This window comes from Scardinius erythrophthalmus (assembly GCF_964197995.2).
Source record: "Scardinius erythrophthalmus genome assembly, chromosome: 9".
NCBI classification, from domain to species: domain Eukaryota; kingdom Metazoa; phylum Chordata; class Actinopteri; order Cypriniformes; family Leuciscidae; genus Scardinius; species Scardinius erythrophthalmus.
In genome coordinates, this window is record NC_138229.1 from 12,931,899 (window position 1) to 13,002,897 (window position 70,999).

The 70,999-nt window shown below is 37.8% G+C and overlaps 4 protein-coding genes across 6 annotated transcripts; 2 read left to right on the forward strand and 2 right to left on the reverse strand.

The window, feature by feature from the left end:
* The first annotated feature begins 891 nt into the window (after positions 1 to 891).
* Positions 892 to 18,153, forward strand: LOC308696105 (uncharacterized protein). The gene is made up of 46 exons (XM_081374496.1): positions 892 to 956; positions 1,054 to 1,106; positions 2,042 to 2,080; positions 2,192 to 2,210; positions 2,381 to 2,440; positions 2,546 to 2,611; positions 2,723 to 2,806; positions 2,900 to 2,989; positions 3,107 to 3,166; positions 3,233 to 3,298; positions 3,448 to 3,534; positions 3,665 to 3,754; positions 3,892 to 3,978; positions 4,070 to 4,147; positions 5,368 to 5,457; positions 5,606 to 5,668; positions 7,625 to 7,687; positions 7,859 to 7,918; positions 8,058 to 8,132; positions 8,288 to 8,374; positions 8,445 to 8,522; positions 8,611 to 8,673; positions 9,354 to 9,443; positions 11,435 to 11,524; positions 11,609 to 11,698; positions 11,948 to 12,037; positions 12,204 to 12,293; positions 12,412 to 12,474; positions 12,572 to 12,631; positions 12,718 to 12,777; positions 12,936 to 13,001; positions 14,204 to 14,290; positions 14,376 to 14,456; positions 14,542 to 14,610; positions 14,856 to 14,945; positions 15,061 to 15,138; positions 15,216 to 15,305; positions 15,511 to 15,600; positions 15,696 to 15,785; positions 16,178 to 16,324; positions 16,497 to 16,586; positions 16,690 to 16,779; positions 16,925 to 17,029; positions 17,161 to 17,211; positions 17,339 to 17,365; positions 17,472 to 18,153. Exons 5-46 carry the CDS (start codon positions 2,389 to 2,391, stop codon positions 18,026 to 18,028), a joined length of 3,780 nt encoding a protein of 1,259 aa, XP_081230622.1. The 5' UTR covers positions 892 to 956; positions 1,054 to 1,106; positions 2,042 to 2,080; positions 2,192 to 2,210; positions 2,381 to 2,388; the 3' UTR covers positions 18,029 to 18,153.
* A 331-nt stretch (positions 18,154 to 18,484) lies between these two features.
* On the reverse strand, positions 18,485 to 20,451 carry cUnh14orf119 (chromosome Un C14orf119 homolog). Of its 2 annotated transcripts, none has more exons than XM_081374507.1 (3): positions 19,475 to 20,451; positions 18,970 to 19,388; positions 18,485 to 18,878 (listed from the first exon to the last, which is right to left on the reverse strand). In XM_081374507.1, exons 2-3 carry the CDS (start codon positions 19,384 to 19,386, stop codon positions 18,705 to 18,707), a joined length of 591 nt encoding a protein of 196 aa, XP_081230633.1. In that variant the 5' UTR covers positions 19,387 to 19,388; positions 19,475 to 20,451; the 3' UTR covers positions 18,485 to 18,704. The 2 variants fall into 2 exon arrangements, with proteins under 2 accessions (XP_081230633.1, XP_081230632.1); XM_081374506.1 differs by having other exon boundaries at positions 19,745 to 19,964.
* Positions 19,906 to 47,327, forward strand: acin1a (apoptotic chromatin condensation inducer 1a). 2 transcript variants are annotated; one of them, XM_081374493.1, is made up of 18 exons: positions 19,906 to 20,664; positions 25,380 to 25,445; positions 25,563 to 25,674; positions 30,278 to 30,336; positions 30,724 to 33,687; positions 35,628 to 35,780; positions 35,958 to 36,046; positions 39,299 to 39,359; positions 41,266 to 41,311; positions 43,156 to 43,304; positions 43,438 to 43,578; positions 43,661 to 43,844; positions 44,944 to 45,089; positions 45,231 to 45,338; positions 45,416 to 45,523; positions 45,630 to 45,939; positions 46,178 to 46,278; positions 46,386 to 47,327. In XM_081374493.1, the coding sequence occupies exons 1-18, from the start codon at positions 20,527 to 20,529 to the stop codon at positions 46,677 to 46,679; spliced, it is 5,229 nt and encodes a 1,742-aa protein (XP_081230619.1). In that variant the 5' UTR covers positions 19,906 to 20,526; the 3' UTR covers positions 46,680 to 47,327. The 2 variants fall into 2 exon arrangements, with proteins under 2 accessions (XP_081230619.1, XP_081230620.1); XM_081374494.1 differs by having other exon boundaries at positions 39,302 to 39,359.
* An 8,008-nt stretch (positions 47,328 to 55,335) lies between these two features.
* Positions 55,336 to 69,505, reverse strand: mmp14b (matrix metallopeptidase 14b (membrane-inserted)). Its single transcript, XM_081374500.1, has 10 exons — positions 68,977 to 69,505; positions 62,453 to 62,601; positions 61,859 to 61,981; positions 61,182 to 61,489; positions 60,549 to 60,710; positions 59,406 to 59,572; positions 59,183 to 59,321; positions 58,917 to 59,067; positions 58,719 to 58,834; positions 55,336 to 57,414 (listed from the first exon to the last, which is right to left on the reverse strand). Exons 1-10 carry the CDS (start codon positions 69,061 to 69,063, stop codon positions 56,951 to 56,953), a joined length of 1,866 nt encoding a protein of 621 aa, XP_081230626.1. The 5' UTR covers positions 69,064 to 69,505; the 3' UTR covers positions 55,336 to 56,950.
* Positions 69,506 to 70,999: the final 1,494 nt, after the last annotated feature.

The following is a 70,999-nucleotide window of genomic DNA, read 5'->3' on the forward strand; positions in this document are numbered from 1 at the left end:
CACGTTCCGCATTCTGACACCGCAGCACTGATCTATATAGATCAGTGCACCGCAGCGCGCAGCCTCTGCATGGGTTGTACCATGTGAGGGAGTTCTCCCCTCCCCTCCTATAGAGTTGGTTGGGTCTATAGTCCGTCTTTCCAAAACGTTTTCTCAGGTAGGCTACCGCGGCACCGCCGGCGCCTACCGATAGCTGGGCCGGTGTCGTGCCGAAAAGTGATGGTCTGCCGAAAATTGATTGCATTATTTATTGCAATAAGTAGAGGCTTCAATCATTTTGTTATAAGTAGAATACTGTATTTTATGGGTTGCTACCGATAGCTGGGCCGGCCCTACCGTAACGGTACGCGTCAAGGAGGATGGATGGGAGGAAGAGGCCAGGAGGTATGGAAGCTTTTTTCCGCCACAGAATAAATCATTTTAAAAGATAATTGCGACTTTTTATCTCACAATTGCGAGTTTACATAAAAAGTCAGAATTGCGTCAAATAAAGTCGCAATTGCGTGTTATAACGTCAGAATTGCGAGATATAAAGTCAGAATTGCGTGAAATAAAGTGCTGGAAAAGAGAGAGTCAATCATTTCTGTTGCAACATCAGAATACAGCAGAATAAAACTGCATGTACATGATTAAGACATGTAAGATGTTGTGACAGTGCAGATGACAAATGGCAAAATGTGTTATTTGGCCCAAAGAAAGTAATGTCTTTGGTCATATAAGGAGTTAGTCAGAACTACATTAGCTAAGTCAGTCTACTGATGCTTTCTTCCGGCATGAGAGGTAAAATAACCCAGTAAAAATGAGAATTGGGCAATAACGGACCAGTGTGTTTTTCATATATAAAGCACACAAGTTCACTGTGATAGTACATTCACACACAGCAATGGGGTGGATAGATAATCTCCTGATTTGTTCTTTCCTAGTGTCTGTTTACCTGCTGACACAGGCTAAATGTGGTAAGCATTTCTTCCATTGTTCTGTCTGTCTCCTTTCTATGAGAGAAAGAAATAATTGTAAGACATAGAGTGCATTGATATTTTCATTGTGATTTAGGTCCTGTGAATGCAGCCTCATCTAGGAGTGATGAAAAATACACTTCGTTTGAGGTGGGTTTCAAGTGTAACTGGTTAAACAGACATGCCTTTTTTCAGATATGACTTCTTGTATTGTCATATGACTTCAGTTTACAAGTATACGTGAAGTATATCAGTATACAATCACACCGTTTAAATATTTGGGGTTGTTAAAATTTTTAAATATTTTTGAAAGAAATCTCTTGTGCTCACAAAGGCTGCATTTATTTAATCAGAAAAACAGTAATAATGTGAAATAATGTTACATTTTAAAAATAACTTTTCTAATTTATTTATTTATTTATGTTATTTTAAAAATTAAATGTATTACTGTGATGGCAAAGCTCAATTTTCAGCATCTCTTCATTCTTCATTCTATGCTGATTTGGTGCCCAAGAAACATTTATTATTATTATCAATGTTGAGCACATTGTGCTGCTTAATATTTGTGTGGCTACAGTGATACACTCTTTGATGAATAGAAATAACAGATTTTTTTACATTAAATGTTTTTTTGCAACATTATAAATACTGTCACTTTTAATCAATTTAATGCATCCTGGTTAAATAAAAGTATTCATTTATTTCTACAAAAATTACTGAACCCAAACTTTTATGCCAAGTCAAGTCACCTTAATTTATATAACGCTTTATATAATATAGATTGTTTCAAAGTGGTTTCACAGCAATAAACAGGAAAAGAACAGAATCAATTATGCATTATTTATTATTTAAATTCTGTTGTAAAGCAGCTCTGCAAAGTCAGTTCAGTGTGGATTCAGTGGTATGCAAGACGTTTAACTGGTAGTGTAAATGAGAAGTTTCTAACACAAAAATGCAGCTTGAGAATATATGTATATATATATCATTGGCAAATTGTATATTTATATATTGTAAGGTCTTTCATACTGTAAAAACTGAACAAATCACTAATTTTAGTCTAAAGTGAAAATTTCCACTCATTTTAGGCACGCAGGGATTTCACAAGAGAAAGAAGAGCCGTAGAGGTGAGCCTGTTTTAATCTTTTGTTTTTTTGGATATTAGTTTTATAGGCATGCACTTTTAAATTTACGTTGTTAAAAAAAATGACCTTTTTCATTATCGTTCTGTAAACTAGCCTACTAAGGACTATTCAGGTATGTGAATTATATTTTATTCAAAACCATTTTATTCAGATATTAAACCAATTTGGAGATTAGGTTAGTTTTCACCCCAGGCCAGTTCTACCAGCTTGAAGTTTCCATCCCAGTAAAACATTGTACAACATGACTAAAAAGTGTCAGTCTTATCATCTGTACTTATTTAGGCCGAACGATGATGATTACATGTTGGGATTCTTACAAAGTAGCGAAGGATAATATTGATGGTGAGTCAACCATCTTCATCTACTCAAACTTAAAAGTATCAACTATGCAGTTGCATTTTGCACTCATATTCATCACACTGTTTATATTGGTGGACATGTTTTCAGGTCTTAAAAGGCAACTGGAGGATCTTTTTAAACAAGTCAGTGCCACCAAGAGTCCAGCCAAGGATGGTATGTTGAACATAGCTGCTTTAAAATAATGAAAGAAGTCTCCTTTTTTAAAAACATATTGTGAAAAGACAATAGATTGACACTTATTACCCTTGTTTTCCACCCATTCAGTCTTAAACATTCTCCAGAAAGTCATCGACCTACAGGAGATGGATGCGTTAATAAACACTGAGAAAGATCGCGCAAGGATTGAAAGTGTGTTCCAACAATATTACAATATTTTATTATTAACTTGAAAACCTGTACATTTCCTGTGAATAGACATGCAGGTATTTTAAAAATCAACAGGACTGGAGAAGCGTCGACAGGAAGCAGAGAGAGACTTGTTAGAGATGAAGAAAAAAATGTCAGGAAGTGTTGAAATTTTCAAGCGTGCAGGTACAGAGACACCCCACCCAATGTGCATGAAGCAATACCACACTGACACTATTTTGAGCCCTTGCTCAATTCTTAACCAGCAGGACTAGAAGTAATTGTTTTTGTTTTTTCCTCTAGTTTCACAGATAAGCTCAGAGGCATTGAAAAGTGATAAGGCAACATCAACCTCTCTTAATGGTGTGTATGATGACAATATGTTACTTTACAGTTGGTTTTGCACATTCTTATGTATCTAATCCACAGAATTAAAGAAATACCTGGAAGACAAGCTCAAACAACCAGGGGAACAAGGTGGCATTGCAAACCAAGGTGAGTTTAATGAGGATGAGAACAGTGGAGCCTTTGGATCAGAAATACTTTTATCAATGATTGTGGATAAAGTTTTTTTGAAAACGTGGCATTGCAGTTTGAGTCTTTTCCTCAATAGATGACTCAATACAGTTTGTTTTGTTTTTTAGTCCTGCAGATTGTTACATTGCAAATAGAGGCGATAGAACTAAAGACACGTCTCTCTGGTAAATATAAGATGCAAGTGCAGATCGATGGTGAGTGTTCATTCTTTGATGTTTACAAAATCCATATTAGGCTAGGAATTGTGAAGTTGCAGTTGTGAGATGATCTGAATGGATCATTTTATATGTGCACAATCATTTAATCTCATTTAATGTTTACCAGTAATTAAAAGCAGACTGGGGCACAAAAGTGGCCTCCTATCAGATTTGAAAGAGGAACGAGAAGAGAGGAAAGAAAACATGCAAAAAATTGGTATGTTATTATTCAGTGTTTGTTTTCTTTTTCTTTTTGTAGCTCCACAATAAATGTGTAGTATCTATAATCCATGTTATGTGACAAATAACTTGTGAGATCTGCTGCATTTCCTTCCTTTCCTTATGGATTCACAGATAAACTCATTGCAACACTGGAGAAAGAAATATTGGACCTGAATACTGAATTATCAGCACTTAACCAAACACTTGCTCAGCTTATTGGTACTGGAATCAAACTAGTATTGATTTATGTATTATTTTGAATTTAGATGTGAATCAATATTTCATCCTGCCAATGACTTGTATCTTGTAGGACAGACAAATGAATTTGATGGCAAAAGAACTGAAGTAATTGATCAGATTGCCAAATTGAAGGGAAAAGATGAGTTAAGTAAGTTTCTTTCATTTTAATATAGCTGATTCTCATTTTTCATGAATTATTCTATTTCGTGAGTTCTAGTCTTACTAGGGGGTGTAAGAATATATTGTGTCTCAATATCGCAATACATACATGCAACAATATTGTGGATAGTGACAATTTGTATTGTGTATAGTTCACCCAAAATAAAAATTACTCTGTTGGTCCTGATAATGCCAAATGTCTTATGTTACCAGTAAAAAGTGGCCTACATTATTTTAAATACAGTGCTATGCATAAGTTTAGACACCCATGCTAAAGTTGACTAAAAAGAGGAATAAAAAATCATCTTTTGGAAATTGAACTTAATGCCTTAATTTAAAAAATGAGGAAAAATCCAACCTTTAAGGACACCAATTTTCTTTGTGAATGAATAATGTATCATAAATAAATAAATGTTCTTCCTTAAAATACAGGGTGCATAAGTTTGGACACCCCTATGTTAAATTCCCATAGAGGCAGGCAGATTTTTATTTTTAAAGGCCAGTTACTTCATGGATCCAGGATACTATGCATCCTGATAAAGTTCCCTTGGCCTTTGGAATTAAAATAGCCCCACATCATCACATAGCCTTCACCATACCGAGAGATTGGCATGGTTTTATTTCAGTTAGCCTAATAGCTAGTTTGATTTGCATTGAGAGATGATCTTATGGAAAATACTCCATGCCAATCTCTCGGTATGGTGAAGGCTATGTGATGATGTGGGGCTATTTTAATTCCAAAGGCCAAGGGAACTTTATCAGGATGCATAGTATCCTGGATCCATGAAGTAACTGGCCTTTAAAAATAAAAATCTGCCTGCCTCTATGGGAATTTAACATAGGGGTGTCCAAACTTATGCACCCTGTATTTTAAGGAAGAACATTTATTTATTTACCATACAGTATTCATTCACAAAGAAAATTGGTGTCCTTAAAGGTTGGATTTTTCCTCATTTTTTAAATTAAGGCATTAAGTTCAATTTCCAAAAGATGCCTATTCATTTCCACCCCCAATGTAATACCAAATGTGGCATTTTAACAGTACATTTGTTAACCTTTTACCATATGTCTTGGAGTATCGCAATAATATTGTATCGTGACTTCGGTATTGTGATGTGTATCAAATTGTGACATGAGGGTATCGTTACACCCCTAAGTTTTACTGTTGCATCATCAGTAATATTATACTTTTTTTGGTGCTATTTTTAGTTTCAAGAATTCTTACACTCCAGTTTGAATTTATGGAGGCGCTAATCACTGCACAGGGACAAAAGAAAGCAGACGAATTTAAGATAGATGGTGAGATCTGAATGGTTTTTAATTATTATTATTTAAAATATATATATATATTATTTTGATTGATTGATTGATTGATTGACAGGCTTTAAAAAGCAGCTTTAACAGAATTGTGATGTTTGTGTGTGATTTTTGGGTTATGCCTTCTCAGATCTCCAGAAAGAGCTTGAAAAGGAGAAGGACAGGGCACTTTATTTGGATACTGACAACAAACGTAAGATCGATATATCATCTTGTAATTACTTGCCAACTAGGGATGCTTTTAACAGGGTTTCCGCGGGGCATTAAAAAGCATTAAAAGTCATTAAATGGATTTTGCGATAATTAAGGCCTTAAATGGCATTAAAAAGCATTAAATTGAAATCGTACAGGCATTAAATTTTTTTTATGGTTTTGAAGAAAATGTTATATTACCAATTTATTTGAATAGTCTTCATGATTAATAATTTTTATTTGCTGTCGTCGCAAAATGTACGTTAGTGTGATTAAAAACACGCGGAAACAGTTTGGTGATTGCCTCCGGCCGGAGCAAAGTTGCGGAGGTGGCGAGTAATTTTGGACAGCAGGAACAACAGGAATAAAACTAGACCAGAAAACTGGGAAAGTGCATGGAAGACAAACAATTTAGAACATGGTTGGTGGTCAAAATAAAGAAGGATTTTGCAGCGTTTGTAAAAATGTATTTAAATTGGGTAGCTATGGGAATCAATGGCGTAAAATCTCATATGCAGTCTGACAGCCACAGGTCGACGGTAAAAGGCAGACAGCAATTAACTATGTGTAGTAACGTTCCCTCATCAGCTCGACATCCGCTGTTGAAGCTCACTTTGCGTTTTTTAACGCGTTAACGCATGAGATTATTTTTGTCCAGTTTAACGCGTTAAAATATTTAACGCAAACGCAGCATTCGTTAATTTTTGTCACCCCTTGGGTAGCGTTACATTATATGATCCCGCTCTTATTCATGTAAATGCTTTTAAACGCGCTGCCTGCGAATGTCATATGTAACACACACACACACACACACACACAGAGAGAGAGAGAAAGACGCGCGCCAGATCGTGCGCACAGACTGCGCACCAGAAAACGGTCCTCTTTCGCGCAACGAACAATAACACACAATTTTGCCAAAATGTCTGTTTTGTGAGTATCCTCATAAAATAAGAGCAGTCTTAAATTAGTGAAATAAAGTCTTTAATGAACGCAAAGACTTGTGAGAGAATGAGGCGCGTGTTAGATCCGTGTTTCTGTCAGCAGCTGCTCTTAAAGGGACAGCAGCCAATAAAGCTTTCTGTCAGTAAAGTTAATCACAGAACAAAGGCACCAGAGAAAATTACTCACTGCTATTGACTAAAGAACTCTTGTAGCTTTAATAAGCATTAGTCTATATTTAATCTATAATTTATGCTGTGCAGACTGTTTGATAATGTATGTTAGACAGGAAGGCCAAAGGTAAATATGACATTTATTATAGGTTTATGTGAGGATTGTTTGTTAAGTTCACTTAAATTAAAAGTTGTCATATTTTTTTTAAGCCTAATGTTAAAAACTTGATAGCTTTTAATTAATTACACTGTAATGTTGGATGGCTATAATTAATGTTTAAAATTAGGGGGGAGAAATAATTTTTATCCAGATATCAATAGCTGTAGCCTAATTAGTATCAGTGAGACTGGCCTTTATGTTGTCTCTACATTCATTTGTAGATTAACTGTGAAATGATTACATTATAAAATATATAAATCTAAACAAATGTAAGTGTTTTAATTGCGTAAAAAACGTGTGATTAATCAAGTTAATATATATAATATATATACATGCATACATAATATCCGTGGTTAGTCATGGGTCGTGTATGGCATTAAAAATAAAAAAATGGCATTAAAAAGGCATTAAAAAGGCATTAAATTTAAATTGAAGATTCCTGCAGAAACCCTGTTTAAAACAATCATTTATATCCCACTGATGAATAAAACTTTTTCTATGTATGTTTACATTAATTTAAATGTACATTTATTCATTTAGCAGATGCTTTTGTGAGAAATCTTACAAATGAGAAAAATCTGAAGCAATTTATCATAAGAGCCAACAATATTCATTGTATATTGGGTCCTTCATTCCAAAATCAAACATAGATTGTTGAGTGATCTGTAATCTTTTCTACACCCAGGTTTACGCAGAAAGCTGATTGACCAGATAGAACAATGCGAAGACATGATGAAGATGTACACGAGTAAGACATTTTACTCTCCTTTCCTCCCATCAAGTGACAATATGAAAGATTTGTTGACATGAAAGCAACAAAATACATTTTAAATGTAGATTTAATTAAAAACATAAAGGTCCATCTCACGATTATTGTGTTGTGATTATTATTTATTTATGTATGAATCATCTTTTCCAGATACAGACACTGACCTGGGTGCTCAAGTAAATAAAATAACAGATTCAACCTTAAAGACAGGCAAGTTGAGTGAAATTTTAGAGACACATGAAATATGAAATATAAAATATATATATATTATTTTTACCCCCATTATTTTCAGTTGAAATTAATATACATTAGTTATTTTAATATACATGGCAACATTCCATTTCCACAGCCGTCCAGATTATTTTGCTGAGCTTTGAAATAGACACCTTAACGAAACAAATTAAAGCATCTTCATCTAATGATGGTATGTCTCTCTGAACCTTTTTTGTACTTGTGATTCTGTCAGCTTGAAAAGCAATCCGCATTAAAAAATCATTCTGCTAATTGTACTATTTTTAGTAATTTTAGTTTGTAATAAAATAATATTTATTCTATTTTTGTACTTTGAACATTCTATAGATGTGAAGCGATTACGGGATGAAAAACTCAAAGAACTTAAGGCAAAAAAGGAGGAACTTCAGAAAAGTGACTCTAGCTCTGAGAAAAGTGAGACATGGTTCTCTTTGCATTAATATCTGCCATAAAGTTTTGTGTACTGATTGCCTCTGCTTGTCAGTTCTTGAGGTGATAACGCAGATGGAGGGAATCTGGAAGCTACAGAACCAAGATCCAGATAACTTAAATCAAATCAGCAGTGAGTGTATACAGTACACATGCAGTAATTATGTACTAATGGGAAAAATGAACAGTAAATTTCAACTCATGTTCTATTCTGGTTTCAGAGCTGCAAAAGGATCTCTTGAAATTTATTTCAGAATTAGACGATAAAACGTCTGCAAAACCAAGTGAGTGGAGAATTATGGTTCTTGTTTGTACCTAAGGCTTGTGTTATTTGAAGTTGTTTACACTCATATTAGGCCAGTTTCACAAACAAAGCTTAAGACTATAGTCCCAGGCTAAAATGCATGTTTCAGCTGCTTTAACTGAAAGCAACTTGCACTGACATATCTTAAAATTATGTCAGTGTCATTGTTTTGTCTCAAGATGCACACCTGTTATGTTTTTTCTAAGGCACTTTTATAAAAAAGTACTTAAATGTCCTAACTGAACTAAGGCTTAATCTAAGTCTCGTCTGTGAAACCAGGCCATATATAGTTCAATAATTACACTTTCTGAAACCTTAAGGCCAGTTCACACCAAGGATGATTACTATGATAAAGACGTAAATCAATAGCTGAGTCCACAGCACAACTGATGAACAATAAAAACATTGACCAATTAGAATCCATCCTGCTTTAAAGAGCTGAAGCATTTAAAGCAGCAGACAACATAACTGCAGGGCGTACTTATATTAAACAAAACATTATCATGAGTTTGTTGTGCATGCTATCTTTATAGGTGTGATCATTTGTGGTGTGAATGGGCCTTTTTGAGTAATACATTAGCTTAAATCAGTTAATCTAAATTTTATTATACCAAATTCATAATCAATATTACTTTTTTTTATTTTTTATGTTTGCCTCAGTGCTGAAAATCTTGGCTCTCCAGTCTGATGTAACCTGGATAAAGGAAATGCTGAAAACAGTGACTACACAGGCTGAGATGAAGAAAATTGGTTAGCACTGATACTTTAAAGAACTTTTAAAAGTGTTGATATTTCTTAAAGGGATCATGACATGAGAAATCAAATTTGCCTTTATCTTTTGACATATAAGAGGTTTTTGTACCATTAACTCTTTCCCCTTTTTAGCGCAATTTTCCACCGGACAAAATTGCTATTGTTAACTCATGATTTCTGTTCTGTCTGTGCGCACCAATCTTGCACTTCTATCTACTCCTCAACCAGACCACCTAGAGACTTCGGGTTTTCGGCATTATGTTAAGGAAGGTCTAATCTTGGGAACGCACAAAAAAAATCCAGGAAAATATTTACTATCTCTTAGTGTTGTGATCCCATGAGGTCAGAAAATTGCGATAAAACACTCACCGAGTTTTTATTACTTGTTTTGATCATTTTCACAAAATTTTCATGGCCCCCAGAATATCTGGCTGTATGAATATCTGAACATGCAATATATTCAAAAGAAAGAAAAGAGCCTCTGCTTTTAAACAAACAAACACACACACACACACACACAACGTTTTATTCTAGCTTCGTGCATTATTTATTTTTTATCAACACTTAAATGTGGGTAAGTTTCATTAAAAAAGCAACATTTTGCATCAACGCATTTTTGTCAAAGACAACATCGAGATGGGATTCAGAATGATGATCAAAACATAGATGGAGTAGGCTAGATAGAGTCCATCAACACCCCCAAAGCTTCGTCCTGGGTCGGCATTTCATTCGACGATTTATATGCTGTTTAATGTTGATGATCGCGTTATTTTACATAAGCATCTGCTTACATATGATATTCCTTGTTTCTTCTTCTTTTCACCTCTGTTTTGATGTGGAGATTCTGTACTCTTTCAGAAGATGTCATAGCGCCCCCACCGTATAACAGTGAAAACACGGAAAGCCGGAAAATTACGTCAATGGCGGGAATGCGTTGTCTCATAAATGAGGATTAAAACATCCTCCTCATAATAAACAAAGCATTTGTTTAATCAAGCTTCAAAAGCTCTGTCTTGTTATAATATTGTAGGATCTGTGACGTCACGCTGGCAAATACATTTGCATACAACTGCATCGACGAATAGTCATACATCGTCACACCATATATAGGCCCCGCCCACTGGTGTTCAACCGCTTAACGGCTGACATGACATTTGCCTACACTGGATGTGAGTGTCGTGTCGCGTCAAAAGCAAATAGAACTCATTATTATAATCACTGATGCTATACACACTGGATACAGTATACAGATTAGCGATTCGGTAGTTTCTTACATACTTTACGCGCTAGTCTGTCGACCACATGACAAACGGAAGAGTGAAGAACGTTTGCTTTGACGCATCCAATTTAAACAGTTTGTTTGCATCTCTGTAGAAACTTCAGAAGGATCCCAGCACCAAAAACAAATGGATGGTTTATTTTAATTCCGTCCCGGATCGCATCAGAAGATTATATGTTTGTTCGGAGAATTTTGTTTTGTAAACAAGGCACAGTGTAATGGAGAGTTCGCAAAGAAACTTGTTGAAAAATGAAGCTGCCAACTGTATCGAATCTGGCAGCAGCTGCATCACAAACCACAAGTAAATTATTACATAATGCTTTGTCTGTAAACCACGGTTTTATATGGATAATGTTTTCAAAACACTTACTTACGTGCAATAGGGAGTGGGTATTGATTCTGTTTCCTTTGCAATGACTTTAGCCAATCATAACAGTGGCAAGTCTTAAAGGAGCCGCCCCTTAAAAACTGATCATTTCAGACAGGGACAGAATGAGGATTAAAAATTGTTTTCCGCATACAGTATATATTGTTTATTTGTGCAAAAAAAAAATTCATTAACATTATAAGTGAACCTCAAGGTACTTATTAAAATAATAAAAAAATCCATTTCATGACCGCTTTAATATATTTTTTTTTTTACATGAGCAGATTGTATTTGTAACTGCTCAGGCTGGATTATTGCTATACTTACACTGACTTCTGACAGAGCTCCAAAAAGCACTGGATGACGTGGAACGTGTGCTGAAGGAAAAAAACAAAGAGCTGGCTGCTGCGACCGGTGACATCCGTCAGTTACGTGAGTGAAACCTTTCATTTTGACATTTGAGACAGTAACTAAATGGAAATCTAGTGGCCGGCCATTAAAATGCTTGATTTGCAGAGAGAGACATTGATCTTCGTAAGAATGAAGTTTCGATGCTGAAAAAGGAAAAGGACACAGTTGAACAGACTGCAAATCAGAGGATTAAAGGTTTCAGTTTCATCCTGTACATCAGTCAGCATTTGAAGTGGATCAAAACCTTACATCAAAGCTATAGGCTACATGAATTTTGAACAATACCCGTTCTTGTCTTAGGGCAACTTTGATTAACTTTTTTGATCCACTTCAAATGCTGACTACTGTATTTCATTTCAGTCACATGAATTCAACAACAATCCATGAATTGATTTTCATTATCATACTTTCTTTGATTAAAATTTATTACTCAATCTGTCACAGATCTTGAAGGTAAACTAAAAGAGAGTAATGAGGCATTGGATGATGCAAATAAAACTCTGAAAGAGAAGAATGCCACACTATCAGGACAAAGTAAGTGGACAAGCACTGAAGAGATTCAGCCAATCAGAAAATGATGTCGGTTTCCAATAATGATCAGGATTGGAAGATAAAACATGCATTTGTCGATTTGTCTGCCAATGTCCTGTCAGAACATCAGATCATTGCTTTATAACGTTGTAACCTCATGTCCCCCTAGTTACAAAGATTAACGAACTCATAGGCAAAGTGAAAACCTTGAAACAGCAAGAGGAAGAAAAAGAATCGCAAGTAAATGCTAGAATAGCTGGTGAGTTTTTTCAATCCCACGTATCCATCAGATACAACCTCCCTCACTTATTTAACAGTAAGCATATAAAAATTGGGTCTTTCCATTAATGAAAGAACACTTGATGTTGTTCTTTTAGAGCTTGAAAGTAAACTGATGAAGAAGGAGGAAGAAAATGCCCAAATTCGTGGCGATAATGAAAGTAAAACTTTCAGCAATAAAATCTTCAACAATATAGGGTATTTAAAGTCATTGTCTAAAGAACAATTCCCCTTCTTCCCAATTCTGTCTCTCTCTAGAGCTGAAAGAAAATTGTGTGGACACCAAATATTGCCCTGAACTTGAGGAGAAATATAAAGGTATGTATGTCAGCTTTATAGAGATTGTCCTTTCAGAACTTTCAGAGAGTTGTATAAACAGGATACTTGGTGGCTGTGTGTTACAGAAACGCAGGCTGAATATAACGATACCATTTCTAAATTGAACGATGTACTTCTTCAGAAGGGTGAGTGAAGCCTTAATTTATAATTAAATGAATGACAAAATTCATCACAAAATATTGTAATTAAAAAACATCATATTTTGTTAAACCTTATGTAAGTCTACTTCACTCTTATTTTGTCACATAATTCTCTCTCTCTCCAATGTTGTTGTTGTTTTCAGTTTTTATCATTAAAAATCTAATTGATGAAGTGGAGTATCTGGATAAGAAATCTGAACAAGGATTAGGTAATGAAGGATGTATATCTATTGATTCTGATATCACAAACTGCAATACTTTTAGACATACAGTACTGTGCAAAAGTCTTAGGCATGTTAATAAATATTTTGCTGTAGTGTGTCAGTAGGAAATATCGGTTCACATTTCCAAACATTCTTTTTGCCATTAATTGTAATAATCCAGTGAGATTTGCAAGGAGTCTGACAACAGCCGGTATAATCTGATCTCACCACCATCGAGTCCGTCTGTGATTACATGAAGAAACAGAAAAAACTGAGAAAGACTAAATCCAGAAGAACTGCGGGAACGTCTCCGAGATGCTTGAAGAAACCTTCCTGCAAAGCTACCTGAAAAACTATGCGCAAGTGTACCTGGACAAAAGCCGTTTTAAATGCAAAGGGTCGTTACACCATATTGATTTGAATTAGTTAATAGAAGTTAAATCATAAATAAATTAAATTTGTGATTTTATTTTTGAAAGCATTCTCACTTTACAGCATTTTAACACAAGTGCCAGTACTTTCCACAGTACTGTAGCTTTGCAAGAAGGTTTCTTCAAGCATCTCGGAGACGCCGTAGTTCTTCTGGATTTAGTTTGTCTCAGTTTTTACATATTAACATGCCTAAGACTTTTGCACAGTACTGTACATATAAAAAGAATTCTCTTCTGCTTACCAAGGCTGCATTTATTTGATCAAAAAATTAACTGTCTTCCATGTTTGTGCTGCTTAATGTTTTTGAGAAAACGGTGATCGTTTTTGAGGATTCTTTGATGTAAAGAACATTCAAATAACAGCATTTATTTAATATATTGTAACAATGTAAAATTCTTTACTGTCACCATTGATCAGTTTAATGTGTCCTTGCTAAATGTGTTAATTTCATAAAAAAAAACAAAAAAAAAAACGTACTGACCCCAAAACTTTTGACTTGTTGTGTACATTTCATACTATTTGACATCAGCAAGGCAGGTGTAAGACTTTCCATAATTATTCACATGAATGAGCATCATTGAACAAATTACGCACAGACCTAACAGACTATTTTCACTGCACCTTTCCTAGACCTTAACTTTCAGAATACCAAAAACGTATTAATCTATTAGACTTTTCACTTTATGTGAATTTAAATGAAAAATTAGTAAGGGGAAAAGACCAAGGTTTATGTGTTTTTGTTCCATTCGCTCCATCTATGGTTATCTGCTTTTCAGGAGTGAGCCAAGAACTGGAAGAAAAGAAACAAGAATTGAAGGAGGCAATGCAGCAATTGAAAACTGAGGGATCCATATCAACCAAAAGTGAGTGAAACCCCATTTTACAGAATTTTGGGCCTTCTTTATCTAAAGAGAGACCATTTCATACTTACACAATGGTTTATTACAGCTCTGGATGTACTTCAGTTACTAACTGAGCTATGGAAGCTGCAAGAAAATCCAACTGTAGAGAATTCAGAAAAGATTCAGCGTGAGTTGAAACAAATGCATTTCTTCCCTTTAAAAACATCTCATTCATTAGCTCACAGTTAGTGATTTTTCTTCTCTTCATTTAGAACTGGAAGCTAAAATAAATGGTTTGCTGACTGAGTTGAAAAACTCTGGAGAGAAGGGGCTTGAACTGAGTGAGTTTAATCTAATGTCCTTTTAAATTGCAATAGAGTAAAAACCTGTGGGTATCTTAATCTGTTTAATAATAGCATTGTAGCTCAAAGAGTGGAGCATGGTGCTTGCAATGCCAAAATCATGGGTTCGATTTTTTTTTTTTTTTAGGGAATGCATGAACTGATAAAATGCAATGTAAGACGCTCTGGATAAAAGCATCTGCCAAATGCATAAATTTAAATGTTTTTCTTGTAAATTCATACAGCCTTGAAGATCATTTCTATAAAGGAATCAATGTCCAGACTAAACCAAGCAAAAGGAAAAATGCAAGAGGAATACAAAATAGAAATCAATGGTAAGCCAATCTTAAATGCATCTATTGCCATTAAATGATCTGAAGAGTGCGGATTATTCATTTAAAATGAAAGTGGAAAGACTACTAAACTTTCTTTTTTTATGTTGTTGGTCAGGTCTAAAGAAGGAAATAGAGGACAAAGAAAAAGAGATTTTGCTTTTGAAGGCTAACTGTGATCAGTCCACTCAGCTGAGTAAGTTGTGTTAGTTCCTACCATGTACTCTGCATTTTAACCCAGTATATTGTTAATAAAAACATGTTGCTTTCCAGAGGACAGGATAACACAACTAGAGAAGGCGGCTGAGGAAAGCCAACAAAAATCGAAACAACTACAAGAAGAATCAAAGGATAAGATTGCAGGTACGTTTGATGTGCTATTAAGTTGTATAATAATGTTGAGACTCCTAAAGAACAGATCTTCATTAGAGGGAATGCATCCTGTTGGGATACAATCACAAATAACTTCAAAACTAAACCAGAGTTTTATTAAATATGAAAACAATTATGATGCTTAATAAACACAGATTTGTGTTATTAAATATTATCATTTCATTTTTTTTCTCAGCGCTAGAGAAACAAATTCAAACAAAGGACCAGCAGCTGGCAAACTCTGAAGATAAACTCCGGGAGACAAATGCTGAAAATGCTAATTTGGGTAAGAAAAAAGATTATTTATGTTTGATTCCACATTGTGTCACCTATGCATGACTGGTCATTCCAAGAATTTCAGTTTTGTGTCTTTTGTTTCAGTCAAAAAGCTGAACAGTCTGAATGATGATATAAAGAAAATCAGAGAGGAGAAAAATAATGCACTGCAGAAAGCAAATGAAGAAATCGCCGGTATGACGACACTATCAAAACACCAAAGACGTGCTTAAATTCATTATCTTTTATAATATTTTTCAGAATATTTTTTTAATGCTGACATGCTGAAAGACGCTCCAAAACAAAGAATAAAAATGACATAAAAGGATTTCTAGCAGCATGTGAGAAATAAACTACAATTATAGTGCTATGATGACATACTTCTAGTCCGTGTATGAAGTGAAGTATGGCTAATGGGGCTCTCTCTATAATACTCATTTCCACTGGAGACATTAAGTCTTTATGTGCTTTTAAATATTTAACCTCAAATTCGACACATTATGTGTGCAGTTTGCAGCATCAAGGTAGAATCAATTTGACCATCTCTTGTTTTAAATTTTCCTAACTTCATTTTTATGCACTGTCAGGTTTAAATGAGAAAGTGCAAAAACTGGAAAATGCGCGTGCTAAACAGGACCTGTACCTGAAGGAGAAGGATGATACCATTGCTAAATTGAAAGAGCTACGTGACAGTATGGAGCAAGAGCTTGAAAAAGTGAAGAAGAAAAACGAAGGTCAGTGAGAAGAGATTAAAAGGGTTTTTGAATATGTGGTTCATAAACTGGGGAAAATTCAGAAAACTGTCAATCAAATTAACCACAGATAAAAAAACTGATGATGCTGCAAATTGCACACTTGATGCATCATTACTCCTTTTTTTTTTTTTTTGGTTTTGTTGTTCTCCAGAACTAGTGACAGAGATTAAAACAAAGGACCAGCAACTTGCTAAAACTGAAGCCAAACTTAAGGAGATAAATGCTGCAAATCAAGACTTAAGTAAGAATAAAATCTAGTAATGAATGACAAGGTGTTCCAATATAAAATTGACAAAATGAATGCATTATAGTAATTGATTCTTTCTTTCTTCCTTTTGTTTTAGTTCGCAAGCAGGAGGAAAATGAAAGGGAACTAAGAAAAATCATAGAGGAGAAAAACATTTTGCAAAAAAAATCACAGGAAGAAATCTCTGGTATGACAATACTGTCAAAACACTCCAAGCCATGATAAAGTTCACATGTCCAATATGTTTTACACTTTTATATTGCATTACATTGATTTGGATTTTATAATTTGGTCTATTATATTTTATTCAAACCTCACTTTGACACTGGAAGCACAAAAACAAGACCTTGCTGAGAAGGACCAGAAACTCAAGGATCAGGACAAAAAAGTTGCTGAACTTCAAAATGAGTTAAAACAAGAGAAAGATAAATTCAACGGTGAGTGGGGTGCCACTATCTTTTGGTACAGTCAATAAACAATACAATGGTCAGGGTCCAAAAAACTTTGATTTTGCATGTATCTGTTGAAGGAAATCTGACAGGTTTTAATATTTTCACAATATTTATAGGTGTGGTCAGTGAGAATGAGAAACTTAGACAACAAGTGGATGAAATTGAGAGTGAGATATTTCCTTTTTTCCTGAGCAAAAAAAAAAACAAAAACAAAAACTATTTGCATTATTTATTATCAGAATTAACAGCATGCTTTTGTTTCTTTTATAACTCTTTTTTTATATTTTATTATAGAAGGAAAAAAAGAACCTCCAAAGGAAGGTAAGTTTATGATTTCAGTCTGGTTGTAATAAACAAAAAAACAATTAGTTACAGTCTGTAAAAATGCAATTAAACTGAAAAATGTCTCCCTGTGTGCCCATGCCAGAATGGCCGAGGTTTGACGCAAACACTGCCCACCGCAGACTCATCTTGTCGCAAAATGAGAAAGAGGCAAGAACCTCTTTATTTGCTCAGAGTGTACCTAACACCCCTGAGCGCTACGACACAGCTATTGCAGCTCTGGCAAAAGACCCATATAATTCTGGAAAACATTACTGGGAAATTGGGGTGGCTGGAAGAAATTGTTATGTTGTGGGAGCGGCCAAATCGTCCGCTCAGAGAAAAGGTATTCTGACATACGGCCCTTCGGCTGGCTATTGGGTTATTCTGAAGAAGAGAGATGGAGCACTTGTTGCCATTGACGACAAGAATGTTCAAATAAACGTTCGTGGAACACCTTCTGTAATTGGGATCCAGGTGGATTTTAAAAATAAAGAGGTAACTTTTTATGATGCAGTAAAGAAATTTGAAATCTTTAGGTTCACTGGCAATGAGGTGCAAGGTAACATTTACCCATATATTGAGACCTGCAGTGATTCCAATGAGCTTGACCCTCCCTTGGTCTTAAAGCAAGTTCAATCCATAGATTGGCTCAAGCAATGATCTCCATATATTAGGAGTCTGTTTATGTATGCAAAGAAAATGCTTTAAGATTTCGGATTTTTACTACTCTCAACTGCGTTCTTGAATGTCTTGCATCTTTCATTTTAATAAAGCATTTACATTTGAAAAACAATATGTTGGTGTCTTTTAACATTTAAAAGGATAAAGTCATGCAAAATCTGTCATCCTTTACTCACTTTCATATCGATCCAAACCTGTATCTTTCCTCATAAAAGAAGATATTTTGCAAAATGTCTTTTTTTTTGTCCATACAATGGAAGTCAATAGTAACCAAAACTGTTTGTTTACCTACATTCTTCAGAATATCTTATGTGTTCCACAGAAGAAACAAATGCATACAGGATTAGAACAACAGAGAGTAAACAATGACAAAATGTTAATTTTTGAATGACCTTGAATGTCTGAAGCAGCAAATCCACACAGAGGAAACAAACATGAAAAACATTTTTTATTTTAGGGGAAAAAACAACAGGTTTTTGCTTCCAAACATGAACTTTTTAAGAGTAAACATAGTGCTTGAACTACGGCCACATGCATACCAAGCTCAGCTTTTCAAAAACCCATTTAACAGTATAATAGTCCATAGGAGACTTGGTTTCAGTTACATTTTGAAGAGTGAAAAAGACAAAACAATAAAAAACATTGTATGAAGACCTCAATCTCTGCCTGCTGTTCCAGCAACCCGACTATAGAAGTATGCAACAAAGGTTGGGTCCTTTTCCTCTAAGCTGTTCAAAAAGGCATTTCTCTCCTCTTCACTCCATGAATCAAACCACTGAGTCCACAGTCTTAACTGGCATTCAAAAATGTTGGGTGGGCGATCATTCACCTGAAATGAAGAGACAAAGAGAATACCCGTGTTAACATACAGATCATACAAAGCATCTTTTGACATAGATGGATGGAAAAAGTTATAACACCTGTAGTGTGTTGAGCTGGTCTAATAAACTAGACACCTTTCCAGGCACTGCCTTTGAGATCAGATCTTCCAGAAATCGTTGCTTCTGGACAGCGTTCCATCCAAAATACCAACCAAGTACACATCGTTGCTCCTGAAGCGTCACGAAAGTCAGCGGCACAGAGTTTTCTCTGGAACCCATGTTGAGGGATGTGCAGGACAGAGCTTCCAGACGTTGGGGGACGATGCCTCCTGATGCAGGGGGAAAGTCTGTGATGGAGACTGGAGGATGGGTTGACCAACCTTGTCCATCAGACATTCCTAACTGTGTAATGGTGTGCTTAGAGACCTGTGTATGGGACAGATCTTCCACTGTAGGGGGCATCATGGATGCATCTGGCTGGCCTGAGCCTTGTAAAGCCTGGTGGAACCAAGCCATTTCTAATAAGGTCAGAAAAAGGAGGATTTCAGCAGGCTTGACTTTGATGGTACTAAACAAAACTATAGCGTTAAAAGAAACAGGTTACCTTAATGTTGAGCATTTTCATAACTTCATACATTAACTGAAACAAGGCACCTTCATGCATTTAACATACATCATTACATCGGTTCAAAGGCTTCGTAAAACTGTTAGCTTTGCATCGTATCATGACTGCAGTAGGCTACACTTGTATTCACTTCCTTGTTAAGACACACTGTGCTTGCTAACGTCAGATTGCTAGCTGACCAAAACAAACGGGTAAACTCCGTTTTAAAACATTACTTGAGTCAGAGTGTCATTTTAAATAAAACGTCACCTTTTCTTAGCTGGATTTGTCACCTTCGGTCAAAAAATCATGTTGTTACTTTCAAAATCGGAAATTAGAGGGTAAATAATCTCGATTGAGCCGTGAAGCTCAAACGGAGCCGCTCGATGCGTTCTGTTGTTCAATAAACCGCTCGGACACTAGGGGGCTTTGCATATTGTGATGTCCTATTCGTGAGACCGGTTGTTTTTTTTTTTTTTTTTTGGATCGGATCTGCTCACAATACTGCGTCTCGCTGCTGACGAAACGTACCGAATGAGTCGTTCGTGAAATGTACTGAATCCGTTCACCTTTCGAGTAAACAACTCACCAACTCGTTGAACAGAGAACCGGCTCTTTTGAACATGTCCGATTCGGAAAAATTAAGAAACGCACATAGCCTCAATAGGCCATGCTATGTGATACACAAAATCTCAAGATCCGAAATTGCATCTATTATATTATTAAGCCTATATAGACCATGCTTAAAAAAGGTAAATGTGTTATTAAGACGGTAATATTGGAGGACACATTCAGCATACATCTTATTGATGATGCACACAAGAATATAAACGCACAGCCTTAATGGATTTATGTTAAAAAGGAAAATGAAATAAAATATTGTAATAAGAATACATGTTTATTGCCTGTTACTTTGTAAAACATCAAACAACTTTGATGTTTTCTGTCTGAGCTTCCACCCCGCCTCTTCCGGAAGCGCTCGTGGCGCGCTGACGTCGGTGAGGAAGGCGTTGCGGTCCGCGCGAGCTACAGAACGAGCGAAGGGAATCAAGATGGCGGACCTCGAAGACGTTACGCTGGACGGGAGGCCGCTCCATTCGCTCCGGGTAGCGGATTTGAAAGCGGCGTTGGAAGAGAGAGGGCTTCCGAAAAGCGGACAGAAGAATGCTCTCATCAAGAGGCTCAAAGGGGTGAGTGGGAGTTGCTGTTTTCTCTGCTCCGCAGAGTCCGAAGACCGTGATTCGGAGGCCGAGCGTCGGTGGTCTCGCTAGCTGCTAGCGCGCACTAGCTGGGGTGCTCATGCAGTTTGTAGTGTGTCATCATGCCCCCCCACTGTTGCCTGTTTGTGTGTATGTGTGTGACATGCAAAAGCGGCGTTTATTTTCTATACATGTGAGTTTTGGGATGGAGCAGGCGTCGCTAAGGGTTCAGGGCGATGCGGTTGTGTTTACAAGTCTCAGGATGGCTGTGAACTGTTTTTTTTAAGTTGTCGGCGGGTTCGCGCTTTGTTAGTGCATACGGTGTTGGGGGGTGGGGGTTATTTAACGGGGGGCGCACTTACTAAAAAGTCCTTAAAATATTCATTTTTGTAAGGTTAAACACGGTTTACCCCTTGAATATCATGTGCTTTTGTTGAAATAAACACTGAGGTCGCATCGCAGTTGCTTTGCGTCGGTGGGAGGATTTGATTGATTGATGTGCCGTGCAGCAGCCGCTTTGAAGTTTGATCTGAAAGTTACTGTTACTGAACAGATGTAAACATATGTCTGTGTCAATTTTCTGAATGGATTCTTTATCTTATTTCGTGCACTTTCTTATTTGATGTATGATACAATCAAAAGGTAAATAAATCAGTGTGCTTGATTTATTAATAATCCGTAAACAATCACTGAATCGGTACATGATTTCTTTTAGCATTTTTACTGCCTTTATTATTAGATCGTACGCTCTGATCCATACAAACCACAAATATTCATGAATAATCACTTTTGACCACTACTGTACATAAGCAGTTATGTCCGGCCTAGATAAAATTGACATCTCATACAAAATATTAAAAAATTGTAAAATATTTTGTGCTAATAAGCATATTGCATAGTTGTGCTTGGAGTCAGTTGTTTTATTTGTAATAATGCAAAAAATAATTTTTGGCCAGGCTGACAGAAATAAATTATGAACATATGCAAAAACAAGAGAGAACCAATGAAATATTAATAACTAATTATTATTGTCTATCTTAAGAGATTGACCTATTTTGATTTTTTTTTTAATTACAGATACCAATTATTTGTGTGTAATGTTCCCGATTTACAGAACCAATATTTATTTGTTTTATTTCTGTTTTTGACAATTATAACAACAGCACAGATTCTGAACTGAACAAACTCTTATTTAAAACTTTTTAAATACTGTAATTTAACTTCTGCATCAATAAACAAAAAGAGTCTGAAAAAGTGAAAAAATGAAACTATTTCTTTTAAATAAAATCTTTGATCAGGTAAACAAACAGGGATGGAATAGAGCATGAAAAATAATTCTAACAAATTTAAAAAACAGGGGTCTATCAACTCCCAAAAAATATAAGCATTTGTTTTAAACTACAGTTTTAAAGGGTTTATGTTTGATATATAGGCTAAAGAGTGAAGAGAATGGAAGCGAACACTGTCAGAAAAATAAACAAAAGAGTGAATACATCATCGCAATTACCGAGTCCATCTCAATCTGGCATGTTATCAGAATTATTAATAATGTCGGTATAGATGATAAAATAGTTGCTGACAGAGCGCTGTTTTTATCTGTGTTTACACAGAACTTCTCTCGCTGAGATAATTAATTTCCACAGAGCTGTAATTATTTAGATGTTTATTAGCTAAATAAATGTTATAGTAGACGTTAATATAATTCAAGGAGTATTAAACGAGTGGATCGTGATAAGTATTTCTGAGCCTCAACCCAGTGAGTGAAAGGCACTATGAACGCGACTTCATGAGACTAATGATGAGCTTAGACAACAGAGAGAATTAAATTTAGCGCTTTTATTTCGAACATGCACTTACTCATGGCTGTTTTATTTAATTCATGGAAACTTGATTTTTTATTGGGACAGGACTGTGAGTTTGTCTCTATTTTTTAGCGCCAAGTTTAAACTAGGCTACATATCAAGCATTCATGTAACACATCTTATTTGTGCATTAAAGGCAGTTATGTTAAATAAAGTTTAATAATTAAGGGAGGCAAGTTACATTACCTCCGAACACTCCTGTTGACTCATCTTGCCCACAAGATGGCGCCATTCATAGGTGAATCTGATATTACAAAACCAATACCCGATTATGGGAAAATGCTTAAATATGGGGAAAATATCGGTTAAACCGATTATCGGTTGACCTCCAGAGCTCGAATTTCGGTTCGGGTATTGCGCATAATCATTCCCGCAGGTTTCCGACTTATAATGTGGGAAATTCCCGCAAACATGTAGGTTGAATGAGTAAATTAATCCACACAGATTATAAAATCAAATCAGTTGTTTTAAAACTTTCTGCGAGACACAATTTCACAAACTGCGTGAGTAACAAAAGTTCGCAAGTAACAAAAGTTATTTTTCGCGGATTATATCACTTTAACAGTAAAAAAACCCCACAAAATTGTCAAAATTCCAGTCTTGGTGTGCATCCTCGTAAACAGTAGGTTATGTCTTAAGCACAAAACGCACGTGACAGTATAATGAAAACAGCAATGGATCCGTGCACTAGCTCTTAAAGTGACAGCAGCCTAATATGTGTCTGTCATTAATTTTGTTGTCAAAACAACAAAAGATGGCTTTAATTTTAAGGAATCAGGATTAATAGCCTATGTATTTAATTTAGTCGGGACTAAAGTACTATCCAGTGTTATTTTACATTTGATTACTTTATTCAGTTTCTGTAGTATTTCTTAATACTAGTATTAGACCTATCCGAAATAGAGGTCGACCGATATGTTTTTTTTCAGGCCGATGCCGATCTTTTGAAATCCGGGTCGGCCGATGGCCGATAAATGCTGCCGATTTATTTTGGCCGATTATGTGCTTGTTTTTAACCTCTATTTGAAAGATAAAATGTAACACAAATAATTACTTAAGATAGGCTAGACAATTTCTCAACAAAAACATTTATTGAACACTTTACCAATCTGCACTTGTACAAAAGACAAAAAGACCTTGAGATATGTTTGGTAATTGTACCTGAATGAACTGAAAATTAATTTGCTACATTTCAGATTAATATATTTGTTTTCCTTAACATTTTAATTAACAGTAACTTAAACACTTTGCTGTTTGAATGATGTCCTGATAAACAAAATGACGGAGTATGTTTTTATGTTTCCACTGTTCGATCGCGCCCGCGCCTCACACACACACACACACGCGCGCGTTTGCACACAAATATAAGTAAACACTTTGCGACTTTAAACACTCGACTTTTCGATCTCGATCGCGCTCGCGCCTCTCTCTCTCTCTCTCACACACACACACACACACACACAACATATTCCAGCATTGTAATCTTTACATCGCAGCCGGAGCTACAGCGGAGCTACAGATTAGGTGTCCCTAAAGAACCCGCGTATCTAACAGTAGTTCCGCATTACTTTGCACGCGATTTTTATTTATTTTTATAGCGTGTATTCTCCATGGAAATTTATACACCGAACCGTGACGCCTGTACCGTTTCGGTTCAATACGAATACATGTACCGTTCCACCCCTAGTCTACAGTGAAATACAGTCACACATTACACTACTGTTTGGCCAGCATTTTAACCGTGTTTAATCCAGCTACTAGCTAACGGAATGATAAAGTTAACTGCTGACTAGTGTCAAGTGCAGCGAAGCGATGTTTCTGTTATTCCGTTTTCAGAGCATCCAAGAGAAGCACAGGCATAACAGTAGCACTGAAATGAAGCACAGAAATGCGTGTTGATAATCGGTCCGGTAGATAACGGTCGTTAAGGCACCAGTGCCGTATTAGCTCCGGGTCTGTCTGTAGCTACCCAACCCTAGCGATAACGACGCTAGCAAAGCAAAGCCAGTCCTTCACTAGCATATAGTTGGACTCTTTTTTTATTACTTATTTCTCTGCATTGAGTGACAACCCTCTCAAATACAAGACACACAAACAGAACAAATAAAAGTCTCAGATTCACTGTCTGTAAATTCTTGCTTACTTATTGTGACATGATAGCAACCCTTCTGTTGTGCTAATGCAACCTCAACTACGCTATCAATTTCAAAGTAGCCGAACGTCATGTCGCCTATTCATGTTTTTTCTCTAAGTTGACAGTAACATATCAAAAGTTTTTAATTAAATATAAAGGAGTTTTCTCCAAGGAACTTAGCTCCTTCCTTAAGCACTGGATGAGGTCTGCTCACTCTGCTGGAGAATGACAGGCGCAGCGTGCGTGGAACGCATGTTCCACAACAACAACACTAGGCTGCCCACAGATACGCCTGCCTAATAATCGGCTTGATACACTTGGATATTGGCCGATGCCGATTATGTTAAAAATGCAAAAAATCGGCCGACCGATGAATCGGTCGACCTCTAATCCGAAAACATTTCTTTATTTCCCTTTATTTGTATCTTTATTCTATTGTATTTATTTGTGCTACTTTTTTCAATTTAATTCAAAGATTGAAATCAAGCTTCCTTGTGTAAACTCTTAACAACAAAATCCCCCCATTGTAAAAACACAATGAGTGGGCAAACATTTAGGTGAGATAAATTTAATAAAAAAAATTGTCTAACCCCCCCTCCCTCATGTGTCCATGAATTTAAGAAATATAATCAGCTCTATTGTTTACTTCTACTTGTGCAAAGTGAATGTAGTATAGATAAAATGTGTTTGTCATTCTGCATGTGCAACAGGCTCTTATGTTGGAGAACCTTCAGAAAACCTCCACTCATCACATTGGCCTGCAGCCTAACTCCCGGGTGAGCCAAACTGAGATGTTTTACAGTAGAAATAAGCATGTTACTGTTTGTTCTTGTGTGGATGACTTAACTGCACTATAACAACCGTACCATTTTGGATGACGTGTGTTTGTTTAGATTGGGGAGGAAATGAGTCAGAACAGCTTCATTAAACAGTACCTGGCCAAACAGCAAGAGCTTCTCAGGCAGCGATTGGAGAGAGAGGCACGAGAGGCAGCTGAAACTGATGGTGAGTATCTGAAACCAAATAATGCTAATAAACTTAAATTGTACCTGTGTGTGTGTTTAAGCTAAATGTGTATAACAATGATGTTAGCCAACACAAATGCTGCATCATTGTATAAATAGGGGTGAACTATAGAAACACTGTTGACTCTAAAATGTAGAAGAACATTCAACATATGCTAAAATGTAGCTTTTGTTAATATGCAGAATGTTTTGGTATATAGTGGTGTGGACATGCCAAATCTGTTTTGATTGTTGTAGAACATGGTTGTCTATTCTACATCATGAAATTTTTATATATATCAGTAGCTGGCGGTGCATTTCACACCTAGGCCTTCAGTGGTGTCCTACCTGAATTAATTCCACCTCTCAATATGCTTTTAATAGCGCACAGACTCTTTATAATTGTTGTAATATTTCTGTTTTATTTTGCACCGGCAGTTATAGGGTTAATGCGGTGAGTTCGGAAAAGGCCGGGTAGAGAGAAACGAGGCTGGTGCGTTTGTGTACAGTTGTTCTTGCGTTCCGATTAAAAAGTTCAGAAACGGAGCCTCCCTTGTCTGTCGTTTTTCAGACGCTACAATAGTATGAATGTTTGAAAAAAAAAAAGTTTCGATCATAAATTTACAAGAAAAATTAAGAAGAAAATCATATTCAGCACAAAAATAAAGCATTATACTCACCAAACCTACTGATTATTTTTACACAAAATCCATCCTAATTTCTTTTCTCAAGAAGACTTCAATTACTCTGTTGTACAGGTTATCTGTGCATTTCAGTTCCAACAAGAAGTCTTTTCTATCGAGGCTAATACTGAAAGTCGAGTCTGTCTCGTCAAATTTCTGGCTTAAGTTTTAATTTGCTTTAGGGCTGAGAGAATGTCCACTCGACAGAAGCAGTGGACAGTAACCGCCAAACATGACGATGTGTACAGCTGCCCCATGCTCTCACCCAGATTTTTTTGAAGGAAATCAATGAGATCTGCCTTCAAAATCAGACATGGCATACATTACAGTCAGTTAAAGGTATAGCGGAGGATCTTTCCGAATTTTAGATAAGACCCGCCCTCTCCACTTTTTGAAATGTTTGATTGATTCACCAGAATGATTGACAATTAGGAGGACCAATAGTATAGGTGATCCACCCGGAAGTAAAAAATCCTCCGCTATACCTTTAATTCTGTTTTTACCCAGACAGATTGAATAGAGTTCCGTGACTTTGCGTTAAGCTGGATAAGGGATTTTTTTTTTTTTTTTTTTTTTTTTTTTTTTCTTCGGTAGGTTTGAAACTGCTGAGGGTTGAGGAGGGACAGAAACATTAATTTGTGGGTTGAAAAACTATTAAATCTACAGGAATACATTTTAGTTTATGCAGTTAGAGTCACATGCGGTTAGCTAGCTCTGACTACTAGTAATAGTACGCGCTCTGACCATCAATCAAAGGACGAGAGAATGCCAAAGTTATAGTACGCCTGCTAAATGCCCCCCGGTGCCAAAGACATAATAAATACATAGACGCCCTACTGGCCGCTTTCGAACGTTGCTGCGATACGTCAACGCGTCCGCCATATTGCTGAGGGCAAGACTGCGCTGTAAACAATGCAAGTGAATGGGTGAGCTGCGTTTTTTCTGGATAAAAACAAAAATAACGTTTAACCGATTTCAGTGGTTTGTACGTGGTGTACAAAAAGTTCCATCTCTAGTTATTTAAATATAGTTAGACTTATAAAAAAAAATGTAATAAGGAATTGTCAAAGCTTAGGCTTATGTATTTGGCTTTTTATAATTGGATAAGAATAGGGATGGGACGATTACCGGTTTCACTATAAACCACGATAAAATGTACTGACGGTTAGTAATATCATTAAAACCGTGTTTAATTATCGCGATTTTAGATCCTGTTCAGCCAGCAACAGCCTGACGCAGGCACAGCGCACAATGTTATTTTTTTTTATTCAAGAAGGAATTGCTAAAGGCAGTGACCGTGCTCTGGAGATTTTTCAGCCTTTTAAGAGAACCAATTCTGAGGTGTGGTCATATTTTGGCTTTAACAAAAGTCCTGAGGGAAACTCTATCGAGGATGGTCACCCTGTCAGCAGAACATGCACAAAAAAAAAGTCGCTGCAATAGGCGGAAACTTCAGATCTGCCGAGTCGTCTTGTGTGACCATCACCGACTGTTGTATAGCGAACGCAAGGCAAGTTAACTTTGACCTCAATACCAAAACTACGTCTGGGAAATAATTGCGCATAAAATGTTTTTAAGTTGAACTATTTTATATCAATCATATGAAGCTTCCGCAAAGAAAAGTTCGCAGCAAAGTGGCTCAGCCAAAGACGAACTAACAAGTTCAAACAAGACTATTAAGAGTGACATTTAAGGGATAATAATTTATATTCATTATACACTTATTACACCGATTTTTTTACCACATAATTACGGGGATATTGAATTGAGATTAATGTTTTAAATCTTACCTGTTTATAAATCCATTATGTACAGCGTACAAAACAATCGTTCAGACAAGATGATCACAACAATATTATCAAACTCTGTAAACAATAAATCAACTCTGATTTAATTTTCAATACAATTAAAAACGGAGACGCAAGACAAGTTGTATTTGAATGAAACGAGAGAGCGCGTTCATTGTGATACATGGTGTAACGTCTGTCAGAGAGTTTGAAGTCTGCCCAGATGAAGAATACAAGACAGTGCAAATGAACTAGTAGTTCCACGAGACTTTTACATGTTTTCTCTCAGTTAAGCACACTCTTAACATACATGTCGAAGAGCGAATGTTAAAAGGGAAAAGAAAACACTCTAAAACACGCTACAAATCAAAGTGGAAGTAAACACATTATAATAAAACAACGGTCAGTAGAGCGGTCATCTTCCTCTTTACATGATCAATCTCACTCTTACTGTGCGTGCTCCCATACAAACAGCATGCATACAATAACGTACGCCATAGAAGTTATCTTAAAGGCACATCCACATTCATGTCATGAACACTACTTAACACTAGGTGGCCGTTACAATGGATGTGCGCGGTGTTATAATGCGTTACTATTGACGACTGTCATTATAAGGAAGGAAATGCTTTAAAAAGTGCATAGAGCTGCTTGTTTTATTTGTTGATTTTCAAATATAAAACTTGTTGAAATGTCTTCAGTGTGAGCATCAACTCTTTTTGAACACTTTCATCTCGTTTTAACAAAACCGTGATAATATTGATAATCGCGATAATTTTGGTCACTAGAATCGTGATATTAAATTTTCATACCGTCCCATCCTAGATACGAATTGTGAAGACCCCCTATACTGAGATGTAATTAAATTTTCACATTTAAATGAAATAGTTTATTGTGGAAAAAGCATGTTCTGTCTTTAACCCGATTTTAGCTTTTCTTGTGCTTAGAATTGACCGCCATTGAGAAAATGAAACAAATCAGTAAATACAAATCACACCGGCAGGCTTCTTAGATAGATTAATATTTCGATTTCAGGAAATTTGACTTTATTATATAAAATATATTTAAGCTAAAACTATAATATAAATCATGTCAACTGATGGCTCAACTTTCACAGCTTAAGTTAAATAGCAACATCGCTAGCTATTATAGTCTGACTGACTCAGGTGGCCAACTAACGTTACTATATTACTAATTATATAATGACCAAATACAACCAGAAACAAATGTTCAGTCTTGCTTGTGAAAAATTCCCTGAGACCTGTTTTCAATTGTGCAGCCCCAAGCTGCACACGAAGCAGGCATTTTTCTCAATTCCCGTTTTGAGATTTATGGGAAAATTGGCCTCTGCAATATGGCTGCGCCATTGACGTACGATCCAGCGGCCAATAGGGCGTCTGTGTATTTATTATGTCTATGCCCGGTGCAGTCAAATCGATATCTGATTGACTGATTATCTGATTGAGTAAAACAACAGTTTCTTTGCTATTCATTTTAAGCTACAGGCGCCTGCACTATCGATTCTGAAGGCAGATTTCTTTGACCCTGGCAACACATATTGGCTGAAATATGATTGGATAAAAGCTCTATTGCTCTAACATAAACATGCACTACTGGAAGCAGCGGAACCAAGAGAAAATCTATGGAATTAAGAGAATGTACTATTGGGAATAATTTAATACACATTCATGGAAAAAATATATTAAAGCTCAAGTCAGTGATTCTGATTCTTTTCCAGCAGAAAAGGCCTATATATATATATAGCACTTTAACACTTAAAAAAATTGGATTGATGTAGTATTTAGATTTGAAGTAAAGAAAATAATTCAATTTAGATTTTCTTCATATGAAATGATGGGATAATTCTGATGATTATAATTCTGTATATACCAATAAATTAAATCTTTGCACAGTAACTTTGTTCACTTTGTAATTTCATTTCTATATTTTTTTTTCTGAAATACATTTTAAATTAAAAAAAATTCCTGAAATACTAAAAAAAATAAAAACATTGTATTGCAATAAATGTACTGTTTAGACCTGAAATGGCTGTGGACATGTCTATTATAATTTGATTCAAGTCATTAATAATTTAGACTTCATTTATTTAATTTTTTTTTTTTTTTTTTTTTAGGAATAGACCATGAGGATCACACAGAGGCCAATGACAGTATCTGTACTGCCCCTAACCAGGTTAGAAATATTATCAATCCTCTGTTTCTACAGTGTTTGCTCAAGTTTGGACCATGAATTCTTACAAAATTAATATTTTGGGTAACACTTTATTTTACAGTGTCCTTCTTACATATGTTACATGTACTTACAATAGTATTAACAGTTAATTATGCATATTTACATGCAACTAACCCTCAACCAAACCCTAACTCTATAGTAAGTGCATGCACTTAATTAATATTACTCAGTACTTAAATATATAATTACGCTGTAACAATGACACCGTAAAATAAAGTGTAACCATATTTTGTTTGTAGTCATGCAAGGTAAAGAAATTTATTTATTTGGACATTTGTTGCATGGCCTGAACTTACCTTCCATGTCCAACACATGTATTTCCACCAGGATGTTGCCCCATCCTTAGTCGACCAACACAAAGGAGGTACAGCAGTTGGGGTGACTGCGAGTGAGCGTGATGAGCTCAAAGAAAAAGAAACACCTGGGCAGCCTTCCCCCTCCACACCTGCCCAGCCTGGCGCAATAGCTTCTTTGTCGGTACGGGTTGTTGGTGAAAGAGGACCGACTTCAAGCCATGTAATGGCCGACAGTGATGATGACAGTGAAGGTGGGGATGACAATGATGGCAAAGAGGCAGAGTGGAACGCCAAAGCTCAACGGAGTCGTCGAGCACAGCCTCCAAAAAGCCAACCAGTGAGGGAAAGATCTGGTGGCTCACAGCAACAGCAGCAGCCACCCCCCCAACATATACCTTTACTTTCACAGCAGCTCAGACAGCCCACTCCTCCCCCATCTCCCCCTCCTGAACTCTCTTTCCCACTCCCAGACACCCCTAAACAGAGCCCCCCTAGTCCTGGAGAGCCCCCGTCTAGGCAGCGCATATCTAGCTCTTCAAGCTCTGGTAGTTCCAGTAGTGACAGTCGTAGCAGTAGCCCTGAACCAGCTGGGGAGTCCACAGAACGTAGACCAGGCCCATTGACCTTACTGGCACGCAAAATGGAGTCTGAGGGAGCTTTCTCTGGGGCGGGAAAGCGTGATAGGGAGGGAACTGATGGACAGAGAAGCCACCAAGAGGGAGTTGTGTCCGCAATTACCCACACAGCTAATGCAGCGTCAGTTCTGTCATACCCTAGTTCAGTGATCTCCAACCAAGGTGTTAGTGTTGTTAGGACAACGGTGACGGAGGAGAGTGATGGCACGAAGCAGGATGAGGGTAGTCATCTTTTATGGGAGCAAGAAAACAAAAAGAGGGAAAGGCAAGGGAAACAAGGAAGGCTGAAAGCCCTGGAGAAGGAGAGAGAGGAAAGGGAGAAGTTATTGGAACAAGAGCGAGCACGAGTTTTGGAACGGGAAAGACTGGAACGAGAAGAAGCTCTGAAACAGGAGAAGGAGAGGGCTTTACAGCGAGAAAGGGAAGAGAAAGAAAAGGCCTTACAGCGGGAGAGAGAAGAAAGGGAGAGGTTGGAGAGAGAACAAGCTTTGGAACGAGAGAAACAAGAAAAGGAGAGACTAGAGAGAGAGAGGCAGGAAGCTTTAGAGCAAGAGAGATTGGAAAAAGAGAGGCTTGAGAAAGAAAGACAAGAACGAGAACAAGCCTTAGAGAGGGAGAGACTCGAGAAAGAAAGACGACAACAAGCTCTAGAGGAGGAGAGATTGGAGAGAGAGCGGCTTGAGAAGGAAAGACAAGAACGAGAACGAGCTCTAGAGAGGGAGAGATTGGAGAGAGAGCGGCTTGAGAAGGAAAGACAAGAACGAGAACAAGCTCTAGAGAGGGAGAGATTGGAGAGCGAGCGGCTTGAAAAGGAAAGACAAGAACGAGAACAAGCTCTAGAGAGGGAGAGATTGGAGAGAGAGCGGCTTGAGAAGGAAAGACAAGAACGAGAACAAGCTCTAGAGAGGGAGAGATTGGAGAGAGAGCAGCTTGAAAAGGAAAGACAAGAACAAGAACGAGCTCTAGAGAGGGAAAGATTAGAGAGAGAACGGCTTGAGAAGGAAAGACAAGAACAAGCCTTGGAGAGGGAGAGACTCGAGAAAGAGAGACAAGAACGAGAACAAGCTCTAGAGAGGGAGAGATTGGAGAGGGAGCGTCTTGAGAAGGAAAGACAAGAGCGAGAACAAGCTCTAGAGAGAGAGAGATTGGAGAGAGAGCGGCTTGAGAAGAAAAGGGAAGAACGAGAGCAAGCTTTGGAAAGAGAAAGACAGGAAAGAGAAAAGGCTCTTGAGAGGGAGAGGCAGGAGAAAGAAAGGCAAGAAAGAGAGCAAGCTTTAGAGAGAGAGAGACTGGAAAGAGACGCTGCTTTGGAGAAAGAGAGACAAGAAATTGAGAGGGCCAAAGAACAAGAAAGGCTGGAGAGAGAGAGAGCTTTGGAAAGAGAAAAACACGAAAGAGAAGCTGCTCTGGAACGCAAGAGGCAGGAGCGAGAAAGACTTGAAAAGGAGAAAGCTTTGGAAGAAGAGCATGAAAGAGAAGTGCATAGAAAAGCAGAGCAAGAGCGAGCGTTGAAAAAACAGAGAGAGGAGCAGGAGACTGCTTTAAAAGAAGAGAAGCAGAGAGCCTTGGAGGAGAGGGAAAGACTTTTGGAGCAAAAAAGAGTGCAGGAGGAGAAAGAAAAGGCTTTGAAACACGAAAAAAAGGAGGAACAAGAGAAAGAAAGTCGTCTTCCTCCATGGAAGCGTGGTCGTGATATCAGTGGTTTCTCGAGTCCATTGGAGAAGCCAGATGAAAGTAAGGCTGGGGAACCACAAAGCGCCGGCAAAGATGCTCAATCTTCAGAGTCTGTCCCACAACAGTCACCCACACTTGCAACACCACCATCCCCTCAATCTTCCTCCAAGAAGTCCCGCTTCCTTAGAGATACCCCTGTGACAGTTCCTCTCCCATGCTCGCCAACGTCTGTGCTGAAGAGACCTCGTACTTTCTCAGACAGCCCGATGTCACAAGCCCCCTCAATTCCACTAGCATCTAATCCTGAGGAATCGGTGCAAGAAGATGCTCAGCCCCCTCAAACATCAGTCCTTGTTGCAGCACCCCATGATTTTGAGAGCAAGACCCCCAAGGTGGCCACCCAACAACATGCACCACAAGAGGAAGAGAAGATGGAGACATCAAAGAACAGCGTTGCAAGCAAAGACACTAAACATGAGATGTTCAGAAGAACTCAGGATGAGAAGAAAAGAGGAAGGGAAAGGGTAAAGAAGGAGGTGGAGAAAAAAGAAAGGAAATCATCATCATCTAGTGATTCCTCTTCATCCGACTCAGATTCTGGGTCTTCATCCTCCTCGCGCTCCTCCAGTTCATCATCATCATCATCATCAGAGGAGAAAAGTCGTTCCACTTCAGGTGGTAGGAGGGTGAGTTGTTCAAATGTTCCTCATCTCTCTCTCTCTCTCTCTCTCTCTCTCTCTCTCTCTCTCTCTCTCTCTCTCTCTCTCTCTCTAAACACTTTAAAGACATCGCCCATGAGTATCGTAATCGTCAAGTGTCAAAATTAAGTTGCATGCTTCTCAAATAGCTTCAGCCAGCTATGTGTTAAAATAAGTGTCCAAAGAACTCGAGAGCATTAGAGAGCTGGCATAGTTAACTTAATAAGATTGATTGCCTGAGCTATTAAGATTTTTATTTTCATGACTCCATTTTCGAACCATTGTCAGTTGTTTTTTCTTTTGCTTTCCTCTAACTGTGTAAATTAAACTTCTAATACTGAGTTACTGAGCCAGATGCTCACAAAGCAAACAAATGTCAACTTACAATGAAACTCTATGAGGCCAATATGGGGTGTTTTGCTAGCCTGGCAAGCCAGACCCACATCAAGATGTTAGGTCTGGTGGTCTCGTACAAAAATTCAGGATTTCTGGAAAAAAGTTCATGAACACATTTGCAGTTTTGGATACTCATATTTCACTATGTCCTCAATTGTTTATATTAGGTGGGTGGACAGATAAGGAAATAAGAGACAGACATATAATGTACTGGGTACAAACCAGAATAATGATTGGCAGACAAATAATTCTTAGGAGTTGGAAGTCGGTGGAAACCCCTTCTTTTCAGGAATGGATAACAGAACTAGGTAGAGTGTCCGCATTTGAAAAAAATGTCTTATAAACAGACTGATATAGTAAACCTATATTATAAGAAATGGTCCAGATACTTAACGTATTTGGAAAAGGGGCAGTAATAATTGTGTAAGAAACATGCTCACACTCGAATGTGTAATTGTGATGGTATGTATGTATGCTATTATTTTCTTTTTCCTTACTATTGTATGCCGGAAGTTATCTTAATTGTACTTAATTGTATAGTTAAGTTGTGACCAAGTCGGGGGGAGGGGATTGGGGGTTATCGAAGTAAAAATGTTGATTCTGTACAGATGTATTGAGCTGTATTCTGGAAAGTTTCTGAGAATCAATAAAAAACTGTTAATCTAAAAAAAAAAAAGATGTTAGGTCTGGCAACTCACCATAGACACGGCTCAATCCGAGGGGTGGGATGAACGGCTGTCTTTCAAATTCCCTCTGCACGCAATAGGACAGCGCTTCAACCAACCAGGGGTGCGTTTCCCGAAAGCATCGTTGGCCAACTATGGTCGCAAGTTCATCGCAATGTCCATTGAACTCTATTGGTAACGACGGAACTTGCGACCATAGTTGGCCAACGATGCTTTCGGGAAACGCACCCCAGAGCGTTTTCCCAACAGCGGAGCTAACGTTAGTTAATAGATTCAACTTTTGAATCTGGCCGGCAAAACTACGAACACATCTTCCTTTTTTAAGAATGACTTAAGTGCCGTTCTTTGCTCTTTTCTCAAAGAAAAACTTAACTCCAAGTCCTCCAGAGTTGCGGCCAAAGCCGCGACTCTGTAGTAGCAGGTAACCGTCGCAACTCTGTCGTCATTATGTTAAGCCCGCCCGGCGTACTCTATACACGATGTGATTGGCCTGACCCAATTTAGGTTTTTCCAGCACGAAAGTCAATGGAGACTTGCTAGACTACCCTGGCTGCAAAATACATTTTGCTACCGCTAGGGTGCGTCTAGATTTCTAGGCTTTTAATACTAATTGCAAAGAAAATAGTTGAAATATTCTGTTATAATTGAGCTAAAGTTATATGATGTAACCCAGAACATACTTTTAATTCAAGTGCGATAAATAGACTTTCATTTTGAAATTTTTTCACTAATTGTTTATAATGCACTTATATTGGATTGAATTGCATTGTATTTATGCCTACATGCAACTCTCTTTTATATTCCCACAAAAGCATATCTTAAACATTTACTTTCCATCTTCCTCAGTCTAAACAGGCCCAGAAAGATTCTTCATCTCAACCCACAGAAAAAGTTGGTCAAACTGTGACTGAAAAGCTTCCTACATCCCAGCGCAAAAAACGAGTCTTCACAGAGCAGGAGGAGAAAGATGTTTGCAATGAGGATGTCATCCAAACCAAGGTCAGTAAGCAACCAACTTTTGGTAATATAACTTGGTTCTTAAACCCTGACTTAAGCCTAGTAGCAGTAATTATTATCTTGTACCACTTTCTTTGATTGACATCTGTTTGTCTCAGTCTACTCTAAGAAACTGGCCATAAACATTTTTATATACAGTGCTTTTTCTATACACTTTAGAAACCCTGCCTTGAACAACAAGATGAGAAGAGGGAAACAAGGAGAAAGGACGATATTGAGGAAGATGACACTAACAAAGACACTACCAGGTCTGTCTGTTTTCTACTTTGATTATAGCCTACTTGTTGTGCACCAGAAATGAGGGATTGAATGAACACATTACTAAGCAGGAAAAAAAGGGATGGACATCTATAGCTGCTGTACAGCCAAAACAATCTTTGTTGCATTAATTTCCTATTATCACTGTAAAGCTGCTTTGAAACAATCTCTATTGTAAAATGAAGGTGACTTGACTAGATCCAAATTTCAGTTTGGTTGGAGGGTGAGATAAAATATGTTCATCATTACCCCTTTTCCACCAAAAAAGAACTGGTTCGGAACTGGTGCTGGTTCAAAGTTGGTTCAACTTGCGAACCTTCTTAGAACCTGTTTGTTTTTCCATTGACTAGAGAGCCTAGCGAACAATGTCGTTACGTCACTGTGTACGTTGCCATACGTCTTCCCAGAAACGCTTGCGCCAACTTCAAGCATAACAATTACATCGTCTTTCTGCAAATGTTTCTCCTGGCTTTGCGATCCTATATTGGGGTCAGAAGAAGATGTTTAGAATCCATCTTTCTTCAATCATTCTTTCTACTAGCTAGCACTGTGTTTTTAGCAATGGCGGTCTCAACCTTTCCCGTCGAGTTGTTGGTCACAATAACCCCGCCCCCAGCCCCCGACGTAAGCATGACGTGGTAAAAGAATGGTTCTAATCCAGCAAAGAGTTGGTGCCGCTTTGAAACCAATTTTCCTGGCCGAGAACCGGTTCTTTGGCTGTCGAAACACAAAGAACTGGTTTGTGAGTAGGCACCGGCTCCGAACCGGCACCAGCACTGCCTTGGTGGAAAAGGGGTATATGAGGTGGTTTAAGATGAAAGCATGTGCTTTTACAGTTGTAAGCTCTTTGTTTACTGTGTGAAGTTGGTGAAACTTCACTATTTTTTTAACCCAGGAAATGCATTAAAAAAACGTGGAAATAATGAATTGTACCTGTACTGTAGAAATATGCAATAAGAAGACAAAACGAACAGAACAATGTTGAATCATCAAAGAACCACAGTGTTTATGCTGTCTATGCTACAGATAGCTTATTTATAATGGTCTTAGTTTGCACGGATTTGCACATTGCTGTTTTCCACACTTCACAATAGAGCTGCATGATTTTGTTTAAAATAGAGATCACAATTATCTCTAGGTTCTGACAAAATGTTAATTGATGCAGTTTATTTAAAAATATTTTTAAAAAGTTTAAATGAATTATTTGATGAGTCACTCATAAAAAATGTCACTTGTTGTTTCATGACTGGATTAATCTGTTTTAGAATGAATCTCTTGAATGAACGATTTAATGAAAATCATTTTTTAACAGTCACTTGTTGCCACCTACTGGTGTAACAATGTAATTGATACAATCTTTATTTGAAGTTATTTTCATAAGGTGATGTATTATAATTTGATATCTACCTTAGACATCAGTGTTTATATCCTAACTATAAATGTTTATCCCAGTACTTCTGTGATAATTTGAATTATGGTAACACCGAAATGATGATACCATGTGGTTGAAAACTGTGAAGCTGTTTCATACCTTTCCATGACAACTGCTCTCTCTGGATCAGCTGCAGCGCCAACACAGATCTGAATGTTCGCTGTCATCAGACTCGTCAAAGCTTTAATAGACAAAGGTGAATCGGAATAAGATTGCTTCAGTTTTTGAATCTAGATCACTATCTTTTAATGATTATTCTTGCAGCTCTACTTAGACCATAGGATTTCAAGTTTTTTATGGCCTAATAAAGAAACCAAATACAACGTATAAAACTAGAAAACACTTAACTTATCTAGCTAAGTTAAATATTTTGTATTTTGCTACGAAACTGAAGATTTAATTGAATTAAATAAACCAGCGAGTCATTTTTGAACAGCTTGTTATACATGTTCGAACAAACCGATTCACCTCAAACGATTTGGACTTTTCAAGGCGATACAATACAACACCACAGTTTTGCTCTGTTTTGAACAGTTGCTATTGCGCTACTAATGTAGTTAAGTTAGTAGCGTCGCTAGTTTGTTTGTTCCTCCCCAAATCGGCACGTAGCTTTACTAGCTTATTTTGAGAGCGCGTTATTGAAGTATGTGTGTGGATTACTGACAGGCAATCAGTGCGGCTGCCTCTCAGCCGGTGATAATGGGGTCCTGCTGCAGTGAGTCTCGCGCACCTCCCTTTCTCTCACCCAAACATGGCTTTACTGCGCGTTTGACCAATAACACGGGGCTCAAGGTGGCCCGTTAGCTTTGGACGAGCGTTTTTCAATGAATTCGCGAAGTCCCGTCCGTTTGTAGCCATTAGGGAGGCGCTGATAGGTGCGTGATCTCACTGTGCATTGTGCTGCTCATCGGGGAGGAAAGAGAAGATGCTCAGCGCTACGCTCATGTACTCGCGTCCCACAATGCGGCGGAGCGTTGTTTGTCTTATGCATCTTTATGTGCTAGCGATATGTTAGTATCAGGGCGCACTTTATTTGAATCGACTAGTATTTTTGATAGTTTTGTCGGCCGTTCGAACGATCTACAAGGGAATGAGAGTAAAACAGTGACGCCTCGCCACGCGTGTCACTCCACTCTGCGGGATGAGCTCTGATATGTAGCCTGGAGCTTTAATTTAAAAGGTCAATGAGAAACTGGATTAGCAAGGTTATAGATACAACCCATAATTCATGATCGTTCTTTCTGGAGCTCTTGTTTGTTGTTAAAGCAGGCCTGTAATTGTTGCGAGTGTTTGTAGAGGTGATTGATCAGACTCTGTTTTGGCGGTAGTGGATAATGTAGGGATTACAACAATATTTGTGTTTCAGGATACAGTTTCTTTTTAGATATCTAAAATTATCTCTTCCAGTGACAGTGAATCTGACTGAGGAGATTAGGGACGTGTTCTTTTAAAAGTGTCACTTAAAGGGACAGTTCACTCAAAAATCGAAATGATGTCATAATTTATTTACTCTCCTGTTTCAACCTGCATGACTTTTTTTCTTAAATGGAGCAAAAGATGAGATGTTAGGCAGAATAATTACTGCAGTCACCATGCACTTTTCATTGCATATTTTACATACAATGAAAGTGAATGGTGACTGAGACTGTCTAACATTGTGTTGGGGGTGAGTAAATGACTTTTCATTCCTTTAAATTCCCAAAACACCTTTACTGTGGGGGCTTTTTACTGTGGCTTTTGCAAATTTTTATGTCTTATAATATTTACATACCACATTTTCCCCTGTTCTCTTTGCACCTGTCTTTCTTAGAAGTGAGGTGAAGGAGGCTGTCATGGCGGAGCCTGAGAAGGTTCCAGAGAGCAGTGAGGAGGTAAGAGTGCAGAGTGCTAGGCTGACCCATCTCTACCATTCGCCAGATATCCTCCACATAAAGAGGCAAACAACATTTTATAAAGGGCTGTCACCCCCCTAATTCAATTCAAATTAATTATTATTACAGGTATATGGAGGCATTACTAAGCACCTGTATGTAGTTAAAATCTGGTCACATGCTAATTTAGCAGCTCTATGTTTTGTTTGCCCTCTTTGTGGTCACAGATGATGTTTTGTGAACCTTTGCTGAAGCTGTCATAGACAGAAACAGCAGGGGGCACTCTGTCACTTTGGCTGATGTTTAAAACCCCCTTGATTGCTTTGTTGTAAAGGTGCTCATGACTCTTCCATTGCCCTTATTGGTACCTGCATACAACTACTACTACTACTACTTCTACTACAGCACCTGTTCCACTGTCTCCAAGTGCCATGGCTTTACCTGATAAGCCTTGAGTCTGCTCTGAAGTGCAACACACCTGGCAAAAATGGCCACATTTCCAGAATGGCGTTGGCTGGAAGCATCTGTTGATTGGACTGATAATGAAAGGCTGCGTAATGTGGGTTTGACGAATCGCTGAGTGTCTCATGAGCCTGTGTCAGTTTGGCTCTAGATGGCGGCAAGTGTGGAAAAGAAGTTGTAAGAAACCGTAAGCAGATACATGGACTTCTTTCAGGACTGTGTGATGTGACTTTTTTTGCTTTAAATGGAGACGTTTTCCAGTGATTGTTCCAGCTGCTCGCTATATCATGGGACTAGTTTTTCCATTTATCCTGCAAAGAAAACATGTTTTCTTTATTCCCAAGGAAACGTTGGACCCTTAACATTGCACTGCTGCCTGGATGGCTGGATGTGCTGGATTTTACAGCTTTCTCATTTTCCTGTGGACTATCACAATCAAACTTAACTGTTAGTTTGAAAATGGACTCCGTTTTGCTGTTTTGTGGCTGCTTGACTGAAACCCCTTCATTCAGCCTGAACAGACAAAAACCATGTGCAATTGTGGAGCTTCACAAATATATCGGATGAGAGATTGAAGTGCCTCAGACTCGGCAATCTAAAAACATTTTGCAGCACTTTGTTTGAAAGACTCCACTCATGTTCCAGTTTCATGCCAATACGATGGACAATACGAAAGACACTCAGAGCCTCGCAAACTCTACCCACGTTGTACTACGTGAGCTCTTCTGCCATCCAGCTCTCAGATCTCTGCCCAAACTTCCCAGCCTTCTTTCATTGGACTGTTGTTTCCTAGATACAGTACATACAGACGTGCGATTGGGCCATTCCCTACCCAGTGAAGAACATGTCAATGGTACCGGGAAATAAGTAGTCATTCTCCATTTTCTACTTTAAACGTTTTGCCTAGACAATGCAAATATTTGCCCAGACTCCCTGGTAACCCTAAAATGGAGCTATTGACTACAGGATAAAGAGTAGATGTTTATATGTAAGGCCACTTCAGAGCTAATTTAAAGCAATGCTTTATTTTAATTCCCCACTACAGTAACTACCTTAAAGGATATTTCAACCCAAGGGGTGATAGATAACTGCAGCATGGCCTTTAAGAAAGTATTTTGGTGTAAGAGAGGACAAGACCGCATCTTCAGAGCAGAAATAGACCTTTGAAATAGTCAGAAGACCACTAACCACATTAAGAACATGTACACAATGTGTGCGTGTACACTGTGACTGAAGAGGCGGTCTTTCCTAATAGATTTCTTTTTATTTCTTTAATCAATTACTTGTTGATGGCTCATTCTATTTTGGTCTCTATTTGTCATTCAGTCTTATCTCCCTCATGCATACGCACATTTTACCCCCTCTGTGAACCTTGTGTTTTTTCCCTATTTATTCTATCTATCTCACCTTTTCCCCTGGCTTGGATGTGTTTATTCTCTTTCAGAGCACCACGCTAAAGACCTTCTCGGCCCGAAAGATCTCTCTCGGCAGTAAGTATTTCCACAGGTTTCCCCTTAAGTGATTAATTTGGAGAGATCTTTCACTGTATTCACTGTTGAAAAGTTTTTGGTTGGTAAGACTTAAGAAAAATTCTCAGTAGGGCCGCATTTGTTTAATCAAAAATACAGTACAATTTTTTGCAATTTAAAATCTTTTCAATTTTTCTATAACTTATTCATGCGATGGTAAAGCTGAAATTTGAGCAGCCTTTACTTTAGTCTTCATCATTCTAATATGCTGATTTGGTGCTCAAAAATGTTTCTTATTATAAATGTTGAAAACAGTTGTTCTGCTTAAAAGGATAGTTTACCCAAAAATAAAAATGACCTACCCTGTTAATTTACTCACCCTCAGGCCATCCACGATGTAGGTGTCTCAAAAAAAAGCGTTAAGTGTTGCATAAAACCCCTTAACGGTCATTTCCCTAAGTATAACTTCAGGTTTGGAAATCGTAACCTTAAGAGTAACGCGGACAAAAATAAGACGGCATAGCTGAATTTATGGAACCAGCTGAAGATCATTATGTGCCAAGAAGAATTTTTAGGGATAGGGAGAACCCTTTGGACCATTTTAGCGATGAAAAATTGTTGCAAGAATACCGATTTGATCGACGCGCAATATTTGCGCAATACATCGCTAACAAACTAGAGAGTAACCTTGACCATGTCACACATCGCAACCACTCTTTACCTATGGTGTTACAACTGCTTATAGCACTGCGTTTTTTTGCAACTGGGAGTTTTCAGTAGTGGGATATGTTTTACATGTGCATAAATCGGCTACCATTCAATAAATGTAGGCTACAATTAGTGTGTATAGGATTTTCAGGTGATATTCTCAATTTATTCAGTTAACGGACGCTCTGAGGTAAAGTGTTCAGACTGCAGACTTATAGCAACGATTATATTTAATTGTACAGTACAGTCATAACATAACATAACGTACAGACATTATCTTAATTCCATAATGTCCTTAAACATAACAATATTGCTGGCCATAAACTGAGAAAGTGCGCGTCCGGTGTGTGATACAGTTGTCCTAGACGCGACGCGGCGTGTTAGTGTTTTGCGTATCTATGGCAACAACAGACTTTTATAACGTGAATCCTGGATCGCTGTCGTGAAACACTTAAATGTTTCCCTTACCTAAGAGAACCGTTTAAGAGATTATATGCAACACCCTTAAATTATTCTCTTAGGTAAGGGGAAATCACCCCTTAAGTATCACACTTAAGGGAAAAACTTAAGGTGCTTTATGCAACCGGGCACTGGTCCTTGGTGATTCATAAAATGCAAGTCAATGGCTACAGTTACTTTTAAGGTGTCAAAAAAACATATACATGCAAAACAAAATTAACACCTGTGGCTGACGATACATTGAGGTCTTATGAAGGCGAAATGATCCGTCTGTGCAAGAGACTGACTATTATTTACAACATTATTACCTGTAACCCACAGCCTTGGCAAACGGTCCTGAGCGCAAGCTTCCTGTTGCATTTCCTGTCCACTAAAACAGCAAATTTTCATTTTTGGGTGAACTATCCCTTTAATGTTTTTGTTGAAACCATGATGATTTAAGGATTCTTTGAATAGAGTGTTTAAAAGAACAGCATTTATTTGCTAGTAGAAAGTATTAAAAAAGTTATAAATGTCGTCTTGATTTTGAGCAATTTAATGCATCCCTGCTTAATACAAGTATTAATGTCTTATTAAAAAAAAAAATGCACTAACCCAAAACTCTTGAACAGTAGTGTATGATTTGACAGAGTTTTAATAACACACAATGTTTATAAAATTGAAATCAAAAAAGACGGCCATATGTTTGCTATCTTCAGGCAGCAAACCGTCTCCTGGGGTGGTGACTTCGGAAGGGGAAGCAGAGACCGCAAGCAGTGCTAGTGCTGGCAGGAAGAGAAGATGGGGCTCCAGTACAGCTGTCACTGCCAAGAAACCCTCCATCAGTATCACCACAGACTCTTTGAAGGTCAGAGAAATATAAAATAAAAATGCGTTTGAAAGATGATTAAATGCTGAAAAAATCTCCCAAAAGTATATTCCTGTCTTGCTTCTCTGATGAACAGTGAACAGTGCCATAATGTAATCCTTACTCTTTACAGTCTTTAATACCAGACATCAAGCCTAGCTTGGGTCAGGAGGCTGTGTTAGACCTGCATCCGGAGGAGATTCATCTCTCTGGGGAAGAGGAAGGAGGAGAGAGGGGTGACCAAGACCTGAAAATTAGACGAACTGTAACACAGGTGCGTGTTGTTCTTCTGTTGTAAGTAAAAGTGTGTTTGATTGCTTACATGTGTTGGAATAACGTTTTGGTAAACACAACAGGTTGTGCCCTCTGACACACAAGAGAATGGACAGAAAGAATCCAAAAGGAGTGAACATGAGGATGAGGAAGAAAGAAGTGAAGGGCGGGATAGACTTAGCCAGGAGGAAAAAATGGAAGGCTCCAATCAGGTTTCCATGGAGACAGAGCCGTTGTCCCCTTGGCGAGATGTAGATACGAAGACAGGTGAGAATTACAGAAGGAACAAATTCAAATTTATAAGGGTGCTCCGATTGTTCAGGCTCCGATTATTATTGGTCGATAATAGTTTTATATAACTTGATCAGTGGTTTTTATAACAGCTGTTCAGATGACGCAAAACTCACAAGACAATTTTTCCGTATCTCTTTTTTTATATATTAAAAAAGTAACCAAGCTTTTTTAGGAGGGGGATCTTGAGTAATTGTCTGTGTGTGTGTAGGAACGATAATGTTGTCTATTTGTGTTTAGGCATGTTAATTGTTATTGGTATTTTTTATCATATTGCTCCTTAACTTTTATTATTTATTTTTATACACTCTTCTAAAACAATTAAGCACTTTTGACAATAAAGTTGTTTTTGCTATATAATTAAGTTGAAATTGAAGTAAAATGGCTTCACTACATTCACCGGTCTCATCTGGCAGTTCTGCCTGATGTGTGAAAGACATTAAATTTGCAACGTCGTTGCAGAGACATTGCAATGACAGCAAGAAACTAGTGCTGTGTGAATTTTTTTAATTTATTTTTTTCCTCATAGTGTTGCACTTTCGTTCCTCCCTAAAAGCCCAACCTTAACATCCAAATCAGCTAAATCAGTGATTGTTGTAAAATATAGTCTACTGTTGCTAAACTGCAGGACATGCTCAATAATAAAGAGTTAATTAAACTACAGTTATACATTTGATTAGCCTACTTTCTGTTGAAAAAAAACTCTTAAGCTGTTCCTAATCACCTCTAAGAGAGGTAATGGAACATGTTGCTTGCCAATAAATAAAAAGTTGTCAATTCATGATACTTTCTAATCTTATCTTTCTTAAATTTCTTATCTAATTTTAATACTTAACAGACATTAAGAATAGCTAAATAACTGCCATGGGTCTATTTGAGGCCTTCTATTTATGTAGTAGTAGGATTTATTTTGGTGATCGGTATCAGATGATCCTGCTTTCATTGATCGACCCCAAATGTCCTGATCGGAGCACTCTTACAACTTTTAAGTGCAGCATTGTGAAATTTAAGTTTTGGATAGGAAAATCTGATATGGGGTTCTCACCCTTTTCTCCTGTTTTTTTCCCCTGCTTAGTCGCTCCCAGTGACACGCTGATTCGGCGTTCGATTAGTCAGCAGAAGTCGGGAGTGAGTATCACCATTGATGACCCTGTCCGCACAGCCAAACAACCCTCTCCTCCTCGTGGCAAGCTGTCTAACATAGTCCATGTCTGCAACCTGGTATGTCTACACACACACACACATTGATGATTATGGAAATGTTTTAATAAGCTAAAGATGCTACATGCATACAGTTTTAGCTGTGCCTGTGTCATTGTCCCAGGTTTAGTGACCTAATACTTGCATTGTGATGTTTCTAAGGTGAGGCCGTTTACCCTGGGGCAGCTGAAGGAGCTGTTGAACCGCACAGGGACTTTAGTGGAGGAAGGTTTCTGGATTGACAAGATAAAATCTCACTGTTACGTCACAGTAAGTCTCTTCTCTGCATCCCTCTTTATTTTTTCTTTTTTTTTTTCATACCTTTCACCATCTTTGCTTTCACTCAGTACTCAAATGCAGAAGAGGCGATGGCCACTCGTACAGCATTACACGGGGTTAAATGGCCCCAGAGTAACCCTAAGTTCCTCAGTGTTGACTTCTGCATGCAAGAGGAGGTAAGGTGTTTTTTTTTTTTTTTTTTTTTTATCTGCTGAATTTAATCTTTTTTTTTTTTTTTTCTATGAAAACGAATTCCTTTTCATTCCTGGTACATCTTATCAGGTGGACTTCCACAGGGGTTTGGGTCCAGCAGGAGAAAAGCCACCAGAGGAGCCCCGTGGGGCGGCAGCCGCTGGACCTGGCCGTCCGGTACCCTTGCCTCTCCTACCGGAGCGTGACCAGTGGGCAGAACGAGAGAGGGAAATGGAAAGGAGGGAGAAATCACGTGCAGAAAGGGAATGGGACCGAGATAAGGTGAGGGACTTCAGCAAACCTGGAGAGGAAGCTGGCGCCAGAAGATCACGTTCACGAGATCGTGAGAGGAGGCGCAAGGAAAGAGGGAAGAGCAAAGAGAGGAAAACCGATAAGAAGGGTGAGGAAAATGTAATCTTTTTTTGCAGGATAGTAACTTATTATTATTTGATATTTAAATGTATTATTATTTTTATTTAAGTATGTTTTATTATTTGTTAATTTCAATTTGTAAATATGTATTATATAAATGATACTTCTTTGAATCGATTACTATTATTATTTGTAAACTTAAATATCTTAAATATAAAATATTTCTATAATATATACGTTTATATTTATTCTTTTTTTCTTTTTAGAAAAAGGACCCGAGGAGCCACCCGCTAAACTGCTGGATGACCTCTTCCGCAAAACCAAAGCCGCTCCATGCATATACTGGCTCCCCCTCACTGAGGAGCAGGTACATTTCTTTGCACATTTTAGTTACTTATAAAGTGGTAACGGTAAGGGAAAAAACTGATTTGAAAATACAGTGGTACTCATTTCCCACCGCACTTTGTATTGCAGGCAGCACAGAGGGTAGCGGCTCGTGCCGAGCGCATGAGGGAAAGAGAGAAGAGGTGGAAGGAGATGGAAGAGGAGGATAAGAAACGTGAGGAGGAGCACCGGGAGAGGATGAAGACCAGCGGGGCCACCGGAGGAGACGGTGAGAGAGACCGCGACCGAGACCGAGGTCGAGAGAGGGAGCGAGAGGGGGACAAACGGAAGGAGGGATATCGCAGGCCTGGCGGAAACAGTGCAAGCGGGAGCAGGAGGTCCCGAAGCCGCAGCGGCCCTCTGCCCAGAGATCGACGACGCTAAGAGAAGTCTGGAACCGTTCAGTTTGTAACCCCTGTTCTTGTATGTGCTGTAACAGCTCTATGCCTACCTTACTGAGGACCAACTCAGACTTCATACAAACACACACATGCACACACACTCTGCGTAAAGACACACGGGTGCACACACACACATTGGGACCACGTGGTGCTGTGTCTCCATATAGACTCGTCTCAATGTCTCTTGACTGGGCTTAAAGACTCCTGGTGTTCATTTCCCCTCCTCAGTGTTAATGGACTTCTGGTATAAGTGGGTCGGACTGCAAGACATTCACCAGGTTTGGTGACGTCCTCTTTCTCCTTCAGTGTATTGTCAACACAGATCTGAAAGAGTGAAGCTGCATTCAGAAAGAGATGCTCTGAAAGCCTGTAGTGTCACTTACGTTTTCCTCTTCTGTTTTCCTGACATTCCTTGTATCCTTTTTCCCTTCTATTGTCTGCCTTTTATGACCCCTTTGTTTTTACCAGGTTGCCATGGATAATGGGATGCATATTTAACCTTTTCACATTTGGTTTTTAATTTTTTTATCGTTTTAGCATAAAAGCTTAATTTTGTTTTCTTTCAATTTTTTGTTTACTCCTGTAAGTGCTGAATGTACAAATAATAAAAAGGTTACATCTAAGGACTGGGAAAAAAAGTTCTTTGTCAGTTCTTGTTGGGGGTCAACTTGGACCGTTTATCTGCAGATTTGCTGTTGTGTGTCTAGATCCCTCTGAATATAATCAGCTGAGCTGTACACATGGCACGCACCCAATGCAGCTGACCCATGTCCCACTTCTATTTTCGAGTTTATTCAGCTACTTGATTTTCCGGTTTGTCAGAAAGAAAAGTGCAGATTTTATAAAAGGATTTCTATGAATTTCATTCCCTAGGCTTGGTTACATCAGAGAAAGTCAGTGATTCTTCTAATCTCTGGACATAGCAATGTATTTTAGTCAAAACTGAAGTATGGAACGGGGATCCCCATTCACCATTTCACTGTTGCTGATGTCCAGACTCGAGCTCACAGCTGATTGGTTTGTTGGTGAAAAAGGGGACACAAAGCTTTGATGCTTCTATTGTGAACATGGTGTTGCTGGCCTGCTTGAATCCTTCAGAATGTTAGATCTGCACTCAGCAAATGGTCTTCTGGTGTTTTATGACTGTTATATATTTTTTCTGTTGGTTTTATTTTGAATGTGAATTGCTGCAATCAGCAGTATCAGGTGTGTTGTTAGGGCATGAACTGTTAAAACCACATATTTGACGTATTACAATTTGTTAACTTTTTGCAATGTTCAAGCCGTTCAAGCATGAATACATTATGTGTGAACTAACGATGAACTTTATTTAATGTAGGTTGTGTAACGGTTAATGCCCGACGAGGTCTCCATTGAGGCGTGCGCGTCGGACGGTTGCCTCCGCCGAAGTCCAGTAATACCTGCACCTCGAAGGGCATTAACCCACTTATACCATGGTCACTTGCCAAATAACACATTTTTAAAACATTAGTTTATATTTTAATTAGTTTTACAATCGAAATATAAAGTTTTTACAAACAATAACTTGGTTTCCCTAGTTACGCCTGACGGTTTATTTAGCAACCGGAGATATTTATAGTCCGTATTAGATACTTTGACTGCCTGTTGCTATGGTTACTCACAGCTGATGTAGCCAGCGCATTTATTTATTAATTTCGAACGGTAAACAGTCAGTTTCACCAGAACTCCTTTATTAGGTGTCCTCTATCACTTTTTAATGGACACCCTGCAGCCAATCAGAATCGAGTATTCACCCAGACCATGGTATAATAATTTATATATATATTATTGTTAATTTGTTCATACATTTAATGTTAATTTACACAAATGTAAATATAAAAATGTATTAGCATATTTAGAAGTTAACGTCGTTGACCTAAAAGTATGCTATTTATACTCTTCCAAAGTCTGGGGCCTTTCAGGTGTTTTTGAAGGAAGTCTCTTATTGTTTACCAAGGCAGCATTTATTTGATAAAAATATATATAATATGAAATAACTACAATTTAAAATAACTTTTAAAATGTAATTCATTCCTGTGATGACAAAGCTGAAGTTGCAGCATCATTACCTAAGTCTTCAGTGTCACATGATCCTTCAGAAATCATTCTAATATGCTGATTTGGTGCTCAAGAAACATTTCTTCTCAATGTTGAAAACAGCTGTGCTGCTTAATATTTGTGAATCAGGATTCTTTGATGAATAAAAAGTCCAAAGAACAGCATTTATTTAAAATATCTTTTGCAGCAATACATTTTTACTGTCACTTTTCGTCAATTTAATTAAATGCATCCTTGCTGATTAGAAGAAAAAAAAATTACTGACCCCAAAACTTTGAATTGTAGTGTAAATGCTAATACTGTTAACAAATTGAACATTAAGTGTTTTAACTGCATGGCAGGAGCCTATTCAACACACCACAAGGAGGCAGGCTTTCCAAAAATCTAAATCTATAAGTCACATGCTTCTGCCTTGCCCTTTTAGTCCTGAAGGTTAAAGCAGCTCATATACCTCAATTTTAAGCAACAAAACCTTGCTGTTGTATGTATAGGCTAATGTTATTGTGTCCCTTATGCAGCTCGTGATTGGTTGTGTGACGAGGAAGGTTCCAAACTCATTATCTCTGAAACCTATTGTTGTCTGGTTACGTATATTGCACACGAGCAGGTAAATATAATGCCTCAAATGTTTACACCCTGTCTGTGTCTCAACTCCCACCCTTCTATTTTTATTGCATTGTTAGCTGCTTCCTCGCTCAGTTGCTTAGCTCTCTCTCTCTCTCTCTCTCTCTCTCTCTCTCTCTCTCTCTCTCTCTCTCTCTCTCTCTCTCTCGCGCTTCCCTCCATCCCTATGTTCCGTCTTTGACGTCCTTCCTGTCGAGCTCAGCAATGGTCGTCTGTAATTAGCGCCCTGGTGGCTGAGTGGAGCATTTTTCCGGCCTGATGCAATAGGGCAGCTGAACTGGGTCGACCCTCCCGTGCCCACACACAGCCCAGCCCTGCCCCGCTCTGCTTCTGTGACCTACAGTTCCTTCTCCCAAGTTTGTAGATACTTTATGAGGAATTACTTGAGTCTTTTGCAGTTGTTACATTTCTTGATTAAGTCGCTTTAAGTAGATACTTAAAGGCCAGTTAACCCAAAAATGAAAATTTGCTGTTGATTTACCTTCAGGCCATCCAAGATGTGCTTGGATTTTATTTTTTTCTTCAGTAGAACAGTAAAGACGATTTTTAGCTGAAACCGTGGCCCTTTGTGATTCATATAGTGGAAGTCAATGGGTTTTATGCAAAAAACATGTAGACAAAACAAAATTAAAACCTGCGGCTACTGATGATACATTGAGGTCACTGAGGTACTGTAGCTCCTTTTTGTATGGAGTTTGTGTGTGTCAGACAGACTCTGGGATTAGGTAGCACTTGTTGCATCATTCTTTTCAGAAGTTTCGAATCTGAGTCAGTTTTTTTTTTTTTTGGGCCAAAATAAGTTCTTCAGAAGTGGGTTTGGTTATCAGTGCAGCAGTGTACAGTAATTCACAAACCACACTGGCAGTTGAACCATATATAGGGCACATGGGAATAAGTCCTAAAGGAATATTCCATGTTCAGTTCAAGCTGTCGACAGCATCTGTGGCATACAGTCGAATACCACAGAATTACTTTGGCTTGTCTCTCATTTTATAAAAATAAGTAAAAGTTGCATTTACAGCAATGCATTTACAATGTAGGTTTATGGGGCATGGCATTTACCCTGGGGTAAATGCTACAATACTGTGTATAGCACACTACTTAAACATCTTTAACATGTAAATAGTGTGATTTTTAACTTTGTCTAATCAAAGTAATATGCAATTTTTCAATTACTGTTATGGCTAATGCTTGTAAACCCTAAACCTTCGTGCCATGTGCAAGGATAACAGAAAGTACATACAAATCCACACGCATAATTGAGTCTATAATATATAACCACCTAGAGCATTACTGCCAGTGCTAAAAGTATGATTTAAACAACTTTATAGCCACAATAACAAACAATTTGTACAGAAGAGATAAATATAAGCTCTTAAATACAAATGCAAATACTAATTGCCCCCCTGTACTTCTATTTTTAAAGGAATTACTGTTGAAGCATACATTTTTTACAAGCTGAGGAGGGGGGAAAAAACCCTCTAAAGAATAAAGAAAATGACAAAATCTTTATACTCCATATGACAACAGTTCAGAACCGTCTATCAAGCTCCAAAAAGGACAAAATCATGAATAAAGCCTAGTCCATATGACTTAAATTCACTAATGTTATTCCCTTTCAATGAAGTTCACAGTTCTTACCAGATTCAATTTAATTGTCACCAGGTTTCTTTTGCATTGGTTCATGTTTGTGTAAGCTTTTTTAAGCTGGACAGCTCTAGTCACTATAAACTGCCACTGAATGGACAAGCGGTGCATGTACATTCTTCCAAATGTTTCTTTTTGACTTCTGAAATAAGAGCATGCAGGTTTGGAAGGATATGAGAGTGAATAAATAATGACAGAATTGTAATTTTTGGGTGAACTATATCCCTGTAACTTCTTTTGAACCTAAAAAAAAAAAAAAAAAACACTTTAAGGGAAGCAGGGAGAAGAACAACTATGCATTTTGTCCTAAATCTTGTCCAGGTCGGGTAATGTAAGGATAGCATACTCCCTCACTGCCCTGGCCCTCAGATCAGGCTACAGTACCACATCCTGTCAGACCTGTGATAACTGCTGATGAATGAGCAGTGTAAACAGATTTTAAGCAATCTTCAGCAGACGCCCCCTTCCCACCGCACTGCCTTTTGTGTCCAGCAGTTGGAGAAACTAACCACAAGGCTCCTTTTTCAAAGCCCCCCTCTGATGTGGCGTCTTAGAACTCTTTCTAACCTCCTTTCTTTCTCTCACTACCCCCAAAGCCGCTTGGTTCAAGCTGTAAAAACTTGAATTCTTCATGCAAAAATTCTGCTTATAGCACAAAAGCTGGAAACCGCTGCTTTTCAGACGTTTTACGAACACGTTTAGAAAGAATCGATGTAAACCTTGTATTTGTGCATCATTTTTCTCAACCGTTTCCTTTGCTTTGAGTTAGACTTTGATGACATAGATTTATATATGAGAACCATATGTGGTTTAGTGTTGGAGGAGGGGCGACAGGATCTAATGCAAGTCAACCTGACGAGAATAGAGGGAGCACATATGGGGGGAGAATGTGTGTGTGGGGGGGGGGAGGAAATATTAAATACAGACAAGGAGGGGAACATATACCTCATGCTTCTGATGTGGCAGTCCAGTCATTAAAGTCATAAGGTGAAGAAAGAGTCCAGTTAACTGTTGCAGGCCTGAACTGAAGCAGGGGGGTTTCCTGGAGGATGTGACTGGGTCAGAGTGAGGGTAGCAGGGTTTGGTGCTGTAGGAAGGGTGGGGGGAGGGTAAAAGACTGATTCAGCAGCTCCTGGTGGGGAGTCTTTTCCTGCCAAGTTTGGAAGTGTTTGCCTTTTAAAGAAGGAGGGGAAGAACCAACACTATGAGTTTAGAGATGTTGATTGTTTTACTTCCTATAACCTGTTTTTTTTCCCACATTCTCCTGTCTGGAACAGCAGAAAAAAACTACTCACACCACACCCTGTCTTAAGTGTAGACGGTATGTTTCCCATAGCTCAACACGTTAATGCAGGTGCCTCTTCTTTTATGCACATTTCTAGCACACTCAGCATTTCCTAACTAGATTTATTCTGTACTGGCATGTACTCAACTCTCAAGAAAAGTAGTATATTGTGTTTGATTAGTAACGGAACGATGTGTTTGCATTGGTAGAAATTTTGTAATGTTTTTTTATATATATATTTATAGAAGTCTCTTATGCTCACCTCCAAGGCTGCATTTGTTTGATTAAAATAGAGTAAAAACAGTAAAATTACAAAATATTACAATTACTATTTTCTTCTGTTTTAATGATTTAAAAATTAAATTTATGGTGACGGTTGTATTTTGTATTGTCTTCAGTGTCACATGATCCTTCAGAAATCATTCTAATATGATGATTTGGTGCTCAAGAAACATTTCTTCTCAGTGTTTGTTGAAAACAGTTGTGCTTGCTTAATATTTTTTGTGGAAACCGTGATACATTTTTCAGAATTCTTTAATGAATAGAAATATCAGAAGAACAACATTATATATGTAACGTTATAAATGTCTCTCTTAGTCTTTTGATCAATTTAATCTATCCTTTCTGAATAAAAGTATTAATTTCTTTCAAAAAACATATTACTGACCGCAAACTTTTGAATTGTAGTGTTCATATGGAAATGTATTTAGAGAGATGAGTTTGCCAAATTTCATTGTAGCTGTTGTATGTAGGTGTTAAAGCCCACTGGAACCGAATGACTTATGCTTTATGGCTTGATGAAATTAAAACCATGTGCATCCTACATTAAGACTTGTATTTTTTGTTAATTTACATCCTGTACAGGATTGAAAGTTACTGGCTGTGGAAAAACATGTGTTTGCATTTAGGAGCATCACATTCACATGCCCCATATTTCTTCCACAGTTTTTCCGTAACATCGGAATCTTTTACCCCCATCTCTATTAACAGATCCTTTTAAGTGTGATAACCTTAAAATGATTCGTATAATGGCTAAAAATCATCATTGTGGTCCAGGTTTTGTTTTGTTTTCCCTGAAAAGATTATAATTTTGTTTCCTTTTTTCTCTCTCTTTATTAAAGAGGTAGAATAGCCAAGAGATACCCCTTTGTCTATTTAACCTCTTTAATAAAATAAAAAAATAAAAAAAATATTTCAGGGTTATTGTATGAAAAGAAAGTTTTCCACCACTTCAAAGTCTGTCTGTTTTCTCATTAGGCTTGGAAAGACATGAATTCTCTCCATAAGGAAAGAAGTGGACACAGCTTGTCAAGTAAGGGTGTTAAATAGCATGTGACTGACTTCATTCGAACTAGCAGAGCACTGTGAAGACGTAAAATGGATCACAAAGAGCAGGCAAGTCAGCCAGAGACCTACAAAAAAGAGAGAATGTGTTTTAAGAGAGAGACTTGAAATGTTTGTGGTGATGCTAATGTTTTCAGTTAAGCCTTGTTTAAGAAAAAAAAGTGAGTCACTTAGCAGAAACGGCAGGAAACTTAACTCTACTTGCCTGGAGAAAAAGAGAGAGAGAGAAATGGAGGGAATTGTGGGCAGAGCAGAAAGTGCTGAGGTTGTTCTTCGTACTGCAGAATCAGCTGGGAAAAGATTGAACTTGCTTAAAATGTGTGCAGAGTGAAATAGATTGAGCACTCGTGTAGCAAGATACGCTCTGGCTGAAATACATAAGTCAGTGCCTTTAACAATGCATCACAAATACTTTATACATCTTTGAGGGCCTGTCATTGGGTATCTTATTAGAATAGATTGCAATGCATGCACATTTATGTTTTGACATGTCTGATTGAAAAAAAAGTGTGTGCACAAGCACAGATAAGCCGTGTTTTCCTCTCTCTCCTGCAGTGTGCTGGTATTAAGGCAGTTTGGATTCCAGATGTTGTTGATGGAATTCTCCTTGATCGTTGGCCTCCGAACGTCCGCCTCCCGAAAGCCTCGTGACTGGACCCAGAGTTGCCAAAACATTATCCATCTCCTGGCGCTTATTCCAAACAGCAAATACATTCGGCTGTCTTCACTAAAATGTATATTAACACATTGAATTGAGTGTCATCTCTCACTTACATGTATGCTTTTTCCCCAATCAGTATCTGGAGGTGTAATTATTCTCAAAGACGCACACGCTCGCATTACAACAGAGATATGTTTCCTTGTGAACAGTGCCAAAGGGGTTTGCAGAATTATAATCATTCCTGGTTTCGCTTAATCCTTGGACCTAGCCTGCTTTTTCCATCCCATTTATATGGCCAAGTGTTTCCGAGTGCCAGCAAAAGGGAGGAGAAAGAAGTATGGACTGAAATGACATGAAAAAAGGTAGTTCTGTGCAAAAGAAATAAGCTTATGTGTGGGCATCAAACTGTTATGTGTGAAAGAGCAGGATGTTTGTCTTATTCTGTGGTCATAACTTGAGGAGCAGAATGAGATGCGCTAATGCGAGATATGTTTCTTACAGGGAGTTAAAGAGCAGTTCGGAAAATATGGCTAAGGAAGTCAAGAAGTCTTGGAATCGGATGCAGGTTAAGAGGAGCAGCTGGAGATTAGGACACAGAGATGCATTTGCCTTCCCCTCGCTGTTCTGCAGGAGAGTGAGTGGGCTAAACAAACATGTTAAAGGGATAGTTCACCCAAAAATAAAAATTCTGTCATCATTTACTCACTCTCATGTTGATTCAAACGTGTTTGACTTACTTTTCTCTGCTGAACACTAAAGAAGATATTCTGAAGAATGTTTTGGTGACCATTGACTTCCATTATAAGGAAGAAAAACACTGGGACATTTCTCAAAATCTCAAAATTCTCTGTTCCACAGAGGAAAGAAAGTCATACAGGTTTTTTTGGGCGGGTGTGTAAGTGATAACATATTTTTTTATTTTTGGGTTAGGCATTCAGCTATGACATATGTTTTAAAACAACATAGAAAGTATAAAAAAAGAAAAATCTGACAGCAAAGAAAACTTACAAAATATTTTATTTTTGGCTTAAACATAAAAAAAGGGTTTGAAACAAGCACAATTTATTTTTAGATGATTATCATCATCATTTAAATATTATTATCATTATTGTTTGTTTTTTTATCCAACTTTAAAATTCCAATTTAAAAAAGCACCACAATTATCAATAATTGTAAACACAAGCAGTAAAAATGTTATTTTCATATTTAAAAATTTATTTCATTTCAAAAATACAAACCCACCCATTCACTTTCCCCCAAATTAAGGCCACTTCATAAGACATACATTATTGCCTGTCCAGCAGGACATTTTTAATGACAATTGTTAAAATAAAATAATAAAAAAACACATTCTTGACACGGAGAACAATAACAATAGTAATAATCATAATGATACTGACATCATTATCAATAATAGTAATTATTTAAAATACAGTACAATATAAAGCCATACTACTGAAGGACACAGACAGACAGCACAGCTTTGCAGGCATTGTTAGTGGGATAAGTATCAATTATCTTTGGAAAGGCACATGACTTTGGATTCTTAACCTGAGTTGGGAGTTACATGGGGTGGGAACAGACCCTGTGTTGGTTTAGTTATAAGAATTACCTTTCATGAGCCAATGCAGATAATGTTTCATGATATCTGGTGCACACTGAATCACTTACACAAGTACTATGGTGGTCCCATGGTTCAGAGATTACCCATGGTACGGAATGATTAGTTTATTCATGCACTGTGGTATTTATATGGTACTACAGAGAATATCATATCATGGCACTAAAGCACTTTTTGACTGACTTTTCTAGTCTTATCCTGGAAGGATTTTTTTAAATTATTAAAAATTATAAAATTATTATCACATCAATTTCTGACATTTTATAATATTTAGAGTATAACTTTAAAACTAGATTTACATTTTTCCTAATGATATTTCAAAAGTATTTTAAGTTCAAACATTTTATTTCCATCACTGTGAGGACCCTTTACCATGGTACCACATCCAAAAACCATGGCTGTACCTGGCAGTGGCACTTTTTTGCAATTATGGCTGCATAGAATGCAAAATGTGATGAGCATCGGCTGCAACCTAAAATAAGTACAAAGTCTTCTGAATGGGACAAACGCTGTTTTCGACAGCGGGTAAGAATTCACTATGAGTCAGACATACTACAACAATCACAACTTTAAAAGGACATTTACAAAAGGCTAAACAAACAGCGATGAGCTGGCGTCATGTTTTACACCAGAAGGGAAAGAAGAGAAAGACATTGAGAGAAGAGGGGAGAGATGAAGTGAATGTGACACGGGGGGGAAACAAGTACCATATGCCTTTGTACAGCGTGCAGGAAGAGCTCGGCACAGGTGTGAAAGCAAAATGTTCAAGACCACTAATTACAAAATATAAAAATGCAGAGATTTGTCTGAGTGGCATCATTTCTATAGTAAACAACAAAGGGTCCCTTTTTGACCAAAACCATTTTTTTTTTTTTACTTTTCTCAATGCTTTTCTCATTTTAGTTTTGCTTTGCTAGTAAGTCCCCTTCTTCCATATTCTCAATTCTCTCCTCTCCTCCCCTTCCCTTTCTTCCATTATCCCTTCTTAAACGTTTAAACCTTGTCCAGTAGGGAGCGTTGGCAGTAGAGCAAGCGTCTCGGTGTGCCGTACCGGCGGATGAAGAGAAATGCTCCGAGCGTAAGGATCACGCAGATCAGCAACATAAGTGGCACCACGACGGCAGCTGCTCCTCCCCCACTGTTGGGTGCATCTTCAACCTCGATTATGATCACCTCCGTCTCCTCCTTTTTGCCCTCTTCCTCAGTCTTGTCTTCTTCATGTGTGCGGTCACGTTCACGCTCCCGTTCCCTTTCACGCTCCCGCTCCCGTTCCCTTTCACGCTCCCGCTCACGTTCACGATCACGGTCACTTCCTCCACCACCGCCACCTGTATTGGAGTCCTCATTAGGACAGCCCATCCAATCTTTAAGTGCAGACTTGGGGTATCCAGGCTCCACTTTTAATAACTGGTTGTTAAACTTCCAGTACTTATTGGCTTTGTAGAAGTAGGTATAACCTGTGAATTTAAGAGAGAAAAGGTCAGGACTATACAATAGTAGTGATCTTTGGCCCAAAGCCTACGGACCTTTTCAATAAAACTACAGTAATTTTTTTTTTCTAGTATTAAACAGGACAGTGGAGAGAGGCATGAAAATATTTGGAAAAAGGAAGGGATGGGAGTCAGGAAATGACAAAGGACACAACTTGTAAATGTGATAAATACTATATAAATCCAAAAAAAGGTGTGTGTATATATATATATATATATATATATATATATATATATATATATATATATATATATATATATATATATATATATATATATATATATATATGCTGATTTGGTGCTCAAGAAGCATTTCTTATTATTGTCAAAGTTTCCACAAAAATATTTAGCTGCACAGCTGTTTTAAACCATGTTTTTTTCAGGATTCCTAAATGTATAGAAATAATTAAATAATTAAAAAAACAGCATTTATTTGAAATAGAAATATTTTGTAACATTATCTGAGTGTACAGAAAACATCTGATTGGCTGTGATTTTATTATATCATGCAGGGTTTTTGCTTTTTGTATGGGCAGAAAAATTGCTTAGAACCATTAGAAACGTGCTGTGTATGTTTTGAACATAGTAAGAGGTTACGAGGGTTTTGTTTTCTTGGGTTAAAGGTTGTATCAGCGATTTCAGGCCCAAACATAAATGATCACATTCATCTAATCTTTCCTAACGATCCGCTAGCTGCCCGCCCCATAAGCAGGCCGTCAAAAAACGCGTCTCTGTAGGCAGCCTAGGCTCTGAGATCTGCACACAAAAACAATTGGTTTCACCAATCACTCAAAACCAAAATAAATTGTGTTCCAACCAATCAGGATTTGCGTTCATGCACGGCTGCACGCGAAGAGCGCAAAAACCTCACAACACCCTCCCCCTGTCGGTGATTGGTTGGAACACAATTTATTTTGGTTTTGAGTGGTTGGTGAAACCAATTGGTTTTGTGTGCAGATCACACAAAACCGGCCTTTTTTTGACGGCCTGCTTATGGGGCGGGCAGCTAGCGGATCGTTAGGAAAGATTAAATGAAAGTGATCATTTATGTTTGGGCCTGAAATTGCTGATGCAACCTTTAATGCAGAATTCTGTGTGTCTATGTTGACAGTATACTATACAGACCTGACAAAGAACAACCATGTCAGAATAAAAAAGCAGATTATAAATCAAATTATAAAAAAAATTGTGAAATGAAAGCTAAACCAGTTCAAGCGCATAGAGTGGAGGTTGATTTAAAAAAAAAAAGCAGAAGGCAGAAAAGGACTTACTTTGATCTCGACTCATGAAGGCAGCCTTTATGTTGTCTGGAACACCTTGCCATGTACTCACAGGTTTGGGGTAACCTGGATCCACTGACTGCGTGTCTTCATTGTAACGATAATATCTGATTGAAGATAAGAAATGGTTTCAGATCTAAGCTCCCTTTAGGCTCATGCCTTATATTATGGGATATCAAAGCTACTAACTTGTTTCCTCTGAAGAAGTAGGTGTTGCCAGTAGGCGTGTAGAGGAGCGCTGCGTCCAGTTTGTCCTTCGGAAGACCATTACCCATTTCTCTCAGAGTCTTCGGGTAACCTGACTCCAAGTTTGACTCAGTGAACACCCAATGCCTGTCCCCTGCAAGCCAGAGATGACAAAATACATTACTTCTGGAGCAATAAGCAGGCCTGTTAAAGCCTAAGCACAAATCCCCCTTTTTCCCATTGAAATCATGATAGAAGACTACTAGTACCTTTAAAGAAGACAAATTTTCCATCCTCTCTTTCATAGGCAGCATTGATAATTGTAGGCAGACCTCTCCAGAAATGTCCAATTGGCATGGGGTAATTTTCCATAACCCGATTATTACGGATGCGCCAGAACCACTTATCCTAAAACACAGGTACAGGAATTGTGATGAACACACATACTGCATGATCTCCAACCCAATATGTCTACAAATATTCTGTTAGTACCTTAAACACAAACATTTCTCCTCTGAAAATGCCAATCGTGTCAAAATGGCCCTCGCAGATGTCAGGACCAAAGCTAGGTCCCCCGGGCCTGTATGGTGTGGGATATGGAGTGTGGTGGGGGGTCTGAGGGGTGACAGGTGGTCGTGGGCGTCCTCCCGTGTTTGGTCCTGCAGAGAGAATTTCAGTGTAGTTAATTAGGTCATAAATTAAACCTAAATATTTAGTAAAATGCTGCTGTTCATCACCATATTTTCCACTGTTTTTTAGATTTCATTAGTTGTATATATTGTATAATGTTCAAATCAATGCTTAATTAGCTTGTTTGCATTTACATTTATCCATGTAGTTTTTATCCCAAAAGAATAAGCTTTGGATAGCAAAGCATAATAATTTGCTAATGTTATATATATTTATATACTATTACAGTTTTTATTAATTTTGAATTAGCTTTATTTTTATATTGACAGTTTTCATTTTTCATTTGTATAATGTTTTGTAATTTTGTTATGTGCTACTGTCATTTTTGTTAGTGTATTATAATTTATTTTTGATTGTTTTAAATATTACAATTTAGGTTGGGTTTATTTTTATTTCAGTTTTAGTTTTGCATTTTGGCTGTTAATACATGACAATGTCAATTTGGGGGACTGAAAACAAACTTTTGAAAACGGTTTCAAAGTGTAAGTTCTTGAAACTGATACCATGATACCATGTAAACTACAAAAATGCGCATTGTGAAAACAGTGACTTCATGCATATGCGTATTAAGTTTTCAGTCTGCAGGCTTGTAGCGTTTCTTTACAAAGTTACATATACTGACCTGGCATAAATAATAAAGCCGTTTTAATCGTTTTCACGCATCTGTGTGAATTTGGAATCGTTCTGACGTTTGTCGTCTGTACGTGAAAAACGCAAAGGAAAAACTTTTCCATTTTTAGTACATTGTTGTCATGTGAGCATACCCTGAAACTTATTTCAGTTAATTGCCAAGGCAGCACTTCTAATTTTATTTTAGCCTGTTTTTCAATGAATATTCACTTTATTTAACAGTTTAATTAGTTTTAGTTAATGATAATAACCCAGACTTGACAGAACTATGGTGTGGTTTAACAATTAAAGTTGTGATGATATTGACTGTTATACCATAAAGCTGCTGAATCCCTTTACGGTCATCTTCAGGAAGCTCAAAGTTATCTGTGTCCATCCACTGGTAGAAGGGAGCCATGATGGCGGATGGATCATTTGAATGTTCCATTCCCAGGGCGTGACCCAGTTCATGAACAGCTACCAGGAACACATCATTACCTGAATGAAAGTAAAAGATAACCATGTCAGCACAGGATAGATTTGGCTAACCTTAAATAGCATTCTGTATAATTGTGTAGTGCACATTAAAAACAACAATTTTAAGACGCAAAGAATAGATAGCACAGAATGACTGCTGGGAGTTATTATTCTTTTTCTTCCAAAGCTTGTTTTTAGGCATTCAGTCCACAGCAGGAAACGTCAAAGAATGAATAAAGCTTTTCAGAAAGAGACGTTCCAAACATTCTCATTAAAAGGTAAGGCTGATTCAACTCAATTAAATAAAAGTGCGCACAAACACAACACTTGCTTGGACTTGCCTTACACTTTCTTACACACATATTCAAACCAAGTAGGTTGAACTAATTTTTGCATGTCTAAACAAGAACCACCATCCATACTGACACAAACAAGTGAAGAACCCCAGGAGGTCTAGAGTATTCCCTAACTTCTGGTGGTGCTGCTGCTTACCCAACAGGTCACGATTGCCAATTGTCCAAGGTTCTGCTGCATCGAAGTGTGTGTCCCCTCCTATGCCATTGCCTGGGAAGTAAGCATGAGCCAAGAAGCCTCCTTCACCGTCAAACGGACTGGCGTCTCCATGAAAGCCATCAGCGAAGAAGAGCATGATGTCGGCAAAGTCTTCAACCTTGTCTCTAATGTCACTGTAAGGGATCTCTCGGAATCGCAAAGGGGTAATGCTTTCCCAAACTTTAAAGGCTTTTCTGATGGCCTCAAATGTCTCGTATTCACCAACTTTTGGTGTGTAGTTCTGTATGCTGAGAAAGAGATAAGAAAGAGGGATTGGAGAGGCAATTAGAGAAAAGTAGGCCATAGGAAAAAGAGGAATATAGAAAGGAGAGGGGGAGAGAAAGTGATTTACATTACAGACAAGTCACACAGGAATTTTGGCCCTGGCTGTAGTGGAGCAGAATCGTATAGTAAGGCCAAAGATGACTTTTCCATAAGAGTGGTGTGTGTATTTACTAAAGCATAGCCACAGCCATATCTAAACGTTTATGACAGCAAACCTCAATTAATTGGTAATGGTTTGGACGAGAGTTTTGCGCCTAAATTGACTTAAATGCAGTTTAAAATGCAGTACTTCTTTATTGATCCAGCAGATTAGAGTTAAGGTTGTCTCTTACCAGAATGTGAGCTCATTTTTATCCCATTTCAGTCCCTGGATTGCGTAGCGCTTCTTTCTCAGGTTGCTTTTCAGTTCGGCTCCGAACTTGTCTGGGACGCCACAGCGGGGCCTCTTCATTGCCCTGGCGATCACAGTCCAATACATTAGATCATCCACCGCACAACAGATTTAATTTCAGTGATTTTGGACAGGATGGCCGTTAATTTCTGTCCTCATATATTCTACATCTTCCGTGCCTCATTGCACACCAGTGGAGGATTGCTGACACAATGCTCTAGTTTTCCATTCTCTCCTTCCATGACTAACAAGCACATAACTGATGGGCCAAAATAATTCCACAGAGATATCTATAAGCTCTTGAATCTCCTGAACTAGCCACAGGTGTTCAAAAAATGCGACACGGATCCAGTGAAGGAAATAATGTATCATCTGGAGCCATTTTTTTCAGGAACATATATATATATATATTATAAATTTATAAATATAATTTTTTTCATTTAATTTTTAATAAATGCAATCCTGGACATGGCAGCATTAATTACACTACAATATACTCTTGCTGTCTCCTCAACCATGTGGGAAGCTGACTTACTCTTGAGTAGTGGCATCCATGCTGCCAGTGATTTTCAGGCCATAGAATCTCTGCATGGCAGCAATGGCAGAGGAGACGGAGTGAGGAGAGCGGGCCGTATGCGTGCGGAGATCACCAGGTGGCAAATAACCATATTGCTGTAGCCATGCCTAGAATGGGACAATAATATTACTGAACAATATTTCACAACTATATGAATAGATATTAGAGTGACGTTGAGGACATACTGTCATGCAGATCTGTTGTATGACTGCATCATTAAACTCAGTTGCAAAAGTGTCCTGTTTCACCAGGTTAGTTTTTTTTAGGTATCTGTATAAATTATTTTCTTGATCCTTATTTTGTCTTGTTATCCAGTAGATTAAAAAAATAGTTAAATTTGAGGAAATGTTTATTTTGTTAATGAACACTACCATTCAAAAGTTAGTTTTGGGGGTCAGTAAGTGTTAAAAAGTGATGGAGACTCTTCCATCTTCCTCTTCCAAGAGTCTTAATTTGTTACAAAAAATTGTTGTTTCCAACTAATTCTGTTCTTTTGAAAGCCCTGTTTCCACCTGGTATTAAGATGCGTTTTGATAGATCAGATCACAAGTGGATGAGGCAGACACACCCGTTTACACCTAGAATATTAATCCATCTTTTGTCCGCTTTCAACCAATTCTGTCCTGATTTCTTCGAGGGGAGAGTCTATAGGCGGGTAAAGGTATGTTTTTTTTTTCTTTCAGATCTTTCAATCTAATGGACAAAATAAGCTTAATAAGTGCAAATTACATATGAACGCTCCCGGAGACGTCGGGAAAAAAAACGGAAAGCATCAGCTTTAGTTTCTGCTCTGATAGCCACAAAACCACAACGAACGCGGTGAGTGCGTGTTAAAAATCAGGAATGCTTAGAGAACATTGTCCTTGGTACGTTTTTCGACTACCTCTGGAAGTGGTCAAAAGTGGACAAGCTCAAAACGTTTTACACCCCGTTTACACCTGTATTTAGCATCGTCCACTTGTGATCCTATCGACCAAAATGCATCTTAATACCAAGTGGAAACAGGGCCTAAGAATCCTGAAAAAGGTGTATAAAAAATATAAAGCAGCACAACTGTTTTTAATATTGAAAATGATGAATGTTTCTTGAGCACCAAATCAGCACATCAGAAGGATCATGTGACGCTTAAGACTGGAGTAATGATTTCAAAATTCAGCTTTGCCATTATATATATAAAATATATTAAAATAGAAAATCATTCTTTAAAAAACAAGTTGTAATAAAAAATTTGGATCAAATAAATTGTGCATAAAGAAAACCATGGTCTTCATTCAAAAACCATTTAAAAAAGTCTTACCGACCCCAAACTTTTGAACAGTAGTGTGTATCTTGATTTTATTTATCTTGCCCCATTCCAACAAAACTTTGCTAGATTTGTTGTAAAACAAGAAAAAAGCTATTTGTAATAGCTTAAGCTAAATTCAAGATATTTCTGATTCTTATTATTTTATGCAATTTTGATTCTCAATTAAATGCTAACTTGTTTTAAGGACGTTTAACTTTTTTTAATGGACAACCAGACAAAATACTGATTAAGAAAATTATTTTTTGCATAGAGAAGATATGGTAAACTGCATATAGCTTAGCAGTTGATATTAATATGCATTGAATAAATAGCTTTGGTGAGTGTGAACTGGAAATTGAGTTGACAGAACAAGAACTTGGAGATGGTAGGAGATGGTCACAAACTCAAGGGATTGGACAATTCATGAAACAAAAGTACAGTAACAGGGCCATTCAATAACAGGGCCATTGAATAATAGGGCTATTCAAAATTCACTTCTAATATACTTCTAAACAAATCTATATATCAAGTGTGTGTCTAGACTGATTTATGACCTTGCTTTCCTTTGAGACAAAAGAAGCTGCATTATCTCTGTCTTGAAACTGAGTCAGTGATGGCACAAATGCATTTCTGTTTGTAGCAATATAGGATGATAGATGAGATAATGAAAGGTGAAATGTTATCTGTCTGTGACTCCCTCAGGGAGACAAGATACTGTCTCCAGTTAAACCAAACTGTCAGTAAGTAATTTCCCTGGGAATTTCTGGTTAATACCATTGAAACCTCAGAGACAGAGCCCTTATCCCGTAATCCCCCTGTCTCTACCTCCTCCTCCTCCACCACTCTCTCTCTCTCTCTCTCTCTCTCTCTCTCTCTCTCTCTCACACACACACACACACACACACACACACACACAACTGCAGGAATGAAGGGCAACAATGTAGACACACCCTATGGGGCTTCATTACACCCTAGTTCAGCTGTAGCTCATATAGAGAAAAATATGTGGATCACATGATTTGGCTGTCGTAGCTTGTGTGGTCTTTGTGAGTAAAGTGTCAACAGAAAGAGGTTCCTCAGCATGATCAGCATGTTTTATGTCTATCATGGTGCTCTCTGGCTGAATGTGTTTTTGAGTGTGTGTTTTGGCAGCAGATGTGATTACGTCCACAGTCAGATGCTTCAGAGAATGTGTTCCAAGTTGATGTAATCCTGGAAATTTCGTTTTTTTGTAAGAACTTCCTGTTTTCTTGTACTCTTTATTCCTTTATTTTCCTCTATTTTTATTCATCTGTTTGCATCCTTTTTTGTCTCGGTATCTTTTCTCGTCTGGTTTTTTTCTAACTTCCTCATAATGCTTCTCCATTCCTTTCTATTATCAGTCAGTGAATAGTGCAGTTTATCTGGCTCTCTGTGACTCGCTCTTAGTCCTCCGCAGCACAAACAAAGCTTCAGTGTGTTATATCCATATGAGGGAAGGAAGGCTGTTCATGGGATATGGATTGGTGGGGGATGGCTGAGATTGTGATAGATGCAAGTAGCGTGTAGTGAACTGAAACTGGACAAACATCATGTGTGATGTATTTGCTGTTGCACAACATTTCTTGCATCTCCCTAAAAAACAAGTTCGAAATTGGAGCTTAAACGCATCCCGGCAGAGTCTATCTCTGTTTTCAAGTACTTGCTGTCTTCCTCATAGAGGAAGTCATTTCCACGAAATAAAAAATAAAAATGTCTTTAAATTTTCATAGGAAAGTTAACTCATTCTTCCCTACAGTTATAAATACAATTTGGACATAATATTCACATTAATTACTGGCTATGCCATCCTTGACTTCTATGGTATGCTAAAGTGGTGGTACCAGCTTCACAAGATGACCGGTCTATGATTATGTCATTATACTAAGAATCAAGACTACTACTGGGGAAAACTATTTGCAAAGATCTGTGTTGGGTTTGTACCTATGAGTATCCAAAATAGCAAATGTTTTATCATTTGAAATAGCTGACGTCCCTAGTTTTTCATTTAAACTTGGAATTCTATTCCATTATTATGAGGTGATCTTGTCATAGCCATCCAGAATATTTTCAATGACTAATTTTATATATTATTATTAAGAGAAAAGAAAATACCACCCCGCACACACCTGGGTGGTTTCAAAAGGGTGTAATAAATCACTTCCAATGCAATGGAAAATACAGAAGCAGTCCTGCTTGTAGTCATAGCTTGCAAATTGTATTAAATCATTTCAGTCAACATTCATTTTTGCCTGACATGCCAGAAAATACCTGAACCTTTTTCAAAACGTTTTACGGGGTACGACAGCATGCAATACCTTTTATAAAAGGAGCAATAGGCACCATTTTGTGTTTGCACGCAGATGCATAATAAAATCAGAGAGACTTGAGAGAAAGACATGCAATTTCAAGGGAAAATGAGTCACAACTTCCATTTACTCTGGGCCAATGGAATAACACAGAATCTGGGTGAGCATGTGGTGAATCCAAATCCAATGAAGCCAAATCATAAAAATGTAGTTCAGCTGCTCAGGTTACGCCATAGAGCCTCAACAGCTGGCTAAATGTGTCAACACCGTAACATCAACAGAAATATCCCCAAAAATAAATGGCTAATGTCATTGGAGTTTACACTACCACGAGTTTACCAGTGAAGTTTACTTATCACGAAAAATATGCAAACTGTGCAAATTCATGAACTGTGATGCACCTAAATCCCTTGGAATAAATTATATTCTTCAGTGGTATTTTATTATTTTATTTTCAATTATTTTATTTTTTTAAGAATACTGGTGAATGGATGCTCTGTTGAAAAAAATCTGATGATATACCAGTTATAATTATATAATAACAGCCAATGTATTTTATAGATCACATTTTTTACACCTGGGGCACTTGGCTGTTTGATGACAAGAACAATTATGGAAAGTGCATAATGGGAACATTAGGGAATCTTGGATATATAGGAAAGGCAGTTGGGAATTATCTTTGCAAGACTCTTTCTTACTGCAATAGTCTGTGGGTTGTTTGGCCTGAAGCGACAGGAACTGGACAATTTGTAGTCCAATTCAGCCTTTCATTTCTCTGTTATTCTATCATTTCTGAAATGACATCACTTCTCAGCCCACAATAACTTCTATTCTTTATGCAGACTTGCATCATTCGCACCCCACCACATTTCCTGCCTGAAAAGATCAATCCCATTTTATCCCCATCTCTTTGTGTCTCTTTTCTGTAACATGCCACCCCCTTCCACATCCCACGTCCTTCCTTACACTTTGACACTACGTCTCTAACTGTTGGCATCATCTCACATCTGTTCTAAAGCAGTGTGGTCAAGACCGTACGGAAAATCCCCAGGCCATTTCCTCTGGTTTTGTCCTATAAAGGATGTGACTAGCCATATGTGGCCGAATACACATCCAAATAAAGTACTATGATGCAAAACTCCCTGGAAGTTCTTCATAAATGTAATAGCACTCATCAGATGACTTATCCATGACCTGTCCATTGCTGTCAGTGATGAGAAGTGCATCACAAAAATAACGTCATATGGTTAGTATGGGAGTATAGAACCAAAGTCTGACTTTCACAACAAAGGGAGGTGGATATAGACAGTCACTAATATTGTTTAAAACCACAGATGTGCATGAGTCTATAGCATAAGGATATCCTTGAGGAATTAGGAAAACTTCCTGCAGGATTGTGATGACTTCCTGTAAGCCAAAGTGAAGAAAGAGAGGAAGAAAAGAGTCCATATGGAGTTTACCGCTCTGTCTAAACCCCTCCTCTCATTTTTGACCATAACCAAGGACAGATGTCATCCATAGCAGAAAAAACCTTTCCCCCCAAACTCATCCTCAGCATATCCTTCCACCCTCTGACCACAACATTACAGTCAGGACTTTTCTTCCTGTTTTCTTGTGGTAATTGGTCGTTCTTTTTTGCGTCTTCAGCATCTTTCAATCTCTGTGGTCTCTAACTTGACCTTATTCAGAATCCACCAATCCTCTGCAATTTTCTAAGTGTTTACTTTGATCACTGAGCAGCCAGAGAGATCAGACATATTAAATCTAAACATCTGTGACTGAATAATGCTACTGACTTTAAGCTAATAAAATCTTTCCCATATAGATTTAATTTCAGAACCACACAATGTTAATAACACAACATAATAATGTTAAAAGGAAATTAGTGTGTTATAAAGGGGTCTACAAATTAAACCTTTTTCATTTCAAATAAATCTAATGAAAACCTGTCACATGTTATGAACCCTATTTTAGGACTATTGAGTTGTTTTGCATCATGACATTATTTTCATGACACTTGAGCATGTTCCCTCTCAAATGTCTTAATGTGTATTTTGAAAGGATGATTTTCAAAATTACTGTAATGAAATATTTGTATTATTATTATTATTAATTTAATCAGCAGCATACATTAAAGAAGAGGGGTGAAATAAGACCTAGGCATAATGCATACATATACACACGCACATATACAAATCTTTAATGAGAATGCGATTTTTTGTGCTTCTGAAAAGAAAACTGGAGATAAAAAAATGTAATGCCACAATGCAAAAATGTTTAATTTTCTTTATGCCTTTGTTTATGTATTTCCTGATTTTGTGGTGAAATTGACCCCCATATGTTCTTGACAGTTATTGTCTGATTCACACGATTTTTCTATGAAAGTCAATGGGGTCCACCAACTGTCTGACAACCGACATTCTTCAAAATATCTTCTTTTTAGAAAAAAAAAAAAATCATACAGGTTTGAAACAACTTGACGGTTAGTAAATTATGACAGAATTTTCATTTTTAAGTGAACTATTCCTTTAATTCTCAGTCTCCCAAAGTCTTGTACAGCATGAGTCTCATATCATACAATCTGTTTTTTTGTCAAGCATTGACCTACTTCAATGAAGGTCACACATGTGCATGCATGTATTATAGTAGTGTTGTACAGTAATTGCCAATGAAAGTTTTATCCACTTTAGAGGTATGTTTGCTTAAAAAGTGTTGCCTTTTGACTTTTATTAGACTATTTTATGGATTTAAGCATGCTGCTCTACAGCTTCTAGTCCAGACACCAACACTTGCCACCGCAGAATAGATCTGGGTGTGTTATCAGTGATAAATATCTCTATTAGGTCTCGACAATAATGGAGGATACTCACCTCAGGTTGCGGGTCTTGTTTTGAGGACGATCTGTGCGCGCACACAAATATTAGGAGCAACAGCTCCGTTAACCCGCTCCAAATCATTCTTCAGTCGATGAGTCCTTTGTTGAAAAAAGTTTATCACTGGTAATAAAGTGTGGCTGCTCTTTGTAACTGTCAAAACATAACCACGCTTTAGAAGGAAAAAAAATACGCGGCTACCACTTTTGTGGTACGAAATTTCTCCAGGAGAAGGGAGAATACTGAAGGTTATCAAAATGTAAACAATTACTGCTATAGATTACTATTGCATCGCACTGACTGGAACTCTAAGTCCTAAAATCATATTGTTTTATGCACTACGCGCTGAAATATTGCATAGAGAGAACGCAGTGTAAATATAGAGAGTGATCCTTGGTAAATATCTCTTGTCTTATTTCTCTTTCATTGCGTTGTTAGATCAAATCTTCGGTTTCATATGCACAGCATCCCCTTTCTCGGGGCTGTAGACGTGGTCGCTCGATAGGTGTTGCCAAAAGCTGATCCTGAAAAGCCAAAGTCCTGCCTCCTCAACATTAGCCCATCCTTCCACCACTGCTGCTCGAACTTAATGGCCTTGCTGACTATCTTCAACCGCTTTGGTTGGCTCGACCTTGTGGACAAAGAATACTTCATCTGGCACAGCCTTGTTTTATCCCTTACAAGCCAATTGTTTAGCTTTTGCCATTTTAATTCATGGTTTTGCTCGACATTCGTTTGGTGTTTTGTGGTACTTGAATGACTGGTCAAAACATTTTGAAAGCAAACTGCATGACAAAATGATTAATTTCACATGATTGAATGGAAAAATATGTGCATAATGCCAGGGCATTTCTTTAATCTAATTTATCTTTTTATGTTATTGTTTGTGTTGACAGTCATAAGTATGAGTGTGTATGGAAGTCATTGGAAAGTCCCTACCATTATAGAAAAACAAATAGGTCAATGTTTATTTCTTTTGACTCATGTTTACAGGAAAGGGAATATTATAATTATTATATAGGCTATCTACATTTTTAGATTTTAATTAGGTTAGCAATGGTGTATCTCATCCTCTTTTTAACATGATACACATTCCCATAGTCCATTATTTTATGATTTAACAGCCTTTCAGTTGCCAATGGATGCACAGAATCCCTTTTTTTGTTTGTAGCCTATCCATTTTATGTCTTCAGTCTTGAGCTAAGGTTTAACACTGCCACCCACTGGTGGGATTCTGACATTACATGTTGCGTATATTGCTAAAGAGAAAATATAAATACTGTATCAAGTGTCTAATCAGGAGCAAATCTTTTACTTTTAGAAGAGCTTCAATCCTTATTGCTGGGCCGCCCTGAATGATTTGTGGAAAGATAGAGGTGAAAATGTACTTTTATAAAAAGGTTAAATTGTCAAGGTATGTTGACTTCAGAAGACATGATGTGCGTTTTGAACTCATCCTGGTTTTTCTGAAACTTTAAGTTCTTTTTTTTTTTTCGCATATGTATGTGCAATTATCAGTGCATCATTATCATCTATCTTGTGTTCCACACATCCATACCTGTTGAAACCCCCTTCTCTTATAGTAAATCCATTCAGTAGGTAACAAAGTAAAAGATTATTTATTAAGCCATATAAGTTTCTCTTTTCCTCAAGTCCAAGTTTTTGTGCTTAGTATGCCGTATTTTGCGACTTATTTTTAAAATGCCACTACGGCCATAAAGTCCAGCTTTGGGTTTACGAATAGTGAGCTTATACACGTTACCCACTTTGCATTTGTAACTGTAATTCTGTAGCCTTTTTACACAGTTTTAGTACTCACTTTTAAAACCCATACATCACCACAGAATACACATACCCCTGCAAGCAAACAAACATGTAGTAGACACTTTTCTCCCCCCGTCCTCCTTATGTGCCTCTGCATGGTTGTCATGGTGCAAGAGATTAGAGGCCAGTGCTCAGACAGATTGTCAACGCTTCCTCCAGTTTCTCCCTCACTGCGCTTGATGTGGCACACACAGAA

Bases quoted from the DNA above. Each gene is read 5' to 3' on its own strand.
- LOC308696105 (XM_081374496.1), top strand. From the start codon at position 2,389: ATGATGATTACATGTTGGGATTCTTACAAAGTAGCGAAGGATAATATT. The intron at 2,441-2,545 runs GTGAGTCAACCA...ACATGTTTTCAG, and splicing joins AGCGAAGGATAATATTGATG to GTCTTAAAAGGCAACTGGAG. The intron at 3,535-3,664 runs GTGAGTGTTCAT...AATGTTTACCAG, and splicing joins GATGCAAGTGCAGATCGATG to TAATTAAAAGCAGACTGGGG.
- cUnh14orf119 (XM_081374507.1), bottom strand. From the start codon at position 19,386: ATGGCTTGGTTCCACCAGGCTTTACAAGGCTCAGGCCAGCCAGATGCA. The intron at 18,879-18,969 runs GTGTTATAACTT...TCTTCATTTCAG, and splicing joins ACCAGCTCAACACACTACAG to GTGAATGATCGCCCACCCAA.
- acin1a (XM_081374493.1), top strand. From the start codon at position 20,527: ATGGCGGACCTCGAAGACGTTACGCTGGACGGGAGGCCGCTCCATTCG. The intron at 41,312-43,155 runs GTAAGTATTTCC...TGCTATCTTCAG, and splicing joins CCGAAAGATCTCTCTCGGCA to GCAGCAAACCGTCTCCTGGG. The intron at 45,524-45,629 runs GTAAGGTGTTTT...ACATCTTATCAG, and splicing joins ACTTCTGCATGCAAGAGGAG to GTGGACTTCCACAGGGGTTT.
- mmp14b (XM_081374500.1), bottom strand. From the start codon at position 69,063: ATGATTTGGAGCGGGTTAACGGAGCTGTTGCTCCTAATATTTGTGTGC. The intron at 59,322-59,405 runs GTACTAACAGAA...CCTGTGTTTTAG, and splicing joins GAGAAATGTTTGTGTTTAAG to GATAAGTGGTTCTGGCGCAT. The intron at 57,415-58,718 runs GTAAGTCCTTTT...TTAAATTCACAG, and splicing joins CTTCATGAGTCGAGATCAAA to GTTATACCTACTTCTACAAA.